At 38.9% G+C, this 66,584-nt stretch overlaps 1 protein-coding gene across 1 annotated transcript; it reads right to left on the bottom strand.

Moving 5' to 3' along the window:
• Positions 1 to 9,486: 9,486 nt before the first annotated feature.
• Positions 9,487 to 65,977, bottom strand: LOC108709414 (amine oxidase [flavin-containing]). Its single transcript, XM_018249215.2, has 15 exons — positions 65,817 to 65,977; positions 29,237 to 29,331; positions 28,047 to 28,184; positions 26,051 to 26,155; positions 23,174 to 23,265; positions 21,876 to 22,017; positions 21,431 to 21,580; positions 20,807 to 20,966; positions 20,185 to 20,281; positions 19,796 to 19,849; positions 17,334 to 17,391; positions 16,073 to 16,170; positions 14,914 to 15,025; positions 12,109 to 12,171; positions 9,487 to 9,747 (listed from the first exon to the last, which is right to left on the bottom strand). The coding sequence occupies exons 1-15, from the start codon at positions 65,860 to 65,862 to the stop codon at positions 9,592 to 9,594; spliced, it is 1,566 nt and encodes a 521-aa protein (XP_018104704.1). The 5' UTR covers positions 65,863 to 65,977; the 3' UTR covers positions 9,487 to 9,591.
• Positions 65,978 to 66,584: the final 607 nt, after the last annotated feature.

Below are 66,584 nucleotides of genomic sequence, written 5' to 3'. Positions count from 1 at the left end.
ATGCTCAAGCCCTGCCCTGGAGGTATAAGCTGAAAACAGGAAGTCTGATACAGAAGCCCATGTGTACACAATAGAAGGAAAGAAATGCTGTGTTTCTTTTGTCAGAGGACTCAAAGCAACATTACTTTGAGGGGTTACTGGTGTATTTATATAGACCTTTTTGATAAAGCTTACTTAGTTGTAGCCTTTCCTTCTCCTTTAAACATCTGCTTATATTTAAAGACTGTCCGTACATGCACACAATGGAAGGATTGATCCTAAAACGAGGAATCTCAATAATACTCTATAATCTTATGAGGGGAAATGCATGAAAAGGGGCACAGCTGACCTTGAGTTTCTTTTCTTTATTGGTAAGATTGTAACACAATGATCGTAGCATAGGAACAAGAGTAAAAGGCTGTTACACAATGAATGGCTTACTTGATGCTCCAGTCTTAATTTATAAACAGGTATTACCTAGCAACAAACATTTTTGCAGAAATCACCAGTGTTACTCACAATAGGACTGAATGCCTCATTGGGCTCATCTGGAGCCATCTGGACCATTACAGAACTTCTTTTCAGTCCTTAAGCTCTCTGTAGTACCTAATCTTGTTCTAACCATCAAGGATGGGCTTTACTAACACTAGGCGTAAATTACGTGTTTCGTGTCACTAGGACACTTAATCATAGGCTTGAGCCTATGATTAAGTGTCCTAGTGACATGAAACGTGTCAGGTGAGAGATGACTATATAATAAAGCTTTACATTTTTTATCTTCTACTTTTTGGTTTGATCAATACGTGAGTTTGCCAGTGTGCCCTGCACCAACATTATGCCTTTGTATATGGATTGTCCGCTCCCCTGAGCTGAGGGCCTGGGGCTGGATCACCTGGGCCACGTTTCTATTTTGGTGAGTGATTCCACAATATTTGCTTTATGCTTAAAATGTTTTTGGTCCACTTTACTAACACTACTCATTGGATCATTGCAGCTTTCATTGTTTCAACTAGATCTATGTCTGAAGCCCCTACCCGATATGTACTAGTATCTCTCTCAGGAATTTCCTTCCTAGGGTATCTTATGATACTTCCTAGACCTCTTAAAAGGGACTAATGCATCTCAGGCTCTTCACATACACATGTTTTCTCATAGGAAGATTCAGGGCTATGTCTTAACTCCATCAAAAATTTATAGACCACTAAAGGTTACCTAACCTGGCAGTAATAAATGGATTCATTTACATGATGGGGTTATCCTAGACCTCTTCTAGGGACTAGTTCATCCCAGGCTCTTTACATAAACATGTTCCCTCACATAAAAGGGAATCTGTCGTCATTTTAAACTTTTTTTTTTTTTGCATTTTTATAAAAAACACACATCCATAAACACTGTCTGGCAAATAAAATGTTAATCCACAAATCCATGCATAAGTTATTTTAGTATGTATTTTGTCATGGGGGCTTCCATTTCTGCTCATTACACATTCATCCTGTGCTGCTCTAACAGCAGGCACAGTATTACTTGTGTGCTTGGAGGCAGCCACTCTGTAATGAAAAGCCAAGTCGCGCTACGACATGAGAATCTAGCTGTACACTCCCCCTCCCCTCTCTGCCCATGGTGTGATGTTTGGAGGAGAGAGGTCACCTGGTTTGCAGGGAAGCAATTACTTTCACTTTCCTACGTTCTGCCTGCTCTACACCTGCACTAGCAGCCCCTCCTCCCACAGACACTATCAAAGCTCCTGCCGTTCTGTAAGTTTGTTCTCTGCTTTTCTTTGGTGAGGGGAGCTTTCTCTCCTTGCTGCCTTCCTAGTTAGTTTTACTGGTTACTAGATGAGGTAAAGGAGCTGTGAGTTCCCTCTGCTATCCACCTCACACAGACCTTGCCTGCAATACTTCTTTTTACATTAACTACTTACTGTCTCCTTTCTCCTGAGCTATTTTAACCCTTCCTAGACTTCCTCCTAAGTTTTCCTGGTTTTCAAGAATGTCCTCCTTATTTTATCCTTTTTTTCTATTCCCTGTCATCAGTCCTGGGAGTGTACTCCTGTGTTTCTGCCATTCATTTTTGTGTAAACAAATATAATAAACTATCTATATAAAATATAAGAGTACTGAATGGACTTATCTTCTAACATCGCTGCCATTAAGCATTTAGTAGGGTTATGCTACATCTGCAACCCCACCAATTTATTCCAAGGATCTTAGCACAAATACAAATCAAGTGCAATACATCACTGAGGAAAGGCTACCATGACTTGGGACAGACAATAGTTACGTACCAATTATCCCTTTTGCCTGGAAAGGACACTTATTTTTCTATTAATTTAAAGCTAACATAGCAGTCTTCTTAGTAAAGCAGTTCTGTACAACTTTACTTTTCCCAATGAACAGGGGAAAACATTATGTACATTGGGATAAAGGTGTAATACAATATAGGTTTTAGTCATATTAAAATGGCCAACAGATTTTATGTCACAGCTAATAATTTATATTCTAATAGGTCATCTATCAAAGAATATTAGTAAATGCCATTTACAGTAGATAGATGGAAAGCAAGTGGCATAGATTAGATTTTTTTATTGTTTATGAGGCCACTAGAATAGTTTTGCTTCATCCAAGGGAACAACTGAATGGAGTCATGACAGAATACATTTCTACATATATGTAATTTGGAGTATTCTTCAGTGCAGTGATAGAACACAAGCTTTTTTTGTGTGTATATAGAAATATATATATATATATATATATATATATATATATATATATATATATAAAATATATTGTGCATGTTTACCAAACAGAGACACACATTATTTGCAAATATTTATTAATGCCATATCAGTGAAAATTTGTTCACATGGTAGAATTCAAAATAGCTAGTCACACAATAGCAATTCAGCTATGGACACATCCAAAACAGGCACTTCAAGAAAACACAGTCCATAAGGCACAAGCTACTATAATTACAAATATTTCACACACACAAATACTTTGGTGTTAGGGCAAAAGTCTTACAATCCTGGGGCAACATCTGCATCATGAGCATAAAAGACAGTTATCCATGAAAAAAATAATTCAACACAATAATATCCACCTACCATTTTAGTTATTTATTCATGCCTCTTAATTTATTGAGGTTATTGGTATATTAAATTAACAAAAAGAGGTAGTATAACACATATCATAGACCCATATTTACTGGCATGCAGGAAAACAACATTTGCAATTATATGTTTATTCACCATGAAAATGCCCTTTTATTACTTCAAAATAAGTGTTTAAAAAGGTGGAGTTGGTTTTGCAGTGTTGCAGATGCTCAGAAGGACTGAATTTTAGGATTGTATACCTCTAAATGACCCACAATGTATGTTCCTTGGTAACTGAAGATTACACTGTTGTTTGGACATATATCTCCCAAATGCCCCATGTTTCCCAGGAAAGCCTTGATTCTGGGAGAAAGAAATGGGTGGGGCTAACTAGAATGGACTGTTGTTTGGTGTGGCACATTGGCTTTCCCATTTGTAACTGGCAATGGGTAGCCAAAATTGATTGAAGTAAGTTCTTTATGCTTTACCTTTGTGTTTTCAGGCAAAATAAATTATATTCTGAGAACAGTTTCACTGAAAACATGGTTACCAATTTTCCAGTAAAAGTATGTATCAGATAGCTTAGACAATAATAAGGTCTGCTGTACCAGTTTGTTGTCAAAGGTAAGATGAAGGCTGAGGAACTACAGCAGTGCCCATGTTAAGGTTTAACATTCCTTCCTGCAGAAATACCATGCCAGAAACTTTAGGGGTCATTTAAAACATGGAAGGTAGGATGCAAAGCTAAAAAAGGGTGCACGTCTACCTCGAACCCTGCCTTTCACCTTGGATAAATTGCTGCAGAAATTTCTGAGCTCCATTTTGGAATACAGCGATATCTGCATTCTGCAACATTCTATTCATGGGGAGGGGACCCCGTAAATTGCTTGATATTAATTGCTTTAGCACTAAGGGGTGTGCTTTTTCACCCCCTAGTGTTCTAGCACTTCTGTCCATGGTCATAAATGATCCCTTATAGGACTTGGTAAATTTGTTACATGGTGTTTCAAAAAATGAAGACAGTGCTCTGCACCTACAATATTAGCATTCCCTGTCAAGCTTGACATAGCATTAAAATTATCAGTTCTAATGGTTCAGGTCTAATGATGAAATATCATTATGTAATATCATATATAAGGAGATTTCACAACCATTGGTTGGAAACCTAAACATTGGTCGTAATGCTTTTAAAGGTAGGTTCCTATGGTCCACAGTGTCTTTTTTTCTACTGGAATAGAAAACAATAAAATAAGGTGCATAGCAGCTTCTAAAAAAATGTTTGGGGACACAAAGCTGATACGCCAACTTCATTTGTGCCTATTGAGCAAAAATATAAGAAACACCATTGTAGGAGATGGTTGCATTCTGTGTAGCAAAGTCTCAATAATCTACCAAATGGCCCTAGAACAAACACTATTGGTAAGTAAGCTTAACTCAAAATGAAGCCCTTGGGACTTCTTGGTCGGCTGATGCTCTCCAGAAGGAATCTTCATTATTTGGAAATTAGTTAGTTTACTAGACTAACTGGACAATCTAGCAAAGCTGTCTTCTGATAAGCAGTGCAATGAACCAAAAACATGTAATCTACCAAAATGCCACCTATTCTCCTGACCATATCATGCTTTATACTGTACCTTGCACTGTAAGTATTGATCATTGGGAGAAAAACAATTATAATCTACCAACTAAAAAATAGGATTTATTTTTCCTTTTGCCCCAGATTTGAAAAACCTCTGTCTTAGAACCTCTCCTCTTACATATTACATATGTCGCTACAGTAGTTACCATCTTTAAAGTATTTCAACCACAAGCTCATATTAAAGCCACCAGTGGCGGAACTAAGCCACTATTCAAACATTATGATTATTCCTATATTTGCTGCTTTTGTCACATTTTAAATAATGCCATCATAAGGTATAACACATACATTTTATAGTCATACAAACACCTTTATAAAAATTACACATTTAAAGTTAAACTGTCCAATATGCACTGATGTAACTTAATATTTATATATATATATAAATCAATAAATGTTAAAGGAATACTGTGGTCAAAACATGTTTACTTTTCCTGAATGCAGTGGGGTAATGTTTTTCTCCTTTCTTATATGATTAAATAATTGTTTTAACAAGGATTTGAACAGGCATAGCCTTGCTGCTGCTGAGCATTGTTATGCCATTGTTAGACCATAGGGCAGAATGGATTTCATCCACAAAAATTCAAAAGTTCAATATTCCTTATAACCAGGAAATTTTGGATTAGAATATTTTTTCCTGTTGGAAATCCTTCAAGATTCCCCAATTCAATCTATAATAAATCTGTCCTATTTTGTGATACTGTGCTAAGTAGTATAGTTATAAAATGTTTAAAAAGGAACCAATCAATAAATATTGTTCCCCCCACTGAATGAGCAAAACAATGGTATTTTCTGAAGAATATTCCCACATCATAGGTTGTGCCCCCTTGCACACACCCAGTGCCTATTGCCATGCTGGTGCACATTCAGGCACAAAATGAGTGAATGTCTCGGTTTGGACAATATGTGTATATATATATATATATATATATATATGACAGTCTTATAATAAAATTGGGCATTTGTGAAAACAGTAGCCCTTTAATGGTTGAACTAAAAGCAGATTTGTATATGACCCCAAATGCAGACACAGGCTCTTATTCTCTCATTACAGTTGTTGTTAGTTTCACTAATATATTGCTAAGGCATTCTTACAATGGTGCAACTCGTGGGAAGTGTGGGGGTTTTACAATAGCTACTGTACCTATACAATACAATAGTTATATTTGGAATACTTTGTGGCAGGTTAAGTATTTAAATGATGTACTGTATAGCTAAAAGAAAGACTACAAAGAGTGGTGGAACATTTTCTAATTGAACCAGTGTTGTTAGTGGAGTACCGCAGGGTTCTGTACTAGGTCCTTTTGTTTTTCAACTTCTTTATTAATAACCTGGAGGAGGTTATTGAGAGCACTGTTTCTATTTTTGTTGACGGTACAAAATTGTACAGAACTATAGGTTCCATATAGGATGCTGGCACTTTGCAGAGTGATTTGACTGAGTTGGAAAACTGGGCAGCAAACTGGAAAATGAGGTTCAATGTTGATAAATGCAAGGTTATGCACTTTGACAAAAATATTATAAATGCAAATTATACATTAAATGGCAGTTTGTTGGGAGTTTCCTTTACTGAGAAGGATCTTGGGTTTTTTGTAGATAACAAGTTGTCTGGACAGTGTCATTCTGTTGCCACTATAAAGTTCTGTCTTGCATAAAAAGGGTATACATTTAAGGGATGAAAACATAATTATGCCTCTTTATAGGTCCCTGGTAAGGCCTCACCTGGAGTATGCAGTGCAGTTTGGGGCTCCAGTCCTTAAAGGAATACTTTACCCCCTAAATGAATATTTAAGCAACAGATAGTTTATATCATATTAAGTGGCATATTAAAGAATCTTGCCAAACTGGGATATATATCTAAGTAAATATTGCCTTTTTACATCTCTTGCCTTGAACCACCATTTGGTGATGGTCTCTGTGCTGCCTCAGAGATCACCTGACCAGAAATACTGCAGCTTTAACTGAAACAGGAAGAAGTGTTGAAGCAAAAGACAGAACTGTCTGTTAATTGGCTGATGTGACCTTAATTGGCTGATGTTTGCTTTGTTTGTGTGCACCATGAATCCTACGATCCCAGGGGGCTGCCCTTATTTTTTAAAATGGCAATTTTCTATTTATAATTACCCAATGGCACATACTGCTGAATAGTATATTATTATGAAAATGGTTTATTTACATTAAGCAGGGTTTTACACATGAGCTGTTTTATGCAATATCTTTTTATAGAGACCTACAATGTTCGGAGTTACAGTTTTCCTTTAAGATGGATATAAATGAGCTGGAGAGAGTGCAGAGACATGCAACTAAACTGATTAGAAGGATGGAAGACTTAAATTATGAGGGTAGACTGTCAAGGTTGGGGTTGTTTTCTCTGAAAAAAGGTGCTTGCGAGGGGACAATTACACTTTACAAGTACATTAGAGGACATTATAGACAAATAGCAGGGGACATTTTTTACCTATAAAGAGGATAACGGCACCAGAGGCCATCCCTTCAGACTAGAGGAACAGAACTTTCATCTGAAGCGACGTAGGTGGTTCTTCACAGTGAAGACAGTGAGGTAGTGGAATGCACTGCCGGGTGACGTTGTGATAGCTGATTCTGTTAATGCCTTTAAGAGTGGCTTTGATGGATTCTTGTACAGACATAGAATCAAAAGTTATTGTGATCAGTGATGGGCGAATTTCTTCTGTTTAGCCGAAAAATTTGCGAATTTCCAGAAAAAAATAGCGAAAATTGAAATTTTGGACGCACGTCTGAAAAGTTTCTTGAGTCAATTTTGATGCTGGAGTTAAAGTCAATGGGCGTCCGAATATTTTTTTTTGAATTTTCCCGGGACATTCGTGAATTTATTCGCCAGCGGCGAAATGTTGAAATTCGAGACAAATTAGTGACAGGCGAATTTATTCGCCAATCACTAATTGTGATACTAAACTCTATAGTTAGTATAGATATGGGTATATATCAGTTATGTCAAGGTATGGAGGGTTGAGTATGCATGCTGGGCTTTCATTTGGAGGGGTTGAACTTGATGTACGTGTCTTTTTTCAACCTGATTTAACTACAGTATGTAACTATGAATGTACTATGTAATCATCAGTAAGATAAATTTCAGACCTGGTTGATGGTTTTGAGTTGACCAATAGACTGACCTCATCATTCAGACCAATACTGATCTGCAAAAAAAAGCCAACAATCTCCATTGTTATACCAATGTAAAAGTGGGCAAGTATAAAAGGTAAGATGAAATCTTCCATTTTACTTTGAATAGTTATTGAACAACTTAATATTATATATTTGCAGCATATTATACAGTACTACTTCTTCGCTACTGTATGAAGGGGGAAAATGTCTCTTCTTGATGTGCCTTCAAGTAATCAGAACAGGGCAATGCATTCATCAAGGTGGAACATGTACAATTTTTGTCCAGATGCACAAAAAGTCAATATTAATCTGTCAGCATTTAGCACCATATTAAAAATAAGCTGAACCACCATCCTCAATGTGTTAAGCAGCTGCATCAGAGAGCTTACTCTACTAGAAGTGACATTTCCTGCACATTCAGCAGTGCAATGTGGAACGAATGTAATTTCACAGTAAGAACGTACAAGAAAGTAGGAATATCCTGTGCAATCATACTTTAATTGTACATTCCTCTCTGCTGGGCAAATACATTTTACAAACACACAGACTCTACAGCTAATGTTACACAATGCCTATTCTCCACTGGCCATAGATGTTAATGCGATCACGGTTTACATGTGGTGCATAACATCCCAAGCATGCAAGTACTGTTGTCATTACAAGCTATGGCTTCCTGTAAAGAGCAGGAATTTCTGCCAGCTTTTTTCAGGGTTAAAAAATGCACCATGTGTGTATCCGATACAGTGTGCAGTTCTGCAACATTCTCCTTAGCAATTTAGATGCTGAATAAGACTATTTTAAGCCCCACTTGGGTGATCACACACTGGTTTCCCCAATTAGGTTGTCAATATTAATTTAACCCCATCACCATAATACCTCAGCAGCTGAGAACAAGGCTATCACTTTCCCTAATAGAACATTATTCTATAATAGAACATTATTACCATTCATGTCTAAAATGAAAAGCTTGAGTAACTTTGCAAAAAAGTAATTTTCACAAATGTACAATAGGGAAATGATGCTTTTTACTACATTGGAGACAAGTATCTCCTGGAAATCATGCTCATAAGGGCAGAGACACACGCTCAGATTCAGGAAGATTAAGTGCCCAGCAACAATTCTCCTCTTTTTCAGGGCCACTAATCTCCCCGAACTTCCTCCTGCATGTTGGATGGCAATCGGAGCACTTTGTTTTCCAAAGTCATCCAAAGTTGCCTCACAAGGAAATATAATGTTTAAAACTGACTGAAATAACGAAACTTTCTATATTTATCTTGATTTTGTTTTTTTAAATATTTTAAGACAGCAAAGGAAAATATCCAGTGGTTTTAAAAGGAACATGTATATTTTACTGGGCTGACTGGCAGAGCTTTTACACATTGCTTTCTTATTCACATTTTTCCCATTTACCATTCCTAAAAATCAGATATACAGCGAACAAAAATACCCAGGTATGTTTCATATCAATTTGGCTAATCATTGACCAGTGAGGTTAAAAGGTTTTGTTTGAGCAAATAATTTCTATTTTTCTAATCTTATAAAATGATCAATATTTGAAAATCGACCAACCAAAAAAAAAATATTTTTTAAATAGCGCTAAAAAAAGAATACCCAAAATAATTTTCACACTTGGTCTAATTGCAATAAATGTATTTAGATAAGTAGATTTCACTGTACATTCTGCACATGAAAATATCTCTGGAGTTGAACTGTAAATTAATACAGGATGTAAAAAATGTTAATTACGACAGAGTAGTCCCTTTTTACATGCCAGTAGGCCTACGGCTGCCGTTGAAGTCAACAGTGTTGAAAATCCAATGAATTTTAGCAAACCCTGCACAGACGGTAGATTTCTCTCCCAGAAGGTAGTAGTAATTGGCAGGCCAGGGATATCCTAAAAGGCAACAGCAGACAATACGCAATTACTTACTGCAATACATAATAGTGGGAAATTATCTAAAATAGCCTGAAGAGAGAAGTAATAAAAACAATTTTGTCCTTTTTTTTGTGGCAACCAATAAGCAAAGTGACTTTAAAATTGAACAGATTTGTCCTTTCATCTATTTCAATGCATGCGTTTTGCATTTGATACCTATACAGCAGCAGTAATTTAGGGGCCTATTTCTGTATATTTTTTAAAAAATCCAAATTTTTTAAACCCTGCAGGGTTGTGGCAAAATATGCCGGAAGGGTTAAGGGGTGGTCCAGCCCTTCTACATGATTGGTGCTGTACATTCATTAGTCAGGTAAGAGATGGGGCAGACATGAGGCTGTGCGTAGGAACACATCTGACAGATCCATCTTAACTATGACTTCATTGAAACATATTTTCCTTTGACTATCTACTACATAGATCCTAACACCTATTCTATAGTAACTAGCAATACATACTTCCTAGCATTGCTATAAGAATTACCCCCCTGTGTCTGCAATGCAACACCCCTGTAGGTAATGACAGAAAATAGACCATATTTATAGGCACCATAAAGTGATTGGTAACTAGATAGTAGCTACAAATTGCAGATGCAGGCACATAGAGCACAATTAATAAATAGGAAATGTATTGAAATATGAGACATAAGCAAAGAGCCTCTCTTACCCTAGCTGGCTATTGTCTTCCCATAATAGTAGAGGCTTATATACTGTATATACAGTCATAAGAAAAAGTTTGGGAACCCCTCTTAATTTTTTGGAGTTTTGTTTATCATTGGCTAAGCTTTCAAAATACCAACTTCCTTTTAATATATAACATGCCTTATGGAAACAGTAGTATTTCAGCAGTGACATAAAGTTAATTGGATTAACAGAAAATTTGCAATATGCATCATAACAAAATTAGACAGGTGCACACATTTGGGCACCCCAACAGAGATATTACATCAATACTTAGTTGAGCCTCCTTTTGCAAATGTAACAGCCTCTAGATGCTTCCTATAGCCTTTGATGAGTGTCTAGATTCTGGATGGCAGTCCAAAACACTTTGTTCCAAAATGACTGTGGCTTGTCTAAATGAGCTTTTGCATACAACAAGCGACTCTGTCAGGGGCGCTCCACCAATGAGGCGAGTTGAGACACTCGCCTCAGGCGGCAGCGCCCCCCTGGTTACAAAAATGCTGCTCCTGGTAACTAAGAGCCGAATTTCCGGTTTTCAACCCGGAAATTCAGCTCTTCTAATGCAGAGAGCGCAATTGCGCTCTCTGCACTAGTGTCGTGCAGCGCCCCGACCCCCTCCTGCGCAGAAAATGTGAGCGCCGTGAGGAGGGGTCGGGGCGGCAACGGAAGGCCGCCTCAGGCGGCATAAAGGCGCGGATCGGCGCTGGACTCTGTTTGTGGCGTGAGTGCAGAAAGGGCTGCTTTCTCATCACCCTGCCATACAGAAGTTTTTTGTGCAAATTGCGCTGAATTGTAGAACGATGTACAGATACACCATCTGCAGCAAGATGTTCTTGCAGGTCTTTGGAGGTGATCTTTGGGTTGTCTGTAACCATTCTCACCCTCCTCAGCATATGCTGCTCCTGTATTTTTCGTGGCCTGCCAGACCTGGGTTTTACAGCAACTGTGCCTGTGGCCTTACATTTCCTGATTACATTCCTTACAGTTGAAACTGAAAGTTTAAACCTCTGAGATAGCTTTTTTACCTTTCTCATAAAACAGGATACTGAACAATCTTTGTTTTCAGCTCTTTTAAAAGTTGCTTTGAGGATCCCATGCTGTTACTCTTCAGAGGAGAGTCAAACAGAAGCACAACTTGCAATTGGCCACCTTAAATACCTATTCACATGATTGGACACACCTGCCTATGAAGTGCAAGGCTTAACAATCTAATTCTACCAATTTGGTGTTGCCAGTAATCAATATTGAGCAGTTACATGCATTCAAATGAGCAAAATTACAAGGGTACCCAAATTTTTGCACAGTCAGTTTTTCACATTTGATTTAATTTCATACAACTGAATACTGCTTCACTAAAAATCTTTGTTCAGAAAACACCCCAGTACTCAATTGTTCCTGGGAAACATACCACTGTTATCATTTTTGTTGAAAGTGGAGTAAATAATTTTGCAGGCTGAGAGGGGTTCCCAAACTTTTTCATATGTCTGTAAGTCCAAATTTACTAATGAAAATATAAAGACAAAACTGCTCCCTCCATGTAATGAATAAAGAATGAGAAAAATGTATTGCCCTGAATGCACTAAATACGTTTATTCTCATAATAAAGTAATAGGTGTTACCCACACAGAACCAATGAACTTACCACTGATGGTGGCTCTGGCATCCATATATCACACTCTGAAATCCTGCCCATTTTATAAAGGATCTATAAAATATATAAGCAATATTTCAAAGAACACATAATGAATGTCATGAGAATAATACATTTTGATAATGGAAACCTTTCACCAGGGTGTGATTCTAGTAAAACGTAGAAGGATAATAAATGTAAATGCAACTGTAAAGGGCAAATAACATTACCTACCCATGGATGATCTATTTACTGTTTTCTCTCATTGTTGAGTTTATCAGTGCAATGGATTGGAGTATCTTGACCCACAAAAATAGCATTTCTATTAAAATGTTTTATAAATATTGCCTTCAACTTTACACAGCAATATTGGTTGTAGACATTACTGTATACCAGGGGTCCCCAACCTTTTTTACTGGTGAGCCACATTTGGCAGAACACCTGGTTTTTACACAACTAAAACTTGCCTCCAAGCCAGGAATTCAAAAATAAGCACCTGCTTTGAGGCCACTGGAAGCAACATCCAAGGGGTTGTGAGCAACATGTTGTTTGCGAGCTACTGGTTGGGGACCACTGCTGTATACAATATTTTTCAGGCACAGTATGTCTCCTCCCTTAGACAATATAATAAAACTGTACGCAGAACATTTTCTGTGCAATCAGACCATTAAATTTGCCCAATCATCAGCTGGATTACATGCTTTTGACGACACAGGTGGATTGCACTGGTTTTACTGGGCAGTTAACTGAGCAAATAGGAAGGTGGTTCAGACCCTGCTATATGTACTAAAAGGCTCATTTATTATAGGATACAAAGACTATGTTTATATCCATAAAGCACCTGCCTCCGCCATAGCTGCACCTGCCTCTGGCAGGAGCAACTCTTTAAAATCTGTGAATGGCACAATAGGACTTTAGCATAGTTTTGATATATTGTCTGAAAAAATTTTATTTGTTTTCCAGTTTGATAACAAATCTTAGAATTACAGGATGGACATCTCCCATAGACTTCATTTTAATCAAATAATGCAACAACTTAATAATATTTCCTTTTTCTCTGTAATAAGAAAATAATACCTTGTACTAGATCCCAATTAAGATCTAATTAAAGCTGATTGGAGGCAAAACAATCTTATTGGATTTATTTCATGTTAATGATTCATTTTTAGAAACAATTTACTTTTTCTCTGTAATAATAAAATAGAAGCTTGATCCCTACTAAGATATAATTAATCCTTACTGGAAGCAAAACCAGTTTTTTTTTTTTTATATATTTCTTTATTTAATCAAAATTTTCCAAAGAAAAAAAGTAATCGCAAAACCAAACACATAAAGTAAATACCTAATACAAACATTGTCCAAAAGAAACAAGAAAAGAAAACAAACAAAGGGGTACAGATTTTACCCAGTTATTATATGTCGGCGCCTCTTTATTCTTCCAGTTCCTAGGAATCAAAACCTTGGCTGCTTGCAATAAGTGAAAGGTAAGTGGATCCTCTAACATCTTATTTTTTCCAGGAAATACATTCAGCAATATTATCGCGTGATAAATAAACCAGTTTTTATTCATTTTTTTATTCATTTTTACATGATTTTCTAGTAGACTTAAGATATGAAGAGCCAAACTACGGAAAGATCCATAATCCAGAAAAACCCAGGTCTGGAGCATTCTGGATAGCAAGTCCAATACCTGTATATTTTTATTTATTTACTTAATGCTTTGCTTGCTCTGTATCCAATAAGCTTTCTTATCTCTTCACTGTCATAGCAATTCAGTCTCAGGCCTCTCCAGACAGAATTGTAGTAAATACTAATGAGCCTTTCAGATAAAATGTACTTATTCCTGCTATGTGGCTTGTGGGAGTATTACTCAGATCCCTTTCAGAAAGCCAACTAGGACTGCCCCTGGCCACAATTATTGCAGAAGCAGAGCTAGAAGGATAATACATTTCCTTCACAGGAAGAAGAAAGTACAGAACCTATGAATTACTAGCCATTCAAAGTCATTCTCTTTTGATAACTCATGATTAGAGGTGGACACATATTTTGTGGGCAAAGGAGAAGAGAATTAGTCCAGTGTGGCCGTAGCGTTACCCCCTCATTCGGACCCCAAAAGATATTGTCGTCATCATACTGAGATCAAATCATGGACCAGATATTCTATTAGGACAACACTGGAAACCAGTGTCAGACTGGGACACCAGGGGCCCACCAAAAAACCTTTGACCAGGGGCCCACCAGTTAATTTTAGACCAGGGGCCCACTCTCAGTGCTATTATTCTTCCTCTCCTCACTAGGTCTCTATTCTCCTAGTCTCTTTTCTTTATATAATATAATCTATTATTCCATCTATTTAGCCTCTTTGTTCTCATAGAAATATGGAATGGCCATGAAATAGGCCCAATGTCTAGCAGCATGAGGGCCCACTGATACCTTGGCCGACCGGGACTTTTCCTGGTATCCCGTTGGGCCAGTCCGACACTGCTGGAAACTATAACACATCAAGATTTATAAAGCCTGCTCCTATGATGAAGATTTGTATTTTTTGTCATTGTGATAGATAACCAGGCTACTGACCCCTCAGATGCCCCTGCTCAGCTGAGCTCCCAAGCTGCCTTACCCACTGTTGCAACCCTACTCCCCTGCTGCACGTACTTTTTACTTCTTCTGCAGCCGAGTTCAGGGGAAGCACCCAGAGTTTCCAGCAGGGAGTGGGTCTTGGTCGGCGGGGCCCACTGGTTTATTTCCTGGTGTCCCGTCCGACTCTGTGTAGAAAAGTTGTGCATTTCAAATGCTGAACCCTTGCCTTAACCATACCTCTCTGGCAGCTCTTTCTCCAGCTTGGATAGCTCCTTCCAGGTATCCACTCCATTCAGTGGCAGTTTCTGTGCCAGCAAAGAAGATCTGTCCAACAGGCTCTCGAAGAACTCTTTCAAGGAATCACATCAGGCATAATAACATTGTTACTAATAAAAACAAGTATATCAAACTTGACACATACTGTATACTGTAGTGGTGTACAATACAAGCATTTATTACCTACATGGGCACAATCTAAAACATAAATAGGGCAGTTTCACGGTGGGCGGTGACAGGAAAAACAATACTATCCTTATGCTACAGAAGCCTGATGTATGTATAGTTAACCATATACATTACAGATTTCCAACCTGCAGCCTCTAGTCCTTGTTACATTAATACTCCCAGCTGTCACCCTACAGAATGGTGTATTAAGGCTAGCTAAAGTATTTTTTGATCCAATAAACAAGAGCTCCAAATCATTAATGACCTTTCACTGGTAGTGCACTTAGAATAATGAAAGCTGATAGATAATAAATGAGTATTGTCTTTCAGCAGAGCATGGAAAACAACTTTATATATCCAGTAGTAATGCAGTTTAAGGCAAGGGCACATAAGGTTCTCCATTTGTTTTTCTTCTTGGTTCCATTTTACTTATAGGCTCTTAGTATGGCACCAGTCAATGTAATTTAGTTTGTGATTATGTGCTATATTGGATAATCATCCATGGATATAGCATGATGTTAAAAGTATTGGCTGGGGTAATGGGAGCCCACTGATTTATAGGGTGAAATAAAATGCTTAGTGAAATATCATCATGCTCAATTTGTAAAGGCTTTTGGAGTATGTGTCTGAGATTTTTTCCAAGAACTGAAGAAATTTAAGAAAGTCTTTTGAAACTTTGGCAAATATCTTCCTGTGTGTGGAATATATGCATCTGCTTGTTAATACTTATGACCACAACTTGGAACCCCCAAGAAAAGACAGCCAAAGGAGTTGAACCAGAAGATAGTATTATGAGAGTGGCTGGGGCTAGGATTCTGTTTTTTCTAGGCAATTATCCTTTATAGTCATCAATAGAAAACTTTAGTGGCAGATGGAAGAGGCAGCAGAGCTCAGGGCTCCTTCTGAGGCATCCCTTTTTGTCTTCATTATAATCTTTCAGTGAACATCATACCTTCCATACTGTGTCAGGATTCCAGGTGGAAAATAAGCTGTGTAACAGCCTCCAGAATATTGTTCCTCACACCAGTTCTTTTCCTCATAATGCACAGGCTGTCATACAAACAAAAGCTAAATGTTATCATATTCATCAATCTTTGATTTCTTTCTTCCTATATACTTTTACTGAGATTAATTATTTTATTACATGTACAGGGAAGACTAGCATTTACAGTTACATTTGGTACATTGTTTAAGAGGATCTAACCAAAAGAACACAAATGCTTATAGATAGCTGCAATTTTTTAATTTAGTGACCAGACCTGAATTTATCATAGTAAAATAATTTTTTCAAACAAACAGATCAAAGATCATCTAAACAAAGCGCATAGATTTATAGTATCTACCCCGGGGGCCATGACCTACTCTGCTGCATAGTGATCAAAACATATTGCATATCTAGTAACTCAATCAGATCAAATGATTGATTTCAACCACCTTGCCAGCAAATGTTACTGCTAACCAATTGCCATGGGTTACTAGACCAATCCTTGAAACATTCATTACAATAATAACTCAGCCTTGAATATTGTTCAGGATATACAAAATTTCAATCCTGCTCTCTCTCTTCAACTTCTACTGTAATGAATATTGCTCAGCTTGTTAGATCTCTCAAAAACTCAAATGCTTCCTGCAATTTTAAGATAAAAAATAAAATGTAGTCAGTTTATTCCAAAATAATATTGGTCACAATATTGGTCACAGTTATTTTTTTATGACTTCAAAATCCATTTTTGTACTTGACTGTTTAAGGTGGCATTTTCTGAGGAATTTACATTTATTAAGAGGCTTTGTTTTTAAAGGGATTCTGTCATGATTTTTATGATGTAGTTTTTATTTCTAAATTACACTGTTTACACTGCAAATAATTCACTCCACAATATAAAATTAATTTTTTTTACTTGTAATATTAATATTGATGTGTAGGTAGCCATCTCAAGCCTGGTCATGTGCTTTCAGAAAGAACCATCACTGCTTTCTGTCAGTTGTTTCTCTGTCAGCTGTTGTTTCTCCTACTCTATGTAACTGAATGTGTCACATCTGAATTTATCAGTGTCAAAGACTAGTCTTTGGCACTCTGTGATATAAGCTTACTTGCCCCCCCCCTGGAAATTTTTCTGCGGACACCCATGAAGAGCACATTAGTCAGGTAACTTGCCTTAAACAAAATCATCTGCTTTCATTAAAAACATTACGCAATGAATTGACGGACTTACATGTAGAGCTTCTTCTTCTCCCAGTACTTTTGCATACAGTTCACAGATTTTCTGCATCCTAATCAATAGAAAGGAGTAAATAAATTGTCTGGGTAAAAAAAACAATGTTTAGAAGTATAAAGTAATTCAAGATGGCAAAGCATAACAACATTTCTTGTGCTTCAGTTTTGTTTCTAAAACGTCTGTCTAATTGCCTTAGACTTGATTATTTAAATGAAATCTGCTCTTTTTTTAAATTACGGTCTTTACAAACATTGGTCATCATATGGCCCCCCTGCCAACGTGTATATATATATATATATATATATATATATATATATATATATATATATATATATATATATATATATATATATGTGCGGGTGTATGGGCATGTCCTTATGTTTATCAATTTAGTTAAACATTATTCTGGTCATTTGGGCAGATCCATATCATTTTGTCAACTATTATGTGTGTTTAACAAATGGCCAACCTTGCATGAAAGCCTGTTGACGATTTCTTTCTGTGTTCTGTTTACAAATTGTAGCCAAATATTGCCTGGCTGCCATTTAGCCTTTAAAAACAGGGAATCACATATAGATGTATGTTAATTGGCTTGGGGCTAAAAAGCTCTTTGCTATTTCACTATAGCCCCTTAGTTAAGGGGAGGTGCACCATGTTCTTATTACCCAGTCACATGTTTACTGGGGGACTGGATTTTAAATGCACTACAAAGCTAAAATGCTTATAGTGGAGGAAGGAAATCATTCACAGGTGTAAGTTTGCTGGCTGGGGCTTAAAAGCTCCAAGCAATGGACACAATGGTCTTACTGGGGGACTTGATTTTAAATGCACTACAAATTTATAATGCTCACAAATAGTGTAGGACTCACGTACAATGAGGGGCCTTGACGTGGCACGTGAGCTTTTTGGCCAAAGTGTGGTACTAACACCTCATTTTTTGTAATTATTTTTTAAAGGCAAATCGAGCGCTGGCAAATTTTCTCTTTCTCTTTGTGTACAAATATTGGCTTTTTATCGTTTTCGGCAGCTGGTCAACTCCAGAATGTGGGTTAGTCTGAGCGCTGGGACAATGTTGTCTACGGCAGCTGGTCAACGCCACAACGTGAGTTAGACCGAGCGCTAACCATTTTAAACCCCCAGTGGCGGTAGAGAAGTGGGTGACATCACAGTGCACAAAAAATTAAAAACATAAAAATTAAAGCATATACACCAAGCATAAATGTAAGCACAACATCAAAAAATAAAGTATATACAAATGTAGAGATGTTAAGGGCACAGAATGTGTAAACATAATGTAAGTGGCAAGAACAGTGAATGTAGTGCAATGTATCGGTTCATTTGCAACATTGTATCAAGATCGAGTCCTATGTTGGATGTGTACAGGTGTAACCATCATAGCGATCCATCTCCATACATTAAAGAATATCAATATAGTGCATACAGAATGTCAATGGCTTTAGAGATTGCCGAAACTCAAAGGAGTGACCTAAGCACTATAAGTATACAGATCAGGGTTCCGTGGGGAAATTAGATGTGGCTTATTACAGCAATATCGTCTGTATGCAGGGTGGAGAGCAATAACAGATAGGTCACTAAGAGTGGTTGATATGTGTAATACCAAGCGGGAGTTCAAGATGTTGGGGACACGTCTGGGGACACGTGTCCACATAGAACACCCTATCAGCCATTAGGTGGCACATGTGGTAGAGTTCATTATCAATGATGTAGTTAGAGTGTCAACCCATCGCAACAGATTGGATGAAAATATTTGGTTATGAAGTAGAAGTAGTATAATATAATCTGGTTTCGCACACTGGATTCTGGGCATGGGTCAGCACTCATATAGTTTTAAGGCTATAGTGACCAACAGCCCGTCCAAACTGTGTGTTCAGAGTAAATACAATAGATATCCATTTTTGGGATCATCTATTGATATCTATTGTATTTACCGTGAACACACAGTTTGGATGCGCTGTTGGTCACTATAGCCTCAAAACTATATGGGTGCTAACTCATGCTCAGAATCCAGTGTGCAAAACCAGATTGTATTATGTCTACTTCACCGAACAAGGTTACAATTTAGTAAGTTTACACTACTATACCCTTTAATTATATCTATGGATCGGTGCACTTTGAGAAAGGCTAGAGTGCTAACCGAAACGTTAGTCGCATTTTGCTCAATAACCACTTTTTATAAGACTTTTTTCATAAGACCTATGAGTGCGAGCCTTTATTCAGTCTTACATTTATTTTTGCCTATATGCACCCAGGCACCGTTCACCATTATAGGAGTTGTGCCGGCTCCCAGCAGTATATATATATATATCTTAAAAGTTCAGTGGTTCTGTTTGTTCTGTTACTTTTTTGCTGTACAGGATAAAATTGGTGTCTAAAACCAGCAATGTAAAAACTTTATAAAAGTTTTAAAGCCATTTAATTGAAAATACTCTCTGCCTTACCTCTCTTCTTTTGAGAGATGAACCAGCCTTCTTGATTTTCGAGCAAGAATGAATCTAGTTGAAATAAAAAATAATTTAGAATAATGTAAGAATTTTTAAGGTTATGAATACATGAATACAGGCGAAAAATGATTGCACTAAAATAGATGCAAATGTTCCTCAAATTGATGTTATACATAAACAAGTTCCATGCGCTCCTGTATAGTTTCACTGAAGCGCCATTGTGTTCATGTTGCCTCTTTATATTGATATTCTTGTAATATATTGGCTTTATAAGAAAATTTTCTCTTGAACCGTTTGGGTAACAACACACTTGGCATCACAATGTACGTGTAGTTCCAACGGCATTCTAATTCTGATAATAGCATCAGGTATGTACAGGTCCCTACCCCATTATGCCTGGAACAGTTCCATCTGGTTTGGTATCATCAAGAGTAAGTCCAATTGCAGCATCTTCATCCTCAATTATCATGCTTCCACAATAATCTGTAGTTAGGAAGGAAAATTGTAATTGATTCTGCAATTCTGCTAATTAAATTCAATATGGCAGGCAGTAAGTACTGCATATGTGATGATGATGATGATGATGATTATGCTGTGTTTGTATGAGAATCAGAGATTTTGATTTTTGTATTTTCACCTGTGCCAGTGGCCTGACACTGTACACTATATATTTAAATATCTGTGTAAATGAATGTAAAAAAAAAGATACAGATTCTGTTGAAGGCATCTAAATTCAATATCAAAAGGTGATTATTCGACTTTTCTATCTGAAATACACTGCCTGGTTCTTATTTTAAAGTAGGATAAAAATGTTAGGCATCTGGCAGGGATTAGGATCATCTAATCATCACAGGAAGTGCCCTCCTTTGGTTTAACACAAATCAGCATCTTGCATCTGAAAATGGTCTTTAAAAGGATCTCTGTTTTCTTTAGTACCTTGACATTTTCACAATTGTACTTGTAATGAAACAAAATATAAATGATGTAATGTAAATTTCCAAATTGTACCTTTCTTTCTCCAAAAGGCTTCTTTGTAGTACACCATGCACTTTATGACTGATCCCATTGGTACACGATTAATCAGCTGGTTCCTTAGAGGAGGTAATTCAGGGTTAAAGTGAATCTTCAGACATAGGGCAGGTGGAATGGCACTGATAACATATTTGGCCTGAAACAAAAACAAGAAACCAAGAACACTGTTTACTAAGAAAGTATGAAGAACTTCTTTTGGTCATGGTATATTTTACAGATAGTTTTTATGCCTGTTGCCCAGTCCAAGTGCTTAGTTTTATCACTAAATAATCAAATATGTTAATAAACTGGCTACAGCCTCAGATGGCCAACAACCTGCTTTGCCTACTGTGTGGTGATTTAAGGTACATTGTACAGAAAAAAAGCCAAACAAGTAGGAAGTTATGAAGATTCTATGCAGTGCCCTAATTTGAAGAACTAAGAGCAGAAGGGTTAGGCAAACCTGAAGCAGCAGTAACAATGATTTTATTAAAATGAATATATTGCTGGTCAAGGCTTTTCCCATGTTTACCTGATTTTTGAGCCTGCACAAAAAGAAATGATCTGTCATCTGCAAGAAAAAAATGTGCAATCCTAAGTACTGAAAAGCAAACATCTTACCTCATATTTTTCATGATTTAGAGTTTCCACAAGAACATTGTCTCCTGTTTGATCAATGCGCACTACAGGTCTTTGAAGTTTCACCCGACCTTGAAGGTGGTCTGCTATCTTTTCACTTATCTGTCCAGAGCCACCAACAAATTTTCTTTCCTTGATCAAGAGAAACGTAGCTTAAATACTATAAAACATTATATTTACATTAATTTAAACTCAAAAATAGCTAGTTTAGCTATATATACTCATTTACAAAGTAGAAAATGTTCATACATCTGCTCTTAATGGAATTCTTACATTTATTGTTGCCTGCCTCTCTTCTCAAATTAAAGTTGGGTGCACGTAGAAAATAGCAAAAGTTTTTTAATATGTTTTCTTCAACGAATCAGACATTTTCTTCTCTTTTTATTTTACCTACAAAAAAACTTCAAACTATCTGTATGTCTTTTACCTGGCCACCATTAGACGTTGAAAATATTCTCGTTGTTCCACCACACTGCTTCACATACCACAGGAACCACAGCGCTGAAACTTCATGAGGCTCAGAGGTCACATTGACATTCACAAAAAGTGTTGCAAACCTTTTGGCTGCACTGAAGAATAAATTAAACATATATTTATGTTTATTAAGGGGCTGATATATTAAGGTTCGCATGGTAAATTAGAGTTTTTGCATTTTTTATGGTCAAAAGTCACAAATTTGAATGTTAAATCACCAACTCGAATTTTAATTTAAATATAAGATTTATCACAACCCGACCCTGGAAACAGTTCTAATTCGAATATTCGCCACATAAACCCTGCCGAGTTAATTTACAAGTCAATGGCAGAGGTCTGTTGAACCATTTAAAGTTATTAATTGCCTTCCTGACATTAAAGTTTTAAGGTTTTTTTCTAAGGAAATCTCAATTTGAATTTGATACAAATTTTGGGTCGTTCATATTCAATCAAACATTAGACATTCAAGCTTTTTCATAAATAACCTCCCATTTGAGTTGAGTACATCCAAATTTATTAGAGTTAAAAAAAAATTACCTAACTTCTAAATTTCACCTTTGATAAATCTGCCCCATAGTTTTCAAAATAAATCAGTAATTAATATAGCAGAACATCAACATAGATATCAGTATGATTCTATATAAGAGCCACATTGCCATGAAAATATTACAATTTGTAACATAAAGCATATATATAGATAGATATAGACAGATATATATATATATATATATATATATATATATATATATATATATATATATATATATATATATGAAATGAAAGACAATGTAAAAGGTACCAATTTTTAATATATCAGAGAAAATAGAAATGTTAAGTAGATCTAAAGCAATGAGAGATTTTTGACTGTTTGAGGTAGAGACTATTGATATGGAATTGACTATTTACACACAGAATTATGACAAAATATGCATCCGGTTTTTGTATTTTAAATTATTATTTTATTATTTATTATTATAATGATAATAACATTCACAGAGGACAAAGCTACTACTATTTTTTGTGTGAAATCTGGAAAAACACGTTGTAAAATCAGGGAAAGGCACCCAATGAAATGCATTATAAATTGGTGGGACCACATTAAAACAATTTAAAATGCAGGACACCTCAACATCAGAGGATGTAAAATTAAGGTTTCACTGTAATTTGCTGTATAATTTTACAACACATGTTTTTTTTTACATATCTCAAAATATAACTAAAATGTTCTCTCTTGGTGCTTAAATGTCTTACTTTGTCCAGCAAACCTTGTCAATGAGCTCTTTCATTGTGATCTTGTCCCATTCCTCTGCATGAGGTGCCATCCATGGAGCGTCATTAGGTATCTGCAAGGCAGGACAAATGAGTATTTAGCAGTCACCAGTCATAATGAATCATGTTATTTAACAAAATGGGAAAAAAAAGAAAATGGCAGTAACAAAACAGATAATTTTGGCCTTTGTGGTGTATTTTGAAATATGGCATTGATGCCTGGATGAGTATTACAAATATGAGGGGGGGAGAACAGAAAGTCAATTTTTAAAAGCAAGGGAAATACAAGAACATGATCTTGCATGAATTGTCCAGACAGAAAACTGGTGATCTGAAAAGCAAGACTGCGAAGGACAATACACCCAAGACATATATGGAAAAAAATGATGTGATGACTGAAAAATGAACATTCATGAAAACAAAATGAATAAGAAGTAAGCTAAGATGATAACCACAGAGAGACAAATGATGTGTGGAATTTAATATTAAGAGAACAGAGACGTGCAATAAGGGGAAAAGGTTGAAATAAATAAATTTGATGAAATGAAGAATAAGTGAGTCTGAATACGCAGAGAGGATTCCATTGCAAATTAATAGACAAGATAAATGACATGCAGGGAAACTAAGAAGAAAAGTATGCTGCATTATAACAAAAAATGAGCTAGTTGGGGGCCAAAGCTTGGTTTAATTCAGTAGCAAGATAAGGTGCAGTAGAAGATGGATGACACAGAAGGATAAAAGTTCTGTGGAGAAGGAGGGATTCAAAGGATGCTTTCGTGGTTTCTTATAGTAAATAGGAAAATTCTATATTTTTAACATAATTTTTCATTTAACTTTAATGCAGTTTCATCTGACCTTTCCTTTAGTAGATTCAATAGAATAAAAAATATTGGATCCTTAAATACCAAAGAAGTTGGTTCATTTCCTTCATTTTATAGTTAAATATGACTTGGGGGCAGATTTATCAAAGGTCGAGATGAATTTTCTAATGAAAAAAATTCGAATTTTGAGCTATTTTTTGTGTACCTCAACTAGGGAATAGTCCAAATTTGATTTGAATTAAAAAAAATGAGAAAATTTGAATATCGAAATTTATCGTTTACTGTCTCTGTAAAAATTCAACTTTGACCATTCACCATCCAAAACCTGCCAAATTGCTGTTTTAGCCTATGGGGGACCTCCTAGAACCTATTTGGAGTCAGTTGGTGGATTTAATAAAATAAGTTTTTTGGGGGGAAATCGAATCAAATGTGCAATTCCTTTGATACGTACGATTCGAATTTGGCCGAATGCGGACCTATTCGATCAAAAACTGACCTATTAGACGAAAAAAAACTTGGTCTTTTTGAATTCAAATTTCAAAGTTTTTTCATTTCGAAATTTGACCCTTGATAAATATGCCCCTTACATTCTAGTATGAGCATGCTTTAGAATATTATGCAATAGTAAAGAAATTATTTAGAACAGCGAAGTTACAAGGAAAAAATTAAATAATAAACCATGGTCTAGGACTGGGGTCCCCAACCGTTTTACCTGTAAGCAGCATTGAAATGTAAATTGGGGAGCAGTGCAAGCATGAAAAATGTTTGGTGCAAAATAAGGGTTGTGATTGGTCATTAGGTAGCCCCTATGTGGACTTGCAGCCTACAGGAGCCTCTATTTGGCAGTACACATAGTTTTTATGCAAATAAAGCTTTCTTTCAAATCAGGAATTAAAAAATAAGCACGTGCTTTGAGGTCTCTGGAGCAACATCCAAGGGGTTGATGAACAACATGTTGCTCATGAGCCACTGGTTAGGGATCACTTGTCTATGGGAATACATGTCCTAAGCAATAAATCCTTTATTTAACCATATTAATTTATAGACATAACATGAACTGTATTATGAACTCATGTATCAGCATATTCTGTGCATCATGTGTGTGGGCATTATACTGGTCCTCATAACAGCAACCAATCATGTTTTATCCTTAGAGTTCAGAGAAGCAAAGATGTCCTGTAGAGTAATTGTCTTGGTCCTTGCTTTACCAAATATTAGGCCAGATTCAGTTCCATTAGAAAACATTATTTTTTGGTTTATCAAGAGAAAAATAATAGGGAGGATCCAATTTGACGAGAAATGTCTTTTCTCCTAATTCAGTTCCAGTTTTTGCCCATAGACGTGAGATGAAAATCTGGAATTGAATTAGGAGATAAGCTTTTTTCATCAAATTGATGTGCAGGACCCTTAAAAAACTTAAGCTGCAGTAGTTCACTGGTGCATTCACAGGGAGATGCCATTGGCACAGTTGCAGTGCTGCAAGGTGGTGTACAGATAGTAAGATAAAGAGGGTCTTAAGTAATGGGGTGACATAAGTACACATTTTGCACTAGGGTCTATGAGCTACATGTTATATTTCTGTACAATATATAAATGTTAATTATAATAAGAGAACAGCCCCTGAGAGCTGCTAAGCCACACCCCATGCTGTAATAAGATAAAAGTTGGACTATGGTAGGTAAAAGTCAAGCCATCCTGGCAAACCTAATATTGTAAGCAGAGTTAACACTTTTAAAGATGCTAGAGGAAAAACCTTCACCTCCTAATAGTCATTATGTAATTGAAAATATAAATTGAAAAAAATAATGTTTCTAATCTCTTAACTAAGATGAAGGGGACACAACTATCAATCCACCTAAATTACATGTACATAGAAGAAGACCTTTTATAGCCATTTCTATGTAAATATAATAAATATGGTGTACAATGTGTACAATAATCTAGTTAAGCAAAATAATTGCTACTCTGCACCGACAGCCACAAAGTTAATGTTCACAATTTGCAGCATTAATTGAAATTCTCTTTAAGAAAATAGTACCTCTTTTCCCATTTCATCCATCGTTCTCCATAAATTGTTGTAATCCAAATAGACAAATGGATTTCGCATTGAAGGGAATGAACCGTTAAAGGGATATGATTTACCCTTCAGTAAAAAAAAAAAAGAACAATATTAGTTATCAAAACGCTTGAAATTCATTTTTTTGCATTGGGGAAATCATACATGGGTCCGCGATGGAATGGGGGTGAATTAAGGGAAAATATTCTGCATACACATAAAAGAGCAGAGTGTGCCCAGGATGCTCTTGGAGAACTGAGTGTACAGGTATGGGCCACCGGTTATCTAGTGTGTTCATATTGCTCTGCCTCTAATGGTCAGTGGTTTAGATTATGGTCAGATACCCAAAATATACATACATTTCCATGTATACATTTATAAGCAATTCACATTGGAGTTCACAGTGGAAATAAATTCCCAATATTGGAATGGTTTTGGTTCTATACAATACACTGTATTTTAGTAAAACTTACTCACTATAGTCCTAGGATTAGTTACAAGCCACAACAGTTAGATAATAATCTTGCAGCTCCCCCCACACTTATTTAAAAATGCTCTTTGGCAATAATAGAAAATTATTTAAGCTTATGTTACATGGAGAGATTAGTACCTGCTACCTGAATTAGCTGAAAGAGGAAAAATGGTAGTAAAGCCCAGTGGTGTAACCCCTTGAAGACTTTGGAAACTGTATTTTCAGAACAAAAGCAGAACAAAAATATAGCTTGAAAATACAGTTTGAATTGTCCCTGAGCACAGGAAGTCGCAAAGTGAAAGTGAATTCTGGTGCTTATCAAAGTATTTGTAGCCATATTTACCTGAATAAATCTCTAGCAATGGATCAATAGAGCAACAGAATGGAATACAGAGTTACAAATGCCATCCCTTGTTGTAAATTACATCTGTACTCCAAGCAGGTAATGAAGGCAAGTACTAATAGGCTCAAATCATGCTCTCAACTATATGTTTTTTTTTCATTTTCCTCTATACTATCTATAGTACTATCCTGTACTATCTTCTTATAAACTATTCTACAGTAGCTTCTAGATATTTACAAATCAACTGCTACAGGCTCTATTTGTATTTCTTAAATTTTCTTATACTTTGCACTATTTTTTCTCCCATGCATACTGTTTAGTTATGCTGTTGCTGTATCCCAAAGATGCCCAGGAAAACACAGTTCTGGGCAGTATGGGAGTTTGTATGCAATAACCATCCCTTGGGTTTAAAGCCAGCTCTGTGCCCACTTGACACACATACAAGGAATCATACATTTACAAGCAATATGTGGTAGGTAGTGATCCCGTTCGGATGGACGCTATCTGAATGACTACAAATGAAAATATTGATTTGTGATTGAATCAGCCCAGAATTTAAGCCTGAATCCTAAAATTGGTATTTTAGTTTCTTAAAATTGTGTAGAATATCTTCAGATAAGGTATCCAAGCAACAACTTTGTCTCTAAGCTCTTCTGAAGGTCTGATCAATGGCACAGCTGGCTTCTAAATCAGATTTAATAACACAATTCCGCTTGACCATTACAAGCAGGAATGTTTTATATATATATCTATATATTTATATATATATATATATTTATATATATATATATATATATATATATATATATATATATATATATATATATATATATATATATATATATATATATATATATATATATATATATATATAACTTTTTTAGATTTAAAATCAATACTAAGCCAATTTCAGTCAAATTATTTTAATGGCTTAACCCATAGATATTAATGGGAAGAATTCAGATTGAAAATAAATTCAGGTGGTAAAAAACTGTGTAAATAAGTAGCAATAGATAATTGCCTTCTTTTTACACTGAAACTAATTGTCCCAACATGGAAAAGAGTCTGGTAAATCTGACAGCAGTGTTTTTTACTTAGCTGTGATTATGTCTATACAGTTTATTTAATCAATATGAAATATGCATAAGGAACATTGGCCATACCTTTACATAGTGAATAAGACGTTGCACCTCATTTACTTTATATGTTTCCACTCCAAATTCTTTGGCTATGCGAAGAATTCTATTTTGAGTTGGTCCCACATATGCTCCTCCAAGGTCAACATATTTGACCTTATCATTCTGGTATAAAAGTAACATATGAATTGGTACATCATTTTACAGCACAATAATAGCAAAGGAAGACATACTACCAGTGAAGATAATACTCTCAACATTGTATATGTGTTTAAAAAAAATAAGAAAGGAAGAATAAGAAAATATGAGTTGGAAATATGATAATATTTATTGGCTGATTTATGTAACACATTTTTTGGATTTATGTAAAAACAGAAACATTCAACATCTCTTCATCAGGCATGATATATTTTGGATGTTAATAGGTATTCTTATTTAAATCATCCGCATATCCTATAATGAATTTCTGAAAGGAACAATGATTTTTAAAGGAGACAAGACAGTTGTATAGTCTTAAGGCTTTATACCTATAGAATAGCTATAGAATCTTCAACACACTCATTGGGGGGGGGTCTGTTAACTTTAAAACATCAATTACATTTTCAGTTCTTAAACTAGTAATTTTGAGTCTGAACCCCCCATGCCCTAGTTGTCAAAAAATTTCAGAGCCTCCTTACACCATAGCAAGTTTAAATGGGATATGTTAGGCTGTTTTTTCAGTAATATCTAAAACAAGATTATTGCCCCAGATCACACTTTAATTGTTTTTTAGGCTTGACCCTGATACAGTGTATTGTGTTCAACTAGCGGGCATCCCCTTCGTTTTTTCTATTTTTATTTCTTTATTCCTCGCTGTCCTCCCATGACATCCTATGTCTTGTCTCTTCCCAAATACTATATCTTTCCTTCTCTATCTATCCTTGCCTATCCGCTATTAATTTAAGCTGATAGTTCCCATATTCTCTTTTCTCCATCCCTTGGTAATTCAAAAATTAGACTCTTCCCTTCTAAATATATTCAGCTAATTTATGCTGATACTGGTTGCTCATGCTAAGGCAGGAATCTATCAAAACCTCTTGAGAGCAGTACTGAGACCAGTATTCAAAATAAAGGCCATATCCTAACAGTTCATAATTTATAAATGATATCATTTCTATGAAGCTCTCATTTGTTTAATATATGATTATTACATTATTTTTAGTATGTACAATACTTACCCTAGCAGTAAAAGTTCTTCCTCCAACTCTATCACGAGCCTCTAAAACTACTACACTCTGTCCGGATTCAACTAGAAGTTTGGCTGCTGTAAGTCCTATAGTAAAAGATAAATAAAGTATACAATTTTTTCAACTTGATTAAGACCTACCAACATCAATTTAAAATGCATTAAAATTAAACTATATATTAATTAATCTCCAATGATATCTAAAATGAACTTAATCAATTATAAGAATGAAAGTGAGTGGGGAGGATATATGCTTGCTTCAGTGGGGGGTGTAATAAAAGGATTTATGTCAGTATGAATTGGATGAGTGTGAGCATGGGGAAATTATGAAATTCTGATGCATAATGCACTGGGTTCTGAGTTGCCATGTAATGAAAATCTGAGTAAATTGCTTGTCAACCTAACTTTCCCTCCCTCCCTCCCTAAGCTGGGGTGACCGACAGCAGCACAGAGCATGTGCAGAAAATTAGCAGAAAAGATGATGGGGAGCTACTGGGGCAACTTCAGATGCATAGACCTTTCCTGCTAAAGTACTGTGACCTTAGTCCAGTATATTAGCCCAAAACATAATAAGCCTACTTATTTGTTAAGAATTTGTTCTTCTTTAAACCCCGCTTGTAAAGTAAGAACCACTCTTTTGGGTTTGTGATTTCAAACAAAGAAAGGCTAGGGCTGGGAAGAACTCAATTACAGTATATATTGTATAGAAAGCAAGTTATTACATTATGGTGTGTATTGTATTAAAGTGTAGCAGTATTCTATGCAGTCATTCAATAGTGTTTTAAAATTCAGCCTCCCTCCACCAATGAATGTTGAATATCACATCTGTGCACAAATGCCTTCTGCTTGTTATAAGTGAGCTTGGAAACTGCTTTGTTGAGGACTTTTATGATTGCCGTTCTAAAGTAAATACCAATCTTATCTTGCCTTAGATTTTTAATACTAGCCCTCTCCAGCAATTTCCTGTCTTGCCCAGTGTAATTCTGACCTTCACAATGAGCAGCTGACATGTAATAACCACACATATTTGTATTGTAAATTGCACATTCATGACTTTTGTCTCATAACAGCAGAGTACAAATTCCAGTCATAAAATGGTTTATTTTTTACACAAGTGAGCATTTCCCACCAAATGGCTTGCGGAAGAAAATTAAATAAAAGGGCTGTGCATTTTTTCAGAATGATGACTTTGAATAACTAGAGGTCCTCGAGGTGGACCGAAATGTTGACCTGTTTTAATGTAACTTAATAAACATCATCCCCCACATGTAATAAAAGGCACTAAGTTTGCCCAGGAGCAGTAACCAGTAGCAACCAATAATATGTTTGCTTTTAAACATGTGACCAGGAAATTCTACCTGCTTATTGGTTGCTATAGGTTACTGCCCCTGGGCAAACTTAGTGCCTTTAATTACATAACCCCACATATGTTTTAAGTAAATCCCAGTGTGCACTCATGCCTTCCTGATCTGTATATATATATATATATATATATATATATATATATATATATATATATATATATATATACAAGAGGTCCTCTGCACTCAACCCATTATCAATATATTTAAGACAGAGACATTTTGTGCATACTGCTACTGAAAAAATGCCTTACCCTTCAAACAAAACAGGGATTGTTTGTCCATATATTGCAATATATTAAAGCTGGCGAACTACGTCAAAGTCATCCCATATCTGGCCAGGCCTACGCTTAATTTTCATCTGATTCATTAAGAATTCTATTGCTTCATTATACATTTTACAAAGGAACTAAGTTTTACCTGCAACTTACTTGCTGCTTTCAAAGTAAAACTCCCAAACTTGGCTGCCCTTTTATTAGACACCAGTGGGATCACCTGACTATAGCTGGGAAGGGTGGGAGCTACAAAATGGAGCTGGTCACTGCTCCTGTATAACTATAACAAACAAGGGAAAGTTGTGCTCACCACTAATTTTTAAAACCATTAGGCAGGGGTGCAATGAGAGTGTGACCACAAAATACATATAGACAAATACAAGAGGTCCTCTGCACTCAACCCATTATCAATATATTTAAGACAGATATATATATATATATATATATATATATATATATATATATATATATTTGTATAGATATATATATATAGATATATATATACAGGTATGAGGTATGGGACCTGTTGGAGCCTCTGACTGCTCTACTAACTAACCTCTGACCCTATCTTTCAATCCTACAGTGACTATACATGTGCATATGGCATATGTGTCCCTTTTATCAATTATGGGAAACCTGACATCTCACATTCGAAGGTGCCTACTAACTCTCACAGCTGTAATTAGGACCCAACCTAGCTGGCTAATGACCCTCCTGGGGAAAACTAACAGACCTAAATATTTACAAAACCATTACCCATGCATCATCAAAATACACATAATGGCCTCCAGTGACTTCATAGAAAATTGCTTCCAAGATCAATGGTGCCTAGTGCCAGGCGATTCTGATCTTTAAAACTCAAGTGCTTCTCTTTGAAGTGGCAGGCACAATGCACAACATCACTTCATGTGACATTACCCTTATAGTAGAAGTAAAGCTTAACTAAAGAAGTAGGCTAGAAGTGTAGTACATTATGTTTTGGGCTTCTGTACCAGCCCAAGTGAACCACAGCCCTTTAGCCTCCAAAAATTGCCCCAGTAGCTCCCCATCTTCTTTTCTGCTCTGTGCTGCCGTCCCTTACTGAGCTCAGGGAAAGGCTCAAAATATACAGTACACATAAAAATATAAATATCACAGTATAAGGCTGATTAGTAATTATTACTTGCATGGCAGCACATAAACCAGTGCAATTAGCATCTGCATGTAATAATCACCCTTACAGCAACCTCTTATACAGGTCATCCTTATTTTCTGCTTAATAATTTCAGTAATAATTTACAATGACCTCTAAACTCAGCTTCTCAACAACTGCTCAGAGCCCACTGAGAATGTGAGTGTTGCAGACTCTTTCCAGGATAGTGTCCCCCTGTGACAAGTTTGAAGTCCTGGTCCTGGATCATTGCTGCTATTGACAAGCTGAAACTTTAGGCTGGTACAATAAGTACAGCATGTATAACATGGCATTTTTTTCCATATTCCCTTTTAGGGTTTAGTTCTTGTTTATGAGAGTTACATTTGTAAATATGTCACAGAGGAACTTTGCTTTGTTTCTCCCCTTCCCTTTGCTAATTCATAGTGAAGCAGGTAAAAGCTGTAGGAAATTTAAGTTAAAAAATACTTATTCCACCATTTGCTTAAAAGCCGCCTTGAAGAGCATAATTGACTACAGATTTCTGTAATGCAAGAAGTTTCATCAAGGTCCTCTTACTGATTAGAACCAATGAGGCATTTTTTACTAGTATAGAAAAATGCAAAGAATCAAAGCAAATATTTCACATTATTACGTTTGGGTTAGAATGGCTTTTATGCTTGTATTACCCCATATTTTTAAAACAGTGAAAACTTTGCTTCAACTTAAGTGGATATGATATAAATATAATAGATACAATATACCTGCATACTATAGATACAAATGGGAGCAATAACTAGACGATTAAATAAAATAAATAGTCTCTGTACCAAAGAGTTTACAGTCTATCTATATGGAAGGGTAACTTACAAATAATGTATAAAATGTTTATACAACATACAAGAGTGAGTTGGTTAGTAGAATGTCAAAGAAATTAGGAGCCAATAGTGGGCATCATGATAGTTGTGAGCCAATTTCAAGAATGTGGCTGATTTGAACCTAAAGCATTCCGAGATGCCATAAGACTGACCGAAGCTGCTGGGAATTTCTGACATCACTGCAAGCATTAAACATCCATACATCCAGTATACTATAAAAAGGTTACAACACAAAAAAAAGCATTTAGATACATTTTGCAATTTAAATCATGTTGCTTCCAAGTCATATTTTTTTAATATGTACCTTGTCTAACTTTTAAAAATGAGTGCATTGTAAAGAAATAATTAAATGAATAACAACACCCTTATTTGATTTTATAGGTATCAAATTACATTTCCTTGTATTACCTTTATTGGCACTTGGGGCAAGCTTTATTTTTGTATCAGACTAATGGCTAGTGCAGCATGTGATGCCAAGGGCGACTAGTGGCTTAGTCTTAATTGAATAAGGCTTCAAGACAAGCCTATTATAACTGTCCTTTAGTATCAGAAAAGACTATTACTTTAATTAAGAAGAATGGTCGGTGCAGAAAAGAAAACTAGGAAGAAAACAATGAACATGCCTTACATTGTCATTAAGCTGAGTGGTAATGTGCCGTATACATTAACTCTGGTTGCAACGCTAAACCTTTTGCATAACAAATGTAACTCATAGAATCAAGTGTACAGCTGAAAAAGCCTACCTATTTTATTCCAATTTATAATTACCCTATGGCAGCTTGTAAATTACTGTTTCCATTATCCTTGAATTGTCTGCATAACCAGTTTTTGCCCACATGATGCTACATTGCCCTTAATTTTCTTTAATGTTGCTCTTACTGCCCAGGCAAAGATCAATTCAGTTTAAACCCCCCCCCCCCCACCAAATGATCCTGTATTTAAATTATAAACCATATATTTCTTATTGAAACTGTTTTATTGTTTTTTCAAATGAAAAAGTGAGGAGATAAGGCAATTGATAGGTTATCATCTATGCTGCATAAAAGGTTCATTGTATTGTTGTTAGAACTTCCTGGACATAGTTATGTCATTGAAGCTTATTTTTCTTGAACAATGTCAGTCTGATTCATCACTGTCAAACATAAAAACTAAGCAACATGACAGAAAAAATTGGGTAACCTAGCTAATTGCCTATCCCCCCTCAAAAAGCCAATCAGTGCAGAACTGGGCTTTCAATTAGGTTGCCAAGCTGGAGACAACACAAGGAGAGCAATCAACCTACTCAATATACTGAATGGGCAGAAAAAGCAGGCCCTGATACTAAGTCTAGATGCAGAGAAAGCATTTTACCGCCTAGACTGGTCCTATCTATTTGCCCTCCTATAGCACCTCAATTTAAATGGCCCTTAATCTCAAGCTTTACACGCCATCTACAATGATCCTACCACCTATCTAAAACTGCCAGGCCACTCCAATAACCCAATTAAGATCTCAAACAGCACCAGGTAGGACTGCCCCCTCTATGCCCTTAGCATAGAACCGCTAGTGGACTGTGGCGATCTCTAACTTCACTCTTTGATAACTATACCCCATAGAATTGATAGAAAGACTCTTATGGCTCCAATTCAATTTGGGGGCATGGGTGTACCACAGCTCTAATATTACTATGAGGCAGCCGAAATCCACCAGATATTGGTGTGGTCCCATTGGTCTTCCGATATTATATGGGCAAACATCGAGACCCACCAATTTCTATCATATCATCCTAATGTGTGGATCTGGTCTGTCCTGAATGATAAAGCCCCAGGTGTTTTCGCTTCTATAGTATGAATATCTCCAACTATAACAGTATTTTGCTCTTCTACTATTTGTAAATAGAGATGACGCACTCACTGGTTTCTTCAGAAAGGCCACATTTCCATCATCTATAAGTATATTTTGTTAACACCTTCCTGGTCGAGGATATAAACAGTACATGCAAAAATGGGACACATGTATAGGGAAGACAATCGATGAAAAAAAAGCCCTATGGGACACTAAACGAGGGATGAGGGCAGAAAGGAGATATACCCCATATATTTTGGTTCTGTCTCCAAATACAACCATTCTGGGATGAAATCCTGGGACTACTGCGCCAGACCATGCTTCAAACCCTAGATAAAGGCATTCTCAATCTACTCCTGGGGAAACCCTATAAACAACTTTCAGAACATACACAAAACTGATCAAGCAGGTACTCTCATCTGCCTGCATCTCAATTGCTACTAAATGGAAGACCCCCACTATTCTCTCTTTGTCAGAAGTAAAACATAGGGTTAATACTATCAAACAATTTGAATACAGCCTGGCACAAGTGCAGAATAAAATTCATCTGTTCCTCAAAATATGGTCCTCCTGGGAACTTCGATTTCTCCTACCTGCTTTCATTATAGGAGATAGCCAGGGATGAAAAATAAAGCGCTGCATGATGGATCGTCGATGTGTCGCCTTTTCTGAAGAGGAGCGCAAGCGGAGTTTCGGTAAGTTATTCCTTAATAAAGACTTAGAGATTTAAAAGTTTAATATGTCTTTGTGTTTTTTATTTCTGTTATACTAATGAATTTTTTTAAAAAAAATTATGTTACTGATCCTTTAATGTTTTGTGTTTTTTTTTCTTTTCAAGTATTTACTAATTGCTCTGCATACAGTCTACCATACATAATAGGCGATCTATAGTCTGTATGTCTGTAACCATACCTTCATACTGATTAATGAGCTTTGTATGAAAGACTGTACAAAATGTGTTATTATGCTTTGCTTTTTTTTGAGAAAAAAATAAAAATTATAAGTTACAAAACGAAACAGTTGGGAAAGATAAAGTGGATTGAGGAAATATAAGGAAGAAGAGAAAGAGAGATGTAGGGGAAAAAAAGAGGAGGAGAGGAGGTTATCATTTACCACATCAGTTAGATGAAATTCTGTCGGAAATTACCATCATATGATTAGTTCAGATAGGAAGGGAATACATATCTCTTGTTAGAAGAAGGAGACTTAATGCAGGCATAAGCTAAAATCATTTTACAAAGCCATTTTTAGCTGGGGTTCTACTAAGTTGCTATGGAAACTTTAAACCGTGATGCATCCACTTGAAGTCACGATGACAGGAGTTTTTCTATCGTTGCATCTTTCTCTGTGCTTCAGATGTACCAACGCACAGGCCCACAAGTGGATACTAGCTTTTTGTTTATCTGATTATTTCATTACCTTGTATTTAATGTTGCATATAAACATCAAAGCATTATTTGATCTTGTAATGTGATGTGATGCTAGCTACTTGCAAAGATTTCTCCCTTTAGATCTGCAGTATAATTGCTAAAACCTATATTGTCTATGAAGATTCTTATTTATCCAGGTCATGATATACAGTAGAATTAAGTCAAAGGCAACTGGACATTTTTTTTGAAAACATGTCACCACTCATCTGAGTGGTTTCTTCAGTTCAACTGAAATGGTAGAGAATTCCTCTGCATTTAAACCCTTGAGGTACCATTGTGACTAGATCACACTTTTATACATCTGTGATTTTCAGCCAACACCTTACTGAAGATCAATGGAACTATTGTGATTTGGATGTCTGTGACTAACCTCAAGGGTTTAACATTTTCAAGAAAAACTCTAAATGTCCAGTTGCCTTTGACTTAATTCTACTGTATAAATGAGACTCTTCATAGACATATTGCTACTCATTTTTAGGAGACTACCCTGAAAGTGGTACGGGAATACGAGAAGACGGACAGAAAACTTGCGGGTTACAGAAACCACCTATGTTTCACCTACAATGCCAATATCAGGGAATCACACCATGCAGCTTACGGCTGGGTTCTTTGGCAAAAGGCCACAGGGCCATATTGATCCTACAGAAAGCCCAGAAAAATCTGTTAAATTAACAGATCAGACAGACCAACATCTCAATTGAGGTCCTGTATAGGGATGTAGCGAACTGTTCGCCGGCGAACTAGTTCGCGCGAACTTCGACTGTTCGCGTCCGCCGCAAGTTCGCGAACGTCGCGCGGTGTTCGCCAATAGGCGTTCGCGTCAAAATCGTTCGACCATTCGACCATTCCATCGCTAAAATCGAACGATTAAAATCCTTCGATCGTTCGAATCGAACGATTTTCGGATGTTCGAAGTTCGCGAACAGTTCGCGAACTGTTCGCATTTTTTGCCGGTGTTCGCGAACGGCGTTCGCGAACACATACTCGGCGGTTCGCTACATCCCTAGTCCTGTATCATAAGCTAGAGTATGTGAAGCAGAGACTGTCAGCAGAACTACCCACTACGACTTTACAAAGAGTAGTTGAATTCACAGAGCTGCAGCCAGCACAACATGTAAAGGGCAAGGAGAGGCAGATAAACAAATTCACCAGTTTATTGTCAAGTACCACACCCAGAGAACAGACAAACCATCAGGGAGGGAATAAGATATGATGAACCAGACATCCCAGAACATCAAGGATGTATGGGTAAACAATTTATCAGACAGGGAACTCATGGAACCAGAGAAGGAGGTCTTAGCCAAGGGATTAAACTTTGCTGTGGCACCATAGTCTCAGTGATAGATTTTATCACAGCTACAGAATCTAATATCCACAATAATAAGACACTTTCTAACAAGGCTAAAAATACTCAGTTGAAAGTATTGGCATCCCTAGCTATTGCTAATGCTCAACCTTCCAACCCAAGTTTGCAAGACAGGAGGGATTTGACATTTCTTCCTAAAGACTTTAGTGTTACCATCTGCCAGAGGATAAAGGAAGATGTACAGTAGTTCTGAACAATGACTACCACTCTAAAATGGCTACACTACTCAGCGATTCCAAAATATATGAGCAACTCAAGAGGGAACTACAAGCAGCTACAAGAAAAAGGTTATAGACTACTTGCAAAAGCTTGAGAACAACAAGGCCATCAGTCTGGCATTGTATTGTCGCCTCTACCCAGATGAAACCACTCCATGCCTATATGGACTCTAAAAAATACCCTTTTGAGGCCAATTGTCAGCAGCATTAACTCTGTGACTTACAACATCACAAAATATGTGGCCAACATCTTAGCTCCCTTAGCTGGCAGCACGGTACACCACATTCAGAACCCCATGGAATTTGTCAACAAAGTGCACAAGGTTAAACTAGAGACCAATGAGACTTTGGAGTCCTATGATGTTACATTTTTATTCACGTGCATACCCACATCGGAGGCAATTGGAACAGTGAGGAAACAAATAATACAAGACACGACCCTCAGCAGCAGAACAAAGCTGAGCCCAAAACAAGTTCTTTTCTGAAACTATGCTTTAATACCACTTATTTCAAGCACAAGGAAGTCTTTTATAGACAAAAACATGGCTGTTCCATGGGTTCCCTGTATCTCCAATAGTAGCGAACCTTTACACTGAAGAAGTGGAAAAGAAAGCCCTGAATTCAAGGGAACAGCACCAAGTCATTGGTTTAGATATGTGGATGACACCTGGGTCAAAATTCAAGAACATGAGGTTACAGCTATCACTCAACATGTAACTCGCTGGACCAAAAAAATTCACTGGGAAAGATGGGAAAGATAGCAAACTGGCTTTTTTCGACTGTGCAATAGTTATGAAGGAGGGAGGAAACCTGGATATTGAAGAATACAGGAATCCTACTCACACCCATCAGTATTTTTTGTTTGATTCCCATCACCCTCTGGAACATAAACTGGGGGGATTATAAGAACTTTACACCATTGGGCTGAAACTGTGGGAATCAGTGCAGAAGCGATAAATAAAGAAAACCAACATCTGAAAGGATTTCTAAAAACTTGTGGGTACCCAGACTGGGCCTTTATCAAATAAAATCTAAGCCAAGCAAAAAGACCAAACCAAGTAACAGAGGGGAAGAGCTTATCAGGCGAAGCAACATAGTCATCCCATATGTGGCCGGAAAATTGGAAACATCTCATTCCTGTGTATACAAACCCAGTAACACCCTAAGCAGGGCCGGAACTAGGGTTAAACACCTGCCTAGGGCTCAAAGATAAGGGGGTGCTTGGCAGGTACCTATTAAGTGTCTTCTGCCTACCCTTAGTCCGTGTTCGCTGCCCTCTCTAGCTCTCCCCTCCATCACCTGTCCCTCCCTCAGCCTGCGGCCTCGTGCTTTTATATGGTCACATAACTCCTCGTTGACTAATAATATCTTTATAAATTACAGTAGGGGGTACATTATACACTATATCAAGGACGATTGGGCTTAAAATCTCTGCAGATCACAGAGCTGCATAGTAATGGTTATACATTTTGGTAGCAGGGGGGACTAGCATAAACTGGAATAAGTTGTAGAATGAGTCAGCTTTTAACCCCTCACTGCATGTTTAGTTGCAGCCCTGGGGATGGCAGCAGCACACAGAGTGATAGTAAATGGCAAAATGCTGTTAATTGCCCCTGCATAGGCTTTCATGGTAATCACCCTGACCCTACTAATGCCATTGCTGGTCAAATGATTATCACATGGAAAGGCGACAGTGAGTCTCTCCCACAAGTACACCAGCAGGGTCCGGGTGATCTCCATTAAAGGCGTAGTTCACCCTAAAACTTTTCATATGGTGTAATGAGAGACTGGAAGATGAATAAGAGGGACCTGAATAAAAGTACAAGCAATTAGTGATAAGCAAAACTGTGACTTAGGGTAAGGTATTGTAAGTAATGTATCAGTGTTTGCAGATGACACAAAACTATGCAGCCCAATTAATTCCATCCAGGATGCCGTGTCTTTGCAAAAGAATCTTGACATACTTGAGCAGACAAATCCATAATTGAAAAGGACCTTGGAGTCCTTGTAGATAATAAACTTGGCTGTAGCAAGCAATGTCAGGGCAATTAAGGTAAGGTAAGGAGCTGTATTAAAAGGGGCATAGATTCATGGGAGGTCATTATTCTACTGTACAGAGCATTAGTAAGGTCCCATTTAGAATATACCTTACAGTTTTAGTCTCCAGTGCTCAAACAGAATTAGAGAGGGTCCAGAGGAGGGCAACTAATCTGGTAAAAGGTATAGAAAAGACTGGCCAAGTTGGGTTTGTTCACGTTGGAGATGAGGCGCTTTGATGTGTGATATAACTATATATAAATATATAAGGGGACCATATAATATTCTATCTGATGCTTTATTTACCAGTAGGTCTTTCCAGCTGACACGTGGGCCCATTTCTATTAGAAGAAAAGAGGTTTTTTACAGTGAGAGCAGTGAAGATGTGGAATTCTCTCCTTGAATCAGTTGTACAGGCTGATACATTAGATAGCTTTTAGAAGGGGTTGGATGGCTTTTTAGAAAGGGAGGGAATATAGAGTTATTAAAGATAGCTTGTAGTAAAACTTAATCCATGGACTAGTCCGTTTGCCATCTTGGAGTCAGGTATGGATTTCATCTGGATCAACTAGCAGTTAGGCAGGTTATATATAGACTTATATGGTTGAACTTGATGGGCATATCTTTTTTCAACCTAACTTACTATGTTACATAGGGGGCTATGGCCATTTTGTTGACTCATTTTTTGTGATGCAATTTTGAGCAAAAAGATGGTTGGAAAAATAAAGAGTAATTATATCCTAGTTTGGATCAAGTACAGTGTACTGATTTATTATTACAGAGAAATAAAATAAAAAAATGGTAATTACAGCGAAACCTCAATTTTACATCCTGAATTTAGGTTTTCCTCATTTTACGTTGTTGTTTTGTGGTCCCACCTATATATTACGCATAATACATTTCCCTGATTTTATATTTTCCTGGATTTTACACCATTTTTACAACATAAAACGGGGGTTCTAATGTATTTGGAAAAAATGGAGTCGAAGGGAGACTGCCTTTCCATAATTCTGAGCTTTCTGGATAACAGGATTCCAGATAACGAATCCCATACCTGTTTTATTGTTGTCTATGGTAGGTAATTTCCCCCCTAAGCAGGAAATCATGTAGGCAAAATAAAATGTGCCATGTGCCATTCCCCACTACCTAACTATGGCAGCAGTGATATTCTGAGACAATTTGCATTTATTTATTATTTGTGGTTTTTGAGTTATTTAGCTTTTTATTCAGCATAACCATGCATTGATATGAATAAGAGACTGGAATTGTGAATAGAATAGAACCTCAATAGAACAGTGAGTAGTGAACTTGCTGGTATTGCAAGTTTACCAGCTATGTATTTGCCAATAAATTTGCAAACCCAATTTATTCTGCCTCCATCCTTCCCCTGATATGCCCCAACTTTGCTTCCTACTCCCCCGTCCATCCTTCCCATTACTTCTTCCAACCACTTTTTCCCCAATACGTCATTCCCTTTGGCTGCCAGCATGCCAACTCCGCCCCCTATTTCCCCCTGGCATGTCATAGCCCCACCCCTTCCTTCTTTGCAAGTTGCATGTAAATGTGGTGCAATAAAATACATAGTGGAGGTAGGAATGCCTGTACATGTGTAGCCTTAAAAATATCTTTAAATAAATAATTGATGAACATCACATAATCTAAATATAATATGTATTATCAATATATTATTTAATCTAATAATTATATTATTAATATAAATAGTATAAGTCAACACCATTGGAGGTCACAGCCATGTCTACATAAATGTTTATATTGTGTATTAAAAGGCAAAACGTTTACCCAGGTTTGACCATAGCAACCCATAAAATGTTTGCTTTTACAGGTAACCAGTAAATGTTGCTACTACTTTATTTTCCAATTGTCTTTCAGGTATTCTTCACTGTGTTTAACTATGGTACTAAAAATTACCGATTAGACAGAGGTACCGGTATGGGATACGTTATCCAGAAACCCATTAACCAAAAAACTGTGAATTATGGGAAGGCAATCTTCCATAGACTCCATTTCAATCAAATAATTCAACATTTTCTAAATGATTTGCATTTTCTTCATTATAATAAAACAGAACCTTGTGCCTGATCCCAGCTAAGATATAATTAATCCTTACTGGAGGCAAAACAATCCTATCGGGTTTAATAACATTTAAATGATTTTTAGCAGACTTATAGCAAGGAGATCCAAATTACAGAGAGGCCCCCTTATACAGAAAATCCCAGGTCCCATGCTTTCTGGATAACAGATCCCATACATTTTGCCACAAGAATGACTTAAACATAACACAAATGAAGACAGTAATTAAACATTTCCAACTGATATTTCTCTCATTTAATATTTCTCTCTTATTTACTTGAATTAATTGGCTTCTGTGATTACGATCTGTGAATCTCAAAACTACATTACAAGCTGAATGATACCAGGCGGCGTATGATGAAAATGAGTGAAAAGAGTTGCTGTATGCGGTGGGTGATACGGTCTGTGTTTGACCAGCTGCTGCTGTAACATGAAAAAGATCTCACATTCAAATGTTATCATAAAGAAATGAAATTAATGTATTTGATTTATCAGTGACTGTGTGTGGTGCAGAGCAAGCCAATGTGTTTGGTTTTGAAATGAAAATGAAATATGTTAGGCCCAGACATTTGCAAATCCTATCATCATCAGATAGAGCACCTGACAGCAGGCTGAATGTGCTAGGAACTGAGGATCAACAACAGCTGGAGGGCCTTGATTATATAATCACTGATGTATAGAGTATTTTCCTAGATAAACAAGCAGCACATCCCCCATCCATTAAGGACTGGCTGTCACAGTGTATCTCAGTACACACCAGGCAATGGGACACAAGGCACCTGTATATGTCATGCTCTTTGATGTTATAATATAATGAATTTATGGAAAACATGAACAATTTCCACATTAAAGGAAAAATCAGTCTATTCATTAGGAAGGTTTCAGTCTGATACAAATGTAGTAAAACATATGTGCATATGCTATTTTGCTATTTTCTTTATAGATAAATCCTAACACTCTAACCGAACAGCGCCCTCTGTGGCCAAATTATTTTGCCTCATTTTCTAAGGATTGATAAAATACTAAATGCAAGAAACAGGTAAGCAAGTCCAGAGCTCTATGAGATGAAAGCCAGAGAGTGCAGTACCGTAACTATAGAGGAAGCAGACCAGGTCCGGACTGAGAATTAAAATAGGCCCTGGCATTTCAGGTACACAGAGGCCCAATCAGCCCACATAGAGGCCCAAACAGCCCCTACCAGCCCACTAAATAGTTACTTTCTATGGGACCTTATAGCAGCCCCTCTGGCATTTGCCAGAACCCACAGATTGCCAGTCCAGGCCTGAAGCAGACCCCGCGGTTGCAGGTTGCACGACTGTTGTTTCAGTTTTCCAGATGACTTTTTTTAAATTACTTACTCTATTTTCTATTTGTGAAATACTGAAGTGTAAAGTACATTTATCTTTGGCCCTGCTAAGCAGAATCCCAGAGTTTCATTAAAGACAGCTGTTATAATTGATACAATAGTTACTAATATTTAACGATACTGTTCAGGAATGTATCAACTAATGTAGCAAATTCTAACAGTTCAGAATCTGCAGGGCTGCCAGATAAAGGAACATTAAACTTCAATTTTGGAAAACTAAATAAAAAAAAAAAAAACATGGAAAGCAATTGAAAAAAAGGTTATTATTTCTGGTGAATGACTGGAAAACAACTGAACTGAAAAAAGATGTTTGGAGGCAGGGCCGCTCCTGCCATGAGAACCTTGCCTCAGGCAGCAGCGAGCGGCCAGTTACAAGGGCCACCTCTTGTAACAAAAAGCCACCTCTTGTAACTTTAAGAGCCGAATTTCCGGGTTTTAAACCGGAAATTTGGCTCCGCTAGTGCAAAGAGTGCAATTGCGCTCAATGCACTAGCGATGCTGCCCCCTTTTGACCCGCTCCGACCCTGATTTTTAAACGTGGAGCGGGAGGGAGGAATCTGGGCTGCTGCCTCAGGCGGCAGCAGCCCCAGGATCGGAGCTGTTTGGAAGAAACCCTTTAAATAAACACAACAGGATTGTTTTGCTTCCAATGAGGATTCATTATATCTTAGTTGGGATCAAGTACAAACTACTGCTTTATTATTACAAAGATAAAATAAATAATTTTCTTAATTATTTGATTAAAATGGGGTCTATGGGAGATGGCTTTCCCATAATTCAGAGCTTGCTGGATAATGGGCTCAGACCTGTATCCCTTCACATACCTTCAGCGGTCATTAGCCTCACGACATTCTATGCTGGAACTAGGGTTGCCACCTTTTCAAAAAAAAATTACCAGGCAGTGACGGTAACTCCGTGACGTAAAAAGGGACGGGCCACGGGTAAATGGGCGGATTGTGATGTAAAAAGGGGCAGAGCCGCCTGCGTCGAGATGCAAAAGGGGGCGGGTCCCATTGCAAGAGGGGTAGAAGACGAAGGAGAGGTAAGTTTCTGCAGGAGGGCCAAGGGCTTTTGTTATAGGTATTACAAATTACCAGCAGCTACATTGCCGGTAAATTAGTAATACCGGCCCTGGCAGGTATTTTACCGGCCAGGCCGGTAAAATACCAGCCGGGTGGCAACCCTAGCTGGAACTAAAACTACCTTTACCTTACTCACACTCATTTCCTCTTAAGACAATAACATATGAGGCTACTTCAGAAGCTGTTCAGAAGAACCATGGTTTAAGTCACCTGAAAATGCTGCTCTAAACACCCATACACCAGCATTTCTCAGACAAGATTTGTGTTATAAATCTCCAGGGGCTGCTTCAGGCTCAAGTCAACCAAAGTAACCATGTGAGCAATTGCCCTCTGAGTATCTCATTTCCTTTATAGCATATGGACTGTTTTTTGTGGGTGTGGGGGTATATATATAAATAACAAATAAACCTTTTCTTTTTCTACACCTTTGTTTGCCTTTTGTCGAAAATCCTGTGAGTGCCATCATTTTGTATCCTATATATATATTTTTTTTTTTCTTTTTTACCCCCAAAAGGCATCAATAGCTACTAATTGCATAGGCTAAGTATGGGAAACAAAAAGGTCAGAAAATATGTTGATATCCTTCCATAACAACACAATTGTCTAACATGTCAAATGACATTGGTGCAAGGATCCTGTAATACATTGCAAAAATTGTGCGATCTGTTATGTTTTTTACACTGTGCTGTCTGCCAGAGTGTAGAATTGCCAGTGGTCTCTGCACTCCATTTCAGAGCACGGAGGTGTGTAATTGTCCCATGAATACAGTGCTATATTCATGAGGGTAGGGATTCTTTACAGACAAGCTCCCTAAATGAGCCCCATGAAAGGTACTTTTATGCTCCTTAAGCTGGCCATAGACACAAAGATCCAATCGTCCCCATCTCTCGACCTGCCGCTAACCTTCAGTTAAAAAATAACAGATCAGCCGATGTTGGAACATGGCAAGTTACCGGCAGCTCCATCTCCCTGCTGACAACTTCTCATCTGACTGGCACCGGGGAGACTTTCTCCACGTACAGGGACACGTGTCTTCTACCGGAGGCCTAGTGAGGGGGTTTGTTAGAGGGCAGGATGAAGGATCTCCTGCCACCTGCCACCGTCCCTTCTATAACATGAGCACAAGCGCAGTCCTGGTATTCACCATTGTTTATTTCTAACTTCCACACAGGGCTGCAGGTAGGGTCGGGGGAACAATAGGGGACGGGGGAGCCCACGGGGATGCAAGTGCAGCGCGCCCTAGAGACTTGCACCTAATCCAGCCCTCACCTCATTCACTGCACTTCAACTACAGCTCTCCGCTTCCATAGGTAGTCTCACACTGAAGATCGTCAGATCGGCAAAACACACAGAGAAATTATTGGCAGCCGACAGAAATTTTCTAACCTGTCCGATTGACTGAACGACCGATCGACATGGCACAACAGATGTCGGGACACTCCACACACGATCCGAAAATCATACGAATCGAGGATCTTTGTGTCTGTGGTCAGCTTTAGTGCTTTTATGCCTCTGTCCAGAGTTTTTCTAAGTTACCCCTTAGCTGTTGCTGGACTGCTTTTTGGTTAGGCTGTAATTGGTAAATTGCTCTTAGCAGTGATTATTTTAAAGAAGGAGCTTTTAGGTGGAAAACTTTCTTTGGATTTGCATTGGTTGGGTTGGACTGATGCAAACCTTTTAATAGGGGACCAAATGTTAATTCAAATATGACATATACAGCAAAGTGCTAAATGGTCTTTAAAATAGATTATTTAGCCAAACAAGAAGGGGCAAGTTTACCTAGGGTCGATTTTAATTCGGCAGTCGAATATCGAGGGTTAATAAACCCTCGATATTCGACTGCCGAATTAAAATCCTTCGAATATCGAAGTCGAAGGATTTAGCACAATTCGTTCGATCGTACGATTCGAAGGATTTTAATCCATCGATCGAAGGATTATCCTTCGATCAAAAAATTGATAGGAAGCCTATGGGGACCTTCCCCATAGGCTAACATTGGCCTCGGTAGGTTTTAGGTGGCGAACTAGGTTGTCGAAGTTTTTTTAAAGAGACAGTACTTCGACTATCGAATGGTCGAATAGTCGAAAGATTTTTAGTTTGAATTGTTCGATTCGAAGGTCGAAGTAGCCCATTCGATGGTCGAAGTAGCCAAAAAACACTTAGAAATTCGAAGTATTTTTCCTCTATTCCTTCACTCGAGCTAAGTGAATGGGCCCCGAAATGTTTGAATGGTAAAAGATCTATGAAGCAGCAATATTTCAAGTAATATAAGGAGGAACACATGTTCCACTAAATAAAAGGGTTTGTAAAGGAGATACTATGTTAGCTGTGCTCCACCTGCATATTTTTTAGACTAGTGTATGCTTTCTAATAGTTTCTAATGGGCCATTTCCTGCGCTTTAAACTTGAAAATAAAGGGAAAGTTTTAGTGAAGTGCACTAAATGTGGTGTGCATGGTGATTTCTTCTAAATCATAATTTTTATATAAAGTAATTTAAAATATTGATTAAATATATAGTGAATAAAGTACCCCCTCTTGTAAAATATAAGGATATTATTAGTTACCGAGGAGTTTCATGACCATATAAAAACACGAGGCCGAAGGCCGAGTGTTTTTATACAGGTCATGGAACTCCGAGGTAACTTCTAATATCCTCATATTTTACAACTGGGAGTACTTTATTTATTATAATACACAAATTTTAGTGAGTCATGTGACACAAATGACATCACTACTCACCGTTTATAACTGATGACATCACTAGTCACCGTTTATAAGGATATAATTTACAGGATATTCATGGCTTTTGTGTATTATATATATATATATATATATATATATATATATATATATATATATATATATATATATATATATATATATATATATGTATATATAATTAAAAGTATGATAAAAATTGTGATAATTCCACTACTATATCAGAATGTATGTGGTGGAGCAGGTTCGCCAGTTGCAGTGGTGTGTTTTGGATCTCTCATCCTGTAATACTGCCAGGCTAAATAACCCTGACCAGAAAGTAGTAATACACCCCTATGAAATTTAACGCATCAAAGTCATCAACTGGATAGAGATTCTCAGGTCACGGGAGGCAGAATACCAGCAGGGTTACAGTAAAGCTATAGGTCATTAGTATAAGTGTTAGTATAACTTCATTAGCAGTAGTTAGGCAAACTATGCTACAGTTTGCAAGGACCCTACCTATGGCTGGTCATAAGCCTCTAGACTCTGGCCTAAAAGGGAAAAGTAGTTGAGTGGAGCCCAGGAGTGGGTATACAGGACACTTAATTGATATTGATTGTTGTAGCCAACACAGCCTTTTCCTGGCATAAAACGTATTCTTTGACATGTGCTGCAGGGTCCACTTCTCTTTCTGGGTATTTGTGCATTGCTGCTTTTATAAGAATAGTGATTTAATGAGTCTACACATCTCCTAAATTCTCTCTACCACTTCAGTATTGATACCCAGAGAGACAGTGGGCATCATGTGCTTAAGCAGATTAAGGCATATAAGGGCAACACCCGATGTTGCTTTTCCATAGGTTTGCACAATAAGCCAATCAATGTACCTAGTGCAACAAATACAACTACAATGTATTCCCAGAACTGTTTGTTCTGCTAGGTGTCCAACAGAATTTGAAATATGAGCTACTGGCATTTAACTTCCAAGGCAAATTCTGTTCTAAGAGTACTTGAATGAGAATATTAGAAGAAGCCTGTTTCAGTGTGCTTAATGTCCATCTTCAGCATCACAAATACAAAGCCAAAGGAACAATGGAGTAGCTCAAGAGCAAAGAGGTGAATGTCCTGCAATGGCCCAGAACAAGCCCAGATCTCAATCCAAATATAGGGATGTAGCGAACGTTGGAAAAAAAGTTCGCGAACATATTCGCGAACTTGCGTCAAAAATGCGAACGCTTCGCGAACGTCGCGAACCCCATAGACTTCAATGGGAAGGCGAATTTTAAAAGCTAAAAAAGACATTTCTGGCCAGAAAAATGATTTTAAAGTTGTTTAAAGGGTGCAACGACCTGGACAGTGGCATGCCAGAGGGGGATCAAGGGCAAAAATGTATCTGAAAAATACATTGTTGACACAGCGCTGCGTTTTGTGCTGTAAAGGGCAGAAATCACACTACATTTCTAAACCTGTGTAATAAACTGCTTTAAAACGTCCAGCGTCTACATGTAAAGGTTACAGCCTGTTCACACGCAAAGACGAAACGCGGCGCTTACTGCAACGCAAAAAAACGCAAAGAGCTTTAATGAATGATACCGTCAAGTGAGCAAATAATAGTTGTTAATTACTAGTTGAGCTTGTCACCTCCAGGATGTTCGTCCTGTTGGTGGCAATATTTCTGTAGTGGTGTGTTTAGCAGTCACCGTGCTTGTGCGCACGTGCACGGTCAGGCAGAGGTAATTCAATGTACAGTGAAGTGAACCAAAAAACACTGATTCTGCAGTGTGGGCCCAGTTTTGGTCTACTTTATTGATCACCTGCGGTGACCATAAAAGATGCGATTTTGCCACTGTTGCAGAACCCTGAAAAATTAGGCATGTGTACTTTCCTGAAAAATTATGTTTTTTTTGTCGCAGCCACTGAAGCACAGAGGCCAGAAAAAATATGCCATATAAATGCTGGAAATATTCTTTTTTTTTTGTCGCAGCCACTGCAGCACAGAGTCCAGAAAAAATATGCCATATAAATGCTGAAAATATAAAAAAATTTTGTCGCAGCCACTGAAGCACAGAGGCCAGAAAAAATATGCCATATAAATGCTGAAAATATTCATTTTTTTTGTCACAGCCACTGAAGCACAGAGGCCAGAAAAAATATGCCATATAAATGCTGAAAATATTCATTTTTTTTTTGTCGCAGCCAATGAAGCACAGAGGCCAGAAAAAATATGCCATATACAGTAAATGCTGAAAATATTCATTTTTTTTTGTCACAGCCACTGAAGCACAGAGGCCAGAAAAAATATGCCATATAAATGCTGAAAATATTCATTTTTTTTGTCGCAGCCACTGCAGCACAGAGGCCAGAAAAAATATGCCATATAAATGCTGAAAATATTCATTTTTTTTTGTCGCAGCCACTGAAGCACAGAGGCCAGAAACAATATGCCATATAAATGCTGAAAATATTCTTTTTTTTTGGTCGCAGCCACTGAAGCACAGAGGCCAGAAACAATATGCCATATAAATGCTGAAAATATTCTTTTTTTTTTTTGTCACAGCCACTGAAGCACAGAGGCCAGAAAAAATATGCCATATAAATGCTGAAAATATTCATTTTTTTTTGTCGCAGCCACTGAAGCACAGAGGTCAGAAACAATATGCCATATAAATGCTGAAAATATTCATTTTTTTTTGTCGCAGCCACTGAAGCACAGAGGCCAGAAACAATATGCCATATAAATGCTGAAAATATTCATTTTTTTTGTCACAGCCACTGAAGCACAGAGGCCAGAAACAATATGCCATATAAATGCTGAAAATATTCATTTTTTTTTGTCACAGCCACTGAAGCACAGAGGCCAGAAAAAATATGCCATATAAATGCTGAAAATATTCATTTTTTTTTGGTCGCAGCCACTGAAGCACAGAGGCCAGAAACAATATGCCATATAAATGCTGAAAATATTCATTTTTTTTTGTCACAGCCACTGAAGCACAGATGCCAGAAAAAATATGCCATATAAATGCTGAAAATATTCATTTTTTTGGTTGCAGCCACTGAAGCACAGAGGCCAGAAAAACTCAGGATTTACCTGGATTCAAATGAAACCAGTAGGGTTTGCACCCTAGTTTGTAACGGTGGCGGAGGCAGGAGGATGCTAAAGGACAGCTGTGTGTGGAGTCATGAGGCGTGCAGAGAAGGACAGCTGCATGGGGAGTCAGAAACTCAGAACAAGTCTTCCGGCGTGCAGTAACCCTCCGAGATCCACCCCTCATTCATTTTAATAAAGGTCAGGTAATCCACACTTTTGTGACCTAGGCGAGTTCTCTTCTCAGTTACAATCCCTCCTGCTGCACTGAAGGTCCTTTCTGAGAGGACACTTGAGGCGGGGCAAGACAAGAGGTTCATGGCAAATTGTGACAGCTCTGGCCACAGATCAAGCCTGCGCACCCAGTAGTCCAGGGGTTCATCGCTCCTCAGAGTGTCGATATCTGCAGTTAATGCCAGGTAGTCCGCTACCTGCCAGTCGAGGCGTTCTTTGAGGGTGGATCCAGAAGGGTTCTGGCGCTGCCTTGGACTGAAAAACATTTGCATGTCTGACGTTACAGAGTGGCCAAAGTGCTTTGTCCTTGCAGGTGCGCTCGTGGCAGGATTACTGGCACCTCTGCCCCTGGAATGTTGATGAGTTCCTGAAGTGACATCACCCTTAAAAGCATTGTACAACATGTTTTGCAGGCTGGTTTGTAAATGCAGCATCCTTTCGGACTTGTGGTACGTTGGTAACATTTCTGCCACTTTATGCTTGTACCGAGGGTCTAGTAGCATTGCGACCCAGTACAGGTCCTTCTCCTTAAGCCTCTTGATACGGGGGTCCTTCAACAGGCATGACAGCATGAAAGACCCCATTCTCACAAGGTTGGATGCAGAGGTATCCATCTCCGCTTCCTCGTTATCAAGGACTGCATCATCCACGGTCTCCTCCCCCCAGCCACGTACAAGACCAGGGGTCCCCAAAAGGTCACCACCAGCCCCCTGGGAAGCCTGCTCCTGTTGGTCCTCCTCCTCCACAAAGCCACCTTCCTCCTCTGACTCCACTTCTGACACCTCTCCCTGCGTTGCAGCAGGTGCCTGGGTTCGTTCTGGTGATTCCGACCAGAAATCGTGCGCTTCCTGCTCCTCGTCACGCTGGTCTACAGCCTCATCTGTCACTCGTCGCACGGCACGCTCCAGGAAGAAAGCAAAGGGTATTAGGTCGCTGATGGTGCCTTCGGTGCGACTGACCATATTTGTAACCTCTTCAAAAGGGCGCATGAGCCTGCAGGCATCGCGCATAAGCACCCAGTAACGGGGGAAAAAAATCCCCAGCTCTGCAGATCCAGTCCTACCACCCAGTTCAAACAGGTATTCGTTGACGGCTCTTTGTTGTTGCAGCAGACGTTCCAACATGAGGAGCGTTGAATTCCAGCGAGTCTGGCTGTCGCAAATCAAACGCCTGACTGGCATGTTGTACCGCTGCTGAATGTCAGCAAGGCGTGCCATGGCTGTGTAGGAACGTCTGAAATGGGCCGACACCTTCCTGTACTGCCTGAGAACGTCCTGGAATCCTGGGTACTTTGAGACAAAACGTTGGACTATTAAATTCAGAACATGTGCCATGCAGGGCACATGTGTTAAATTGCCCAGTCTCAGTGCTGCCAACAGATTGCTTCCATTGTCACACACCACTTTTCCGATCTTCAGTTGGTGTGGGGTCAGCCACCGATCGGCCTGTGACTGCAGAGATGACAGGAGTACAGATCCGGTATGGTTTCTGCATTCCAGGCACGTCATCCCCAAGACAGCATGACAAAGGCGTACCTGGCACGTCGAATAGCCTAGGGGGAGCTGGGGGTGCACAGGTGTGGAGGAGGAGGACCCAGCAGCAGAGGAGGAAGAAGAGGAAGAAGACGAGGTAGAGAGCGAAGGAGGAGTAGAGGTGGTGGCAGAACCGCGTGCAATCCGTGGCGGTGACACCAACTCCACTGTCGTTGTTGAGCCACACATTCCCTGCTTCCCAGCCATTACCAAGTTCACCCAGTGGGCAGTGTAGGTGACATACCTGCCCTGACCATGCTTGGAGGACCATGCGTCAGTAGTCATATGGACCTTTGGCCCAACACTAAGTGACAGAGATGCGGTGACTTGGCTCTGCACATGGTGGTACAGGTGTGGTATTCCCTTTTTTGAAAAAAAATTGCGGCTGGGTACCTTCCACTGCGGTGTCCCAATTGCTACAAATTTGCGGAAGGCCTCAGAGTCCACCAGCTGGTATGGTAAAAGCTGGCAGGCTAAGAGTGCAGACAAGCCAGCTGTCAGACGCCGGGCAAGGGGGTGACTCGCAGACATTGGCTTCTTACGCTCAAACATGGCCCTCACAGAAACTTGGCTGGGGGCAGATGACTGGGAAGGTGGAAGGCGGAGTGGAGGGTGGTTCAGACGGGTCAAGGACAGCAGAGGTAGAGCAGTAAGATGCTGGACCAGAAGGAGGGTGGCTTTTAGTTTGCCTGTTGCCTTTGAGGTGTTGCTCCCAAAGTGCTTTGTGCTTGCCGTTCATGTGCCTTCGCATAGAAGTTGTACCTACAGATGAAGCCAGAATTGATTGTACGTTTGTCGCGCTGTAACTAATCCAGATAAACGCGCTGTTCGCATTAAGTGCAGGGAAACACGATGCCCCGTCGGTCAGAGAAGAAGAGAATTAAATTAAAATAGGCGCAATTCCACAATCGGCCACCAGGTGGCGCCTAATATACCGTTCATTTGCAATGCTCTGTAAGCTCTCGTGAGTCGTGACAGTAAGCAAACTACTGTAAACTTAATATTGATAAGACTTTAGAAACGGAGCCAAATGTAACCATTTGGGGCACACACAGTCAATCCAAGTAAATGTTTGGGCATTACATTTTTGACTATAGGCTTTACTTTACATTTTCTTCATTCCATAAACTTGGCCCTGTAGCTAGGTTTAAAAAGTGAATTAATTAATAAATTGGTAAAAATAAATGAATAAATAAAAACTAGCAAATGTTTGTCATTTTCTGTTAAGATTTATAGTATCCTTAGTACAACAATTTTAATTAAGTTTTTAACTGACTCTATCAGCCATAAGAGAACGTTTTGGAGCTAGCAGTACATTACTAGCATTGGTAGCCTAGTGGTTAGGGCAGAGGGTTATCATATGGGAATTGTGGGTTTGAATCTACTCAGTTCATTTTTTTTTTTTTAGACTACCAGTACTAATGTTACTGTTTAGCTTACAAAACTCCTATAATATATACTGAAGCAGATACATGTTTGAAGGAGGCAGGACAAGATTCTTCTGATCATAGATTTTTACATGTATTCATTTTCTTCCCCTCCTCTTAGTGAGTTAAATGTATACAAGAGATTCCATGTAGAAACTGCTCTTTTAGTAAGGTTGCCACCTTTTCCGGAAAAAAATACCGGCCTTCCTATATATTTATATTTTTTCCCTATTAATAACATTGGGATCACTGACCTTCCTATATATTTTTATTCCCTATTAATAACATTGGGATCACTGACCTTCCTATATATTTATCTTTATTCCCTATTAATAACATTGGGATCACTGACCTTCCTATATATTTATCTTTATTCCCTATTAATAACATTGGGATCACTGACCTTCCTATATATTTATATTTTTTCCCTATTATTAACATTGGGATCAGCCATCATTTTTACTGGCCAGGCCAGTAAAATACCGGCCAGGTGGCAACCCTATCTTTAAGGCACACATACGTTTGTTTGGCACGGTTCATGCCATTGTTTTTAAAAAATCACAGTGTTTACCTGTGGGTCGGGTGGGTTTGGGACGACTGCGCACTGCTCCTGCTCTCCCCGCCCACCAACTTTTTAGTCTCACTTCTGCTCACCCGCCCCTTTTGTGACTTCATTGTGACGTCATCGTCGGGGCAGGTCGGAGCAAGTTTATATAAGGACCCCGGAAGTATGGGTACGGGCAGGCTTGGGCTGGAGCAGGACAGGTTAGGGTCAGGTGCTGGTCAGGAAAACCATGACCCACACATCACTAATGGCCACAGCTGCATATTATTTGAACTACAAAAAATGCTAAATTGCTGTAAGGGCTCTTACAGATGAGCGTTTCTCCATGCGCTCCCCTGCGCTCCGTTTGTCTGTGTTCAGCTGCAGGGGAGCGCAGGTCTAGACGCTGCTAATATCTTTCTATGTGTCTATACTCACACAGGCGCATGTAAGCGATGAACCATTGAAAAAACGCAGAAAAATGCAGCATGCTGCATTTTTCCTGCGTTCAGCACTTACATGCGCCTGTGTGAGTACAGGCACATAGAAAGATATTAGCAGCGTCTAGACCAGATTCGTGGAGATTAGTCGCCCGGCGACAAATCTCTTTTTACCGCCGGCTAGAATGTAAATTGCCATCGGGTTGGCACTCCGATCGTTTCTCCCCCCAAATCTGCCTGTGTGTCTCTACCTTAATGTGAGCACCTTCAGCTTTTCTTCTCAGCAGAATCCACAAATCAGTGCATCAGTGCAACCTTTGTTATATTTAAGTAAGCTAGCAAGATCACTTGTACTTTTAACAAGGGCAGACAAAGCTTAAGCTCTGTTACACAAAAGTGGATCTTATTAAACAAAAAATGCCCTTTGCCTTAAAAGGGTTGTTCACCTTTGAATTAACTTTTAGTATGAGGTAGAGAGGGATAGTCTGAGACAATTTGCAATTGGTCCTCATTTTTATTATTTAAGGTTTTTGAGTAATTTAGTTTTTTATTCAGCAGCTCTTCAATTTGCATTTTAAGCAATCTGGTAGCTAGGGTCCAGGTTACCCTAGCAACCATGCACTGATTTGAATAAGAGACTGGGATCTGAATAGGATCTGAATAGGAGTGGCCTGAGTAAAAAGATAAGTAATAAAAAGTAATAATAACAATACATTTGTAGCCTTACAGAGCGTTTGTTTTTAGATGGAGTCAGTTATGCCCATTTGAAAGCTGGAAAGAGTCAGAAGAAAAAGCCAAATAACTATAAAACTGTAAAAAATAACCAATGGAAAAGTTGCTTAAAACTTCTATAATTAGGGTTGCCACCTTTCTGGAAAAAAATACCGGCCTTCCTATATATTAATCTTTTTTCCCTATTAATAACATTGGGGTCAACCATTATTTTTACCGGCCAGGCCGGTAAAATACCGGCCAGGTGGCAACCCTATATATAATATACTAAAAGTTACCTTAAAGGAGAACTCAAGGGCTTTAGCGCAAAACTCGCCGCCCCCATCCCCCCATAGGCCCCCGCCCCCCTCCCCCTGGCCTACCTCCCCCCTTGGGCAAATGCCGCTAAGTCGATACTTACCTCTCTGCGCAGGTCCTGTCCACGGAGTTCCATTTTCTTGCGTTCGGCCGCAGGGGAGCGCAGGTTGAGACGCATTCAATTCTTTTCAATGTGCCTGTAGTCACACAGGTGCATGTAGGTGCCGGACGCAGGAAAAACAGGGCCGTATTTGCCCTGAGGGCGCCTCGAGGCCGGCATCCTCCGTCACCCCCTCCTTCTGTAAAGAAAGCGCTTATGCGCATCTTGTTTGGTTGCAGAGCACTAGCCGTTCGGCGCTAGTGCTCCGCCAAGAAAACTGCTTGTGCGACTGGGCGGCATGCCGCCCCTCAATTGATGCCACCCTAGGCCAGGGCCTATGTGGCCTTGCCGCAAATCCGGGCCTGAAAATATACATATCCAAAACTAGTAGAACTATATAAAAAAAGCTCTAGACACAGAGCAATTACTATTCATTTTTTAGTATTGACATGTTTTTACGCCCAATGCAGCATTTTCCCCACAATTACATCATCTGCCACAATTACATCATCTGTGTTCAAGCACATAGTTGTAATTGTGTGTGTTTTGTTTTGAATTGCACTACAATTGCTATAGAGCAGGGGTCCCCAACCTTTTTCACCCGTGAGCCACATTCATATGTAAAAAGAGTTGGGGAGCAACACAAGCATGAAAAAGTCGCTTGGAGTGCTAAATACAAACTGTGATTGGCTATTTGGTAGCCCCTATATGGATTGGCAGCCTACAGGAGACTCTACTTGGCACCATACTTAGTTTTTATGCAATTAAAAATTTCTTCCAAGCCTGGAATTCAAAAATAAGCTCCTGCTTTGAGGACACTGAGAGCAACATCCAAGCGGTTGGAGAGCAACATGTTGCTCAGGAGCTACTGGTTGGGGATCACTGCTATAGAGAATGTATTGTATGGACTGCATCATTTCCAGCTTGCAGCATTAACCCATTCATTTGTTTCTGTTTTGTTTTGGGCTTATACAATGTCTTTATATAAAACTTTGTTTTCTCATATAATCTCTGGGGTTGTTCTCTCCCAAATTAATCCATGCTACTCCAAGTGGGAAGCAACACCATAGTGCAGGGGTCAGGAACCTTTGTGGCTGAGAGAGCCATAAACATCACATTTTTTAAAATGTAATTCAATACAATATTTTTAAAACTAAATACAAGTATATTGAATATATCCACCAATTTAAGCAAAAAGTTCAATTAAATAGTAATTAGGCAACATAAGCAAATTATAAGAAAATAGTACAGGTATAGTATCTGCTATCAGGCCACCAATGTGGAATTCTAGAGCTTAGTTATATAGTATATATATATATATTTTTTTTTTTTTATTAAAGATTTAGCAAAGAGCCAGGTGCAACCATAAAAAGAGCCACATCTGGCTCCAGAGCCATAGGTTCCCTAACCCTGCTCCCCTGCCCCTGTAAAAGAGAGGTGCAGAAGGGAACTAAATACTTTAGCTCTAACATGAAAATCAAGCCCCTGACTCGCTAGACTACCATTGTGACAAAACAAGGCATTAATCATTAGGCTAGTGCTGCTACTTGCCCCACACCCACCTCTCCACCTTATCACACTGCCTGTGCTATAAATTGGTGTAACAGGATTAGGGAAAACACAGCTGCTGGCTAGCAGCTTTCAGTCAGAGCAATGGGGGGATGGTTTAGAGCTAAGTGATCTCAAGTTACAGTTTCAGACAAGTACCTATAAGGCTAGGGGCACACGGTGCGATTTCGCCGCGATTCTGCGCTGGGCGAGTTGTCGCTGCGTTTTTAAGCCGAAATAGCTTTGCTAACTTTGGCGCTGGCGTCAATGCAAATCGCGGCGAAATCGCTGCGCTAATTCACACGCGGCGATTCTTTTTCTACTGTCGCCCGGAAACGCCCAGCGAGGCAACTTCGGGCGACAATAGAAAACGAATCGCCGCGTGTGAATTAGCGCAGCGATTTCGCCGCGATTTGCATTGACGCCAGCGCCAAAGTTAACAAAGCTATTTCGGCTTAAAAAACGCAGCGACAACTCGCCCAGCGCAGAATTGCGGCGAAATCGCGCCGTGTGCCCCTACCCTAAAGCTGGTCAGGGGCTGATAAAAGCTGCTGACAGACTGAGTTGGTAGCTTATTGGCCTGTGCACGGGGCACTCTGACAGGCTTCTCTGATCAGCTGGCCGAGAGTTGGACAAATGCCGATCGGGCAGAGTTAGATCACGATCACATGTGTTCGTTAATGTGGTTCCGCAATCCTAATGCCTGCATTATGATCTAATTGTTGGGCTCTAGGGGCCACGATCAGATCAGCCTGATATTGCCCACTTTAATGTAGGCATAGGCATATCAGAAATCTGCTTGTTTGGCAAAATCACAAAACAAGCGGATCTCTACGTGTATGGCCACCTTAAGGGTGGTGGCACATGGTAAGATTAGTCGCAAACTGAGAAATCTCCTTGAGGCAGAGTAGGCACATGCCTAGGGTGCAAAGCTGGGGGGCGCCAGGCATGTACCAGCTCTGTTGCCTACCCCATGTCCAGTCCCCTCACCCATCTTGTTTTTGTGCCTACACGCATGCACACACCAGTTGAACTTGTGCATGTGCAAAGTGACACAGGCGCATATGCACATGCGCTGGCGTCACTTCGCGCATGCACGCTCTCAGCAAGTGCTGCGCCTGGACAGGTTGCCTAGGGCATGTATGTGTGCATCTGCCAACTATGCCACATATACATGGACGCCGGCACATATGCACCGAAGCCGGCACGTATGCGCCATGCACACCGCTGTGCTGGCCCACATATTTTGTTTTTTACATGGGCCTAGCCAAACGGGGAGGGTGTCCCATTCTGGCTCTGGGTGGCGGCTAGGATTGCCACATTTTCTGGAAAAAAATACCGGCCTTCCTATATATTTATCTTTTTTCCCTATTAATAACATTTGGTCTAACCATCATTTTTACTGGCCAGGCGTTTAAGAAGCAGCGTTAGGGCTCGTACACACTAGCATTTGGCCGTGCGCTCCCCTGCGTTCCGTTTGGCTGCGTTCAGCCGCAGGGGAGCGCAGGTCTAGACGCTTCTAATTTCTTTCTATGTGTCTGTACTCACACAGGCACATGTAAGCGATGAACCATGGAAAAACGCAGAAAAATGCAGCATGCTGCATTTTCCTGCGTTCAGCACTTTCATGTGCCTGTGTGAGTACAGACACATAGAAGGAAATTAGAAGTGTCTAGACCTGGTAGCCTAATGGTCTAGGTGTTGGCTTTACATAGCAAAGGTTATGAGTTCAATCCCTTTTTCCTCCACAAGTTTTATTAAGTTCACTGATTGGTATTGGAATGCAAACTTTTCGTTTAATGGCAGATTAAAGAGTTAAGGAATGAAAAGATATAGTGGTATTAACAAACTGATTATAATTCAGGGGTGGAATTTTATTGGTGGACTAAATGTCTTGAAATTGCCGGAGCTACCCTTGCACTGTTCATGGTGCCACTATTTCTTTTCAGTCTTTATGTGCTTTATTATTATGTGATTGGGCATAATTTGAATTAAAATGAACATTTTACTTTTTAATATAAATTAAAAAAAAAAAAAAAAAAAAAGTATGTTCGGGGAATTGAACACTTAACAATATGATGAAAGTCTAACACTTAAACCACTAGGCTACAAACACCATACCTGAAGTAAAGAGAATAAAATACATCTTTATCTACACTATGCTTAAAGTTGTAGCAAAAAAAAAAAAAACTTTATTCGGGAACAGTCCAAATATCAGTCTCACAGCCCAATATCACATCAAAATCAAACGCTGGGACACACCTATTACCCATCTGACCATGAAGATTTCTGCCTCCCCATGGCTGCACAAATTCTTGTGTGAATGATCATACACAAGCATACAAGTGATCAGCACCTATCTGTGACTGCAGCTACAGGCATTATATCAGCATGCAGACGGCACTGGACAACTAATAGACAGCAAGGAATGGAATGAAGGCAAGACAGTCCAAGTTTTACATAAGGGCAAATAAAATGGTTGCATGTTCTGAGCGTAAGACCCAATAGTTCTTCACAGGTACTTCTACAATTGCATGTAGTCGTTCACAATGCAATGTAAGAGTTTACCCCCTTCTGTAGATGTTAGCAGGAGGCCCCTCCAGTGCCCCATTGAAGCAGCCTTGTATTAAAATTAAGCCAATTCCTTAATCAATATGACATCTCAGCTGTCTGTTAGTTTACTCAGTAGCCAGAAAAATGTTCTTGTTAAATTTGCTGACGATTTCTCTCTCATTAATGCATGTATAATGCTACCTAATGCTTTAGCTAGCGCTTGGCGGCCTCTAGTGGCCACAGCTGGTATTGCATGTTGGTAACTGCAATAAACGCGACGAGGCAACTTGACATATCGCACTTGCTGCTGCTTATCTTGTGTTACAGCGCATTAAACGCACAAAAGAGAGTGGCTCCATCTGTATGTGGCTGTTGGGCTTCCCAAGACTCAGTTTCTGACTGCACTCATTGCAAATTACAACACTTTTGTCAGAGGAACACACATTAAAAAAATCCCACACTGCTGACCTTTTTGAAGCTGGCAATCTGGCGGTAACAGTAGAAGTTGGCGGCGTTGGCGGCAATGGCGGGTGCGTTGGCCGGCTGACCACAGGTGCCGATACATGTTGTTGCCCTACTGTTCCCTGCGAGCTGTCCTCCCTGCTTCTTCTAAGTCTTAATCTCTTCCTGCCTCTCTGACTCTCCGTCTCTCCATCTGAACTATCCTCCTCTTGCTCTCTTCTACTGGGCACTCACAAAACATCAATCTCCTCATCATCATTCTCCTCAGATGCATCAATTTCTTCTGACAGCTCACAGAAGGAAGCAGCAGCGGGGACCTCCTCATCACTCATTATGTCCATCTCTGTTGTGTTCTCTGCCAGAATTAAATCTGGTGTAACGTCCTCATCTCCTTCATCTTCTTCTGCCAATAATGGTTGCGCATCACTCAGTTCAAGAAACTCATGTGAAAATAACTCCTCTGACTCCAGTGAAGAAGGGGCACCGGTGGTGGAGGAAGTGTTACGTGGGGTGCCCATAGCAGTGGAGGATGAGGATGTTGTGGTAAAGTTAGAAACGGTAGAGGATGGGGTGTGCTGTGTAAGCCAGTCAACTACCTCTTCAGCATTTTGGGAGTTCAGGGTCATTGCCTTTTTAAAACTGGGCAATTTCCTAGGGCCACAGGATAGCATAGCAGCACGGCCCCTAGTGCCTCTGCGTGGCGGCCTGCCTTTGCCTGGCATTATTTTTAAAAACAACAACAACAACTCAGGTGGTGTTTCTGGAGACGGTATTATTATTGATATTTAGACAGTATGTGAACAAGCTCACACAGCTAGGTGGCAGTTGTTTGAAAATGAAGAACACACTGGGCAAACAAATTGAAACAATGCCTGCAAGGTCAACGTATACACTACTACAGCAGTGGATACGGAATATATTATTGCTGCTTGAAAAACGTCACTCAGGTGGTGTTTCTGGAGACGGTATTATTATTGATATTTAGACAGAATGTGAACAAGCTCACACAGCTAGATGGCAGTTGTTTGAAGAACACACTGGGCAAACAATGCCTACAAGGTCAACGTATACACTACTACAGCAGTGGATACGGAATATATTGTTGCTGCTTGAAAAACGTCACTCAGGTGGTGTTTCTGGAGACGGTATTATTATTGATATTTAGACAGAATGTGAACAAGCTCACACAGCTAGATGGCAGTTGTTTGAAAATGAAGAACACACTGGGCAAACAATGCCTACAAGGTCAACGTATACACTACTACAGCAGTGGATACGGAATATATTATTGCTGCTTGAAAAACGTCACTCAGGTGGTGTTTCTGGAGACGGTATTATTATTGATATTTAGACAGAATGTGAACAAGCTCACACAGCTAGATGGCAGTTGTTTGAAGAACACACTGGGCAAACAATGCCTACAAGGTCAACGTATACACTACTACAGCAGTGGATACGGAATATATTATTGCTGCTTGAAAAACGTCACTCAGGTGGTGGTTCTGGAGACGGTATTATTATTGATATTTAGACAGAATGTGAACAAGCTCACACAGCTAGATGGCAGTTGTTTGAAGAACACACTGGGCAAACAATGCCTACAAGGTCAACGTATACACTACTACAGCAGTGGATACGGAATATATTATTGCTGCTTGAAAAACGTCACTCAGGTGGTGGTTCTGGAGACGGTATTATTATTGATATTTAGACAGAATGTGAACAAGCTCACACAGCTAGATGGCAGTTGTTTGAAGAACACACTGGGCAAATAATGCCTGCAAGTGCACTACTATTGGTGCACTACTATGAAGGACAGCAAACAGCACTGTACACGTTAAAGAACAGTAAGATAAGTAAAATAAAAAAAAATTATATGTATATTAAAAAAAAAAAAATTCTCGGGTTGGTGCTGCTGAACTACTAGGAGCAGCACAGTAGCACACCAGTCCCACTCCCCAACACTGCTAGACTAATAGCACTGGGCTCTTATAGTAGCAACTAGCTAAGTAAAAAAACAAAAAAGAAAATAAAAGCAGTCCTTACAAGGACTATTGGGTTATTACAGCAGTCAGCAGATGAGATCAGAAGAGATCAGTGCCCACAGCAGGCAGCTACATACAGAGCACTGCAGTAGAAGGTAGATTACTAGCCAGCAAAGCTACCTAACCTAAAATGTCCCTCAAATCCCTGCAGACTTCTGTCCCTCCAATACAGAGCAGTATCAAGTAGATTACTAGCCAGCAAACTTACTATCAACTGTCCCTCAAATCAGTGAAATCACTAACAGCTCTCTCCCTACACTAGCTCTTCCAAGCACACACAGGCAGAATGAAAAAACGCTGCAGGGCTTCAGTTTATATATGGAAGGGGAGTGGTCCAGGGGGTGTGGGGGTGGTCCAGGAGGGAGAGCTTCCTGATTGGCTGCCATGTATCTGCTGGTCTGGGGTGAGAGGTCAAAAAAAAGCGCCAGGTAAGGCGAACCCAAAATGGCGAACGTCGCGCGACGTTCGCGAACATTCGGCGAGCGCGAACAGTCGATGTTCGCGGGAACAAGTTCGCCGGCGAACAGTCCGCGACATCCCCATCCAAATATAGCAGGCCTTATACAGTGAGACTAACTCATTTGACAGTTAGATGCAGTCCTTGTCTCACAGATCTCCGTAGCCTACTGTATATAGCCTGATTTGGCCCAGTGTGAGGTTGGAGCAAATCCTACTGATAGAGACACAAGTATTGCACTGATGCATCAATGCTTATATGTAGGGGCCAAGTAGGCAGCTTTTATTGCCCCTTGTATGGCCAGTTTAGGAATATGTAGTGTTATAATTCACTACAGGGCCACCATCAGAAATTATTGGGTCCTATACTACTACACAGAATCCTGCGAGCTAAGTAGATTGGGGCCCAAATTTAAAATAAGTCTAATGGAGCTTTGCTTCTTCTGATACAGCCAAGATAATTAATATACTGTATGAGTAGTGTGAGTAGATGTGTGAAATTTTCAAGTTTTGCAGCCAAAATGACACCCATAGACTCTAGTGGGTGAAAAAATTTGTTGCACGTCAAAAATTTGACACACAATTTGTTGCTCATCAAAAAAAAAGGAGGAGGAGTTACACCACAGAGTAGACTTCAATGAAACAGGCCAGATTTTGCCCATCACTACTCCTGAGTAACATTTGTTGGAGCTTCACCCTAGATTTGTCTGGACTATATCTGTGCTAGTGAAACTGAGTGGTGGATGCATTATAAACTCATTTCTAGGGTTGCTACCTGTTCAGTTTCAGATTGGACAGCCTTGTCTTTCAAGGGGCTGTGTAGCTCAAAGCCTCCTATCCAGTTTTTAGGGTTATAAAACCTGGAAGAAATTCCATCCAGTTGCAGGCGTATGACATCATAGCCCCACCAACAACATCACAATCTCATCCTTAAGGGTGGTAGCAGATGGGGAGATTAGTCGCCCAGCAACAAATCTTCTCTACTGTTGGCAACTAATCTCCCCAAATGCCTTCCCATTGGCAAGAATACGAACCCGACCCTGATTTCACAGTCCTGCCTACAATGTTACAGGTGTGCTCCTTATTGCTCACTTACAAAGCACTTGCACCTCCACAGTTGCTGGTCTTTGCCGGACCAAAAATCAGGTGCTCATTGCAGAAAGCAGTGCCAGGAGGTGCAGCTTAGCCTTGACCAGGGCAGGTGTCAAGGAAAGGGCCCTGATGTGGGCTGTGCCTCCTGACGCTCTCTAACTTGTAAATATCATACAAGTTAGGGTGGGCAGTGGGTGGTACCTAGGTATGAATATGAATTCAAATATGAAACATACAGTGTGAAATGGTGGATGTGTTATAAACTCATTACTAGGGTTGTTAATCTGTTCAGTTTCACCAGCCTAGTTTTTCAAGGGACTGCCCAGTTCAAAGCCTCTGGTTCAATTTCTAGGGTTTAAGGCATTTCTGGAATAAATTCCATCCAGTTGCAGGTGTGTGATGTCATAGCACCACCATCTCACCCCTAAAAAGTCCTGTCTCCAATGTCACTGGCCAGCTCCTTAGTGCTCACTTACAAAGCAACGTTGATGATCTTTTCACTGAGTGCCTGATCAAAAATCCAACACTCGATGCAAAGAGCAGTGTCTCTGACTCATGCAATCAGTGTTTGATTTATGGGGCATGCCGCAGGTCTCTGCACATCAAAGAAGAGTGCAGAAACCTGTGGCAAGCTACACAATGCAGGACAAAAGCTTGCAAAGTGCAAGTGTAAAGATTTTAGCCAGAATGCTTGCAATTTGTTCCCTGCATCATATATTGTAAATAGTACCTTTCTGGTGATAACTAACTTGTGCATCCGAATGACATACAATTTAGGAAGCAGGTAAAAAACAGGATGGGAGAAGTCTATCTGCCACCCCCACATCATGAATACAGCTCTATTTGTACTGAATGCATAATATATAAATTGAAATTTTGCATATACCAAATAAAATAAATAAATCTCTGTGGAGCACAAGTACTATTTGGTATCAGGATGCTGTTCCTCCTGTGGGTATGTAGACTTCCACAAATAAACATTCCAGTTATAATTGTCTTTTGACTTATCCATTACATATGAAGTGCAGAGAGCCTGTGAGCCCTGCTTGGCAAACACCACAGGTAAAAAACAACTGATATCTCTAGATAGGAGATGCAAGGCCTAAGGCCCTCCAGCTTTTATTAATGGACAACTTCCCTTGGTTTTGTGGATACTGGAGTTGTCAATCAACAACTACTGAAACAGCACAGGTTGGAATTACCTGTCTGAAAAGATATTGCAGCTACTGAAATAAAGACTTTTTTGTATTAAAGTGCAGAATAAAGTATATATCTGAATATATTAACGTATATTGTGTGTTAATTGGTATCCATATCAAGTCAGAATTATAGCAGTAATTTGTCAATGCAAACAAGCCTGGAGCCGTTATCTATGAGTCTTCCTAGGCAAACAGTTAAATAAATACACAATTCCCACATATAATAATTTATTACCAGGAATTACACCTCCTCCTGTTTTCCCTGTATGGGTCCAAAGTCAATCTCCATGCAGTATCAAATCGAATCTGCTTTAATGGCCGTTCACTTCCATTGAATGTGCTTTTAATGTCAACTCTGTGACAGTCTCCCCTCCCATACCTCCTTCCACTGCTGCCTCTAGCATTAGGCTCCCCGTCTGCTTTGTAACAATGGGGTTGTGACTACAGATGCTCGCTGCAGGGCTGTGCAGTCAAGCAACACGTAGCATCCCTGCTATTCTGATGTGTTCTCTCTCCTAGCAATCAATGGAACAACAGGTTGAAGTGTTTACAGAATACACAAAGACATGAATGCATAGAATATAATTCAGCATGCATTCATTGTGTACTCTCTCATTATATATATATATATATATATATATATATATATATATATATATATATATATATATATATATATCCACACACCCACTCTAGATAAAGAATATTGTTCGAAATCCTGTATATTCATATTCTAAAGATAATTACCATGGTGCCTTCAACCAAATCTCATTGTGTGTGTTGCAAAGGAACCTAATTATAATCTTCTAGACTGATGTTCTTTGTCAGCATAAAGCATGCAGCCCCAGACAGATTACTAGTTTCTAGTAGGATAACCCTGGATTATGCAATTTGAAAGACATCCCCTATCAATATTGACGCGGTTAATAAGAGAGGAACAACTTGCTATGTTTCTAACACCAAAGCAAAAATATTATGCAAACGGCGAACATGTAATTTTATCAAGCACAGATACTTTTTGCTGAAAAGCTTTTCTGTCAAGGCAACGGGGTGAAGTTGACTTACCTGAAATGCCAGCTCCAATTACAATAACATCATATGTGTTGCTCATGGTGCAAGCCTTTTTTTTTCTGTGCAGCAAAATGAGGACAATGATGCTTGGAGGTTGTGAGAAGCTACTGTAGTATCTCCCTCTTATCAGCTGTCAGCAGCTTCAGTTTGGAGGAGGACACGGATTTTGCACCCCGCCTCTGTATACCTCCCACTCCCGGCTGATGTGGGAAGAGGAGTGCAGTGATCCTCTTAGCACACAAACCTACAAGCTTAGATCTGATATGCTCGGGAAAGGCTTTTTCTGTGTGTGTACTAGTTTCTTTATAGTGCCTGGAATAAATGAAATAAATAATGATTATTGAATTAAAGGGTCCAAACAGTAAATGAAGAAGCAACAGGAGGACAAATTCAGGAGGACCTTTCAATTTACCCAATTTGTTTAACTGATGAAAGTAAAAATTTAATATTTGAAATATATATAAATATATATATATATATACTTTCAAATGAATGACCACACACTCAAACTCACATTTCAACCAAACACACAGGGGTCATTTATCAACATTGGGCAAGTGTTCATTGTTTTACCTGCAGCTGGCTGAAGAAAGGCAGTGACTACTGTATTCTACTTTGGCTTTATTGGACTAATGTTTTACAGCCATGTAAACGGATCTTGGGCCATGAAATAACAGACTCCCCAGCCTGAATTTTTCAATTTTGGAATTAAGGAGATTTGGAAGGCACCTATGACCAGGGCTTAGAGAGACATTTGATCAA

The sequence above is a fragment of the Xenopus laevis genome, chromosome 2S (genome assembly GCF_017654675.1).
Source record: "Xenopus laevis strain J_2021 chromosome 2S, Xenopus_laevis_v10.1, whole genome shotgun sequence".
Classification (NCBI taxonomy): domain Eukaryota; kingdom Metazoa; phylum Chordata; class Amphibia; order Anura; family Pipidae; genus Xenopus; species Xenopus laevis.
Note: the sequence above shows the minus strand (reverse complement) of the source record. Positions and strands in the feature narration are given on the sequence as shown.

Excerpts from the sequence above, each read along its gene's own strand:
- LOC108709414 (XM_018249215.2), bottom strand. The coding sequence starts at position 65,862 with ATGAGCAACACATATGATGTTATTGTAATTGGAGCTGGCATTTCAG. Across the intron at positions 22,018-23,173 it reads GACAAGGTTTGCTGGACAAA|TGCAGCCAAAAGGTTTGCAA; the intron begins GTAAGACATTTA and ends TTTATTCTTCAG. Across the intron at positions 21,581-21,875 it reads CAACGTCTAATGGTGGCCAG|GAAAGAAAATTTGTTGGTGG; the intron begins GTAAAAGACATA and ends CTCTTGATCAAG.